This window comes from Lampris incognitus, chromosome 14 (genome assembly GCF_029633865.1).
Source record: "Lampris incognitus isolate fLamInc1 chromosome 14, fLamInc1.hap2, whole genome shotgun sequence".
Taxonomy (NCBI): Eukaryota; Metazoa; Chordata; class Actinopteri; order Lampriformes; family Lampridae; genus Lampris; species Lampris incognitus.
In genome coordinates this window covers 16,280,132-16,352,220 of record NC_079224.1, presented here as the reverse complement: position 1 = coordinate 16,352,220, position 72,089 = coordinate 16,280,132, and the positions used below count along the sequence as shown (strand labels likewise).

General features: G+C 45.9%; 3 protein-coding genes across 3 annotated transcripts; 2 read left to right on the top strand and 1 right to left on the bottom strand.

The window, feature by feature from the left end:
• Nucleotides 1–32,138: 32,138 nt before the first annotated feature.
• Nucleotides 32,139–57,308, bottom strand: LOC130123778 (FYVE and coiled-coil domain-containing protein 1-like). The gene is made up of 17 exons (XM_056293070.1): nucleotides 57,251–57,308; nucleotides 56,756–56,862; nucleotides 56,072–56,197; nucleotides 54,454–54,560; nucleotides 51,699–51,842; nucleotides 50,110–50,206; nucleotides 47,432–49,864; nucleotides 46,453–46,545; nucleotides 41,605–41,723; nucleotides 40,736–40,903; nucleotides 38,759–38,899; nucleotides 37,214–37,419; nucleotides 36,797–36,938; nucleotides 36,275–36,382; nucleotides 35,747–35,957; nucleotides 34,877–34,986; nucleotides 32,139–34,591 (listed from the first exon to the last, which is right to left on the bottom strand). The coding sequence occupies exons 1-17, from the start codon at nucleotides 57,306–57,308 to the stop codon at nucleotides 34,516–34,518; spliced, it is 4,446 nt and encodes a 1,481-aa protein (XP_056149045.1). The 3' UTR covers nucleotides 32,139–34,515.
• Nucleotides 57,309–59,614: 2,306 nt separating this feature from the next.
• On the top strand, nucleotides 59,615–60,751 carry LOC130124345 (chemokine XC receptor 1-like). Its single transcript, XM_056293802.1, has one exon. It carries the CDS (start codon nucleotides 59,615–59,617, stop codon nucleotides 60,749–60,751), a length of 1,137 nt encoding a protein of 378 aa, XP_056149777.1.
• A 4,854-nt stretch (nucleotides 60,752–65,605) lies between these two features.
• On the top strand, nucleotides 65,606–66,640 carry LOC130124344 (chemokine XC receptor 1-like). The gene has a single exon (XM_056293801.1). It carries the CDS (start codon nucleotides 65,606–65,608, stop codon nucleotides 66,638–66,640), a length of 1,035 nt encoding a protein of 344 aa, XP_056149776.1.
• Nucleotides 66,641–72,089: the final 5,449 nt, after the last annotated feature.

Here is a 72,089-nt window from a genome sequence, read left to right as displayed (position 1 = left end):
AAAATACACATGTTAGAGTTCAGCTCAGCACTGTTCTTTTCCAGAGGAGGCTTTGGTTTTTACAGCCGGTCAGGGCCTCACTCAGCTTGGCCCCGTCTTTTCTTCTTCTGGGAAAGCAAAGAGGCTCAGTCCCCTGTCTACTGCTTCACATACGGCTGCATACAGCAAGCACGGCCTGACCTGCCGATTAACCGTGTAACGGGAGGGGATTCGGACGATGATTGAGTGGCTTCTCGACATCGCCATTTGGAGACCAACTCGTTCGGATCAGGAATTTGGATTTCACCCAGTCAAGGTTTATTTACAAAGGGGGGGGGGGGCCCGAATCTTTGTTCCCTGGCATCCTTCCCTTCGTTTTCCCCATGCTAACCTGCGAGCATCTCTGCTTTTCTCTGCTCGGGTCATCAAAACAAGGCTCCGCAGCTCTGATGCCAAATACATAAACACCAGCATGAGGGAATAATTGTTCTGAGCCTTTGTGCTGTTGCTACTGTAAACAATAGGCAGACCATCAGAGGGCCGAGGCCGGTTCCGGTCCAGCGTATCTCTAATATTTCACAACCGACTGATTTTGGAACACAACATCAGTTTATGTCATTATTTTCTCAGCGCTGCGGGTTATTAATTGGATGGTGTGGGATTTGGTGCACAGATACCGCGGAATCCGTTAGTCACGTAATACATTTTTTTCCTCCCCAATTGTACTTGGCCAATTACCCAACTCTTCCGAACCGTTCCGAACCGGTCCCCCTCTGCCGATCCGGGGAGGGCTGCAGACTACCACATGCCTCCTTCGATACACGTGGAGTCGCCAGCCGCTTCTTTTCACCTGACAGTGAGGAGTTTCGCCAGGGGGATGTAGCGCGTGGGAGGATGACGCCCCCCCCCAACCAGCAGTCCCCCTGTTCAGGGGGACTGCTGGTTGGGGGGGGCAGTCACATGTTATAATGGAAATGGCTACAAGAGTCGGAATCAGGGGAGGGGCGTCCGGGTGGTGCGGCGGTCTATTCCGTAGCCTGCCAACACGGGGATCGCCGGTTCTTATCCCCGTGTTACCTCCGGCATGGTCGGGCGTCCCTACAGACACAACTGACCGTGTCTGCGGGTGGGAGGCCGAATGTGGGTAAGAGTGGGGTAATTGGCCAAGTACAACGGGGGAGAAAAATTGAGAACCCCCCCCCCCCAAAAAAAACAGTCGGAATCAGGACCAAAAACAATACAGCTCTAGAGACTGGAAATCAAAGTTCCGGTGGAGCTTAAGTGTTATACTGAAGAAGGAGCCATGCCATTGATATTGTTGTTTTCCCCGCTTTAAGTTGCATTTCCAGGTCATTGCCTCACTAATGAAGCAAACTGTCCCAAATGGTGTTTCCCAGGTTGCTTCCGAACTTAATGGTTTGTTTGGGACCATTTGCATCTTCGGCACACATCAAATTTGAAGACAATTATGGATAATATCCCCCCTCCCTCGGTGAATAATCACACTTAATGCACCTGATTTAGGATGGAGCACACTTTACAACTGTGGAAACACTTTGTCAGACTGCCCTTAGGCTGACAGCAGGTTTAAGCTAATCAAAATGGTCCCTGCTACGTTGTTCCGCCCCAAGGTATATGCATTAGATGCATCTCAACACCTCCTGCTTTATGTCTTGGGCACATTTATTGCCCACTGAAAAAACGGTGACGATCATATGACTGAAGTGGGGGGTAAAGATTTGTAGCTGAGAATCATGCCAAGTCTGGATGAGAGGGTATGTTTCCCTCCAAGGTATGCTAATTTGTATAAAATACTCCTTTCTGATTGGCTGGCAGGAGTACATTACTTTCACATAACCACCATTACTTTTCTCATGACATCTCAAATGACATTATGACATCGTACTTATGACATCACTGTTGTCAGTCAGTACCCCTGTTACGACTTCCTTAAAAGCACCATAGATGACAAAAAATGATAACTTAATACTTCTGAATAGTTGACAAAGTACTCTATATGATTTCATACCTAATCTCTGATCACAAAAAAGGTTGACATTGTCCTAAACGAATGCTCTACCATCTAGCTTGCTTCATCCAGTTTTGGACAAGATCTGCGGGTTGACCTGTGCCTGACTAAACCTCTGTTCAGCTTTATACAGAAGAAGAAGAACCTGTGCCAGCGGATGACATGTATAAGCTAGCACGGTGTGGCACGGTGGCCCAGTGGTTAGCGCTGTTGCCTCACAGCAAGAAGGTCCGGGGTTCGAACCCCAGGCCGTCCCAGGTCCTTTCTGTGTGGGATCTGTATGTTCTCCCCGTGTATGCGTGGGTTTCCTGCCACCATCAAAAAGACATGCACGTTAGGGTTAATACTCCTGCCTGTGCCCCTGAGCAAGGCAGTGGAAAGAGGAACTGGAGTTGGTCCCCGGGCGCTGCAGCTGCCCACTGCTCCTGTACAATAGGATGGGTTACATGCAGAGAACAATTTGTATTGTAAGAATACAATGTCAAATAAAGTGGCCTTAGGTTCAGTGTAGGAAACACACACTAGCCCATCAGGAGGAGCTGCTAGCCTGCTAGCTCACACACCCACATTACTAAATGAACACTGGCGCCCCACAATGGAGCAATTGAACAAAACGTTCGGAGAGGATCTTTACGCTAAAGGATGGGTGATTTAGCTAATTAGATTCAAGTTTACAGGTATCGTACGTTTTCATTTTTCCAGAGTCAAATAACGTTTGGCGATGTTATTCAACGGCAGCAGACCGGGAGAAGCGACCTTCATTAAAGCTGAGGGACTACGGGGGCTTTTTTGGGGGGGGGCTTTTACCTCCCTCTTTTTCTCCCCAATTGTATCCAGCCAATTACCCCACTCTCCCCGGTCACTGCTCCACCCACTCTGCCGATCCGGGGAGGGCTGCAGACTACCACGTCTCCCCTAATACATGTGGGGTGGCCAGCTGCTTCTTTTCACCTGACAGTTAGGCGTTTCCCCTGACAGTGAGGAGTTTCACCAGGGGGACATAGCGCGTGGGAAGATCGCGCTGTTTCCCCCAGTTCCCCCTCCCCCGAACAGACACCACGACTGACCAGAGGAGGCGCTAGTGTAGCGACCAGGACACATACCCACATCCGGCTTCCCACCCGCAGACACGGCCACTTGTGTCTGTAGGGGCGCCCGACCAAGCTGGAAGTAACACGGGGATTCGAACCGGCGACCCCCCTGTGTTAGTCAGCGGAATAGACCGCTACGCTACCCGGACGCCCTCACAATTTTCTTCTTTGACAAGTAAGAAAATGCTCTTCAAGGTGTCCCGTTACAAGAAGATAATGGACAAGCTGAAGACAATGAACTCCACCACGTGAGGCGTGGTTCCCTCGTGGCAGAGTGCATTGTCCTTTACTTCCGTCTCAACGAGCCATTGAACAGCCCATGTAGACGGGGCCATACCGGAACAGACTAGAGTCCCGTTACATCGATCACGACCCTGTGGTGTGCGCGATTAATGGTTGCCATGTATAGCATAGTAATCACTGTCATCGTGTCCTGGTCCACTAATTATAAGGCAAGAAGCAGCCAGCTGTGTGACCTCGGGGCATTGTTCCAGCATCTGGAGACTCTACAGCGTGCTCACGTGATTATTTGCCCTCATTGGGTTGTGTTGGATCTCCGAGCACGTGAGGCTGTCGTGGCAACAAAAAAACATAACTATAAAATGTGTTTGTGATATAAGATCTGAATCTCCGTGTTAGGATTAATTTTAGCAGTGATCAGGGTTAATATCAGTTTCTGTGCTGGGTCCGGTGGCCTCTTCTGGTCCGGTCCGGTCGACTCGGCTGCATGTCTCCGACCCAGCTTAAAATCCCCCTCGAGTCTCGGGGGAACAAAGACGTACCGGTCCCTTAAACACGTCTGTCGGCCGTGTTGCTCTGCATGCATGATGTCACTCACACGTGGATACAGATCTAACAGCGGTAGGGGAAAAAAAGAAGAAGAAGCAAGGAACAAAATGTTCCTGTTGTCATGGAGACCCAGAAACCCAGTTGATTGATGTTTCTGGACACGTGTGGTTTAAACATAGTGAAGTGAAATCACACAACAAACCAAAACAAACAAAACAAAAACACCACGAAACTTAAAGCCCAGTTTTCCATTGTGTTTAAGTTTTCAGTGCTATATATATAGATATATATATAGATATATATATATATATATATATAGATATATAAATATATATATATATATAGATATATAGAGATATATATATATATATATATATATATATATATATATATATATATATATATATATATATACTTAGCACAAAAAGTAAGGAAATGTGTGTTTGGTAGATTATTTCTTTGTTGTAACAATGCTTCTTGGCAATAAATCTTATACTGTTGGAAAGCCTGTTTATTTCCCGTTTAAATGGCGCCACATGTGTAAGGGACATGCATTTGTGGGATGAGCAGCAGAGCTGAGTATGTGGGTTGCGCCCATGAAAAATTTGCCAGATCTTCTCTGCCAATGCCAAACAGCTTATTTCGCTGTTGCTGTTGACTCTTGTTTTGAGCTTCTGGTACCCCAGGTGCTGACAACCAGGAGCCCGATATAAGATTTATTTCCAAGAAGCTTTGTTACAACAAAGAAATAATCTACCAAACACACATTTCCTTACTTTTTGTGCTAAGTTTATATATATATAATATATGTGTGTGTGTGTGTGTGTGTGTGTGTGTGTGTGTGTGTGTGTGTGTGGCCGGTGTACTTTTTCATTGCGTTGTGTAGGAAAGACAGGACAACTTCTCTCATGCATGGGATCTGTATTCTGTCGCATATAAACAAAACAGGACAGGTTTCTGAAAACGTCAGATCAGCTCCTGCTGTAGCCTACGCAAGAATTGGGACCCACATTAGACATAAGACACATTAGGAATGGATAAAATAAATCACAGGGGCAGACAAAAATGAACACATACCTCTTTCTACATGTCCAAAGCGAGAAAGAGGCAGAAGTCAGGGGGAACATACGTTTTGGAGCTACTAACAGGAAATGGCGTCACAACAGGGAGGGGCTACTAACAGGAAAGGGGTCACAACAAGAAGGGGCCACTATAAGCGTTTCCTGATGATATAATAAAATAAAATAACAATGTTGGCAATGAAAATAATAATAATCATGTGGTGATACTTTGTGTAATTATATAACATTTTTTGGTTATGACGTTTTTAACCATGCTACATATATACATATACATATATATATATATATATATATATGTGTGTGTGTGTGTGTGTGTATTTCTTTTTTAGATAATCCATATATATATACATATACACACACACTCACTAAGTTTGCAATTTGCAACTACAAAAAAGACTGACGAAAGAAAGAAAGAAACCATTTAAAATTCATGAAGACAGTGGCCGAGGGGGCTGATCAATGATGGTATAAGCTCATCGATGGAGGAGGAAACCACAGGGGGTGGCTACTGAACAGCTGATCTTGCAGACTAAATAATGTATCTCCGTCAGGTGTTTACAACAGCTCACGGGGAACAGCACCTCAGTCCTGTGTGCTCCACGTTAGGGCTGCAGGGGGGGGGGGGGATTTAAGCATGCAGAGAACAGCGCTGTGCTCTTCCCTGAAACGGAGGCAGAGGCCATCAGACGATGACAGCATAAAAATCCCAATGGGGAGCTCTGTACACACACACACACACACACACATACACACACACACACACACACACACACACACACACACACACACACACACACACACACACACACTAAAATTGGATTGCTGGAAAAAACCAAAGCAGAAATGTCAAGCAACTCTGAGGAGTGGTGGTGCAGCCAGACATTAAATGCTGCCAGCATCATTGGGTCCTCGCGGAGAGGAACAGAGCGCGGAGACAAACAAGTCAATCAGAGCGCTGTTGGTCATGTAGACAAGCGCGTATGCAGTACAACAGAGGAAAGCTGCCGCTACCTGTAAAGAGCATCAGCCAGTCAGAGGCAGCGAGACGATAGTTTTACTTGACGAGCATCCTGCTTACTGTATTACATGCTACCTTAGTCATTACGCCTCCCGCGCCTTGGGAAAGAAAGCCTTCTGCTGGAAGCCACACCACTTCAATGTTTACTCCTCATCCCATTATTCTCGGTTTTTTCAGTTAGCCTGTATGTAATGTTATTTCCGCTCGTTTATTTTCCGGTATGACATTTCCCGCTTTATTTTCAGAGCATAAAGAGGGTTAAGAGAGGACATGGGGCGCAATATGGGTCATTGGCGAGATTTGGGCCCGGTACATAGTTGCTGGGTGTAATTAGGACCAATTAATTTGGCTGCATATTTTGCATTATAATACTGGTGGCTCATTTTGTTAAACTATTTGTTTCTTTCAACTTGTGAAGCCCTTTTTTTTTTACCCTTGTTGTAGATGGTGTAATATAAATTAAGGTACTTTTGTTCATGATAATACAGTGTTATCTGCAGGAAGTATACTGGTGTGGGGTTCTCGGGTGTGGCATTTTCACAGTATTTTCTGCAGTGGATGAGTCATCTTGATCAAAACCACACGGTACAGCAGGCTTTTTATGCTTTTCCGTAAACGACACACCTTTCACCTTAATCGCCGAGCCCTCGACTCCATGGCTGCCATAATGCGACGCCATTTAATAGTTTGTTCCATTTTACGCCGTTCACTTAAAACACATACTACATCCTGCCAGGCGGCCATACGGACCGAATATCAGGGAGTCATGTAAAATAAAAGGAAGATTTATTAATGCACCCTCTTGTCTTTACCAGCCCGTGTAAACGGCGTGTTTACAAGTGGCTCTGGAGTTCGTCAGATTCCAGCTTATTTCACAGATAAGGCCGTCAGTCGTCTGGAGCCACTTTTCATAAGCTGGCTGAATACATCATCGATTGCGTGACTTTGGAGGATGCGGTGGATATTACCAAGGAAACGGACCCTGGAGGATGAAAGGCCGAAACTGTAGCAAATGGGAGAATATGCTCTCAGGCCAGAGTATTTCATATGAACACCTATGGCATTATGATATCTGAGTTTGAAATAATACCCCACGTTTAGGACTCCTACATGAATGATAAGAGCTCATCCAGAATCAGAATCAGAACCATGTTTATTGGCCATGTAGGTTTGGAATTTGACTCCGGTTTCGTGGCTCTCTCAATATACCCCCCCCCCAAGTTGTATCTGGCCAATCACCCCGCCCTCCGAGCCGTCCCGATCACGCTCCACCCCCTCTGCCAATCCAGGGAGGGCTGCAGACTACCACATGCCTCCTTCCAATACATGTGGAGTCACCAGCCGCTTCTTTTCACCTGACAGTGAGGAGTTTCGCCAGGGGGATGTAGCGCGTGGAAGGATCACACTATTCCCCCCAGTTCCGAGGGGGAGCTGGGACCAGAGGAGGCGCTAGTACAGTGAACAGGACACATACCCACATTCAGCTTCCCACCCGCAGACATGGCCAACTGTGTCTGTAGGGATGCCTGACCAAGCTGGAGGTAACACAGGGATTCCAACCATCAATCCCTGTGTTGGTAGACAACGGTACAGACCGCCACGCCACCCGGACGCCCTCTCCCAGTGTACTTAACATAGAATAACAACACTGCAACACAACAATCTTCAGATATATAAGATATATAAGAGGTGAGAAAGTGCAGTGATGCAGAGGATATATCAGAGATGCTGAAATAGATGTTAGCAGGTTACTTACACACATGCCTGAGGTGGATGGACATGACAAAGTGTACCAGTATCGTACAATGTACAGTACAGTATGTACAAAACAGTTGGCTTTATTTGACAGTGTTAAGCCCAAGGCTCCATGCCATTGCTATGAGAATTGACTAATGATGTGTGTGTGTGTGTGTGTGTGTGTGTATATATATATATATACACAGAGAGAGAGAGAGAGAGAGAATAAAGTATTCTGATTCTGATTTTTAAATATTTAATATATACATAATAATTAATATTAATTAATTAAATTAATTACTTCAATTAATTAAACAATCGATATTAATATTAATATTATATATATCATTATAGTTATTAATTAGTCAATGATGATTATGGGATTGCATTTACATGTGCCGGCTTTTGAACGTTGCACTTTTTTAAAAAGCTTAAATAACAGAAAATGCATGTGCATACGTGGAATATCCCATACATGGCACATCACATGGCACATCACGTCAACTTTGAGCAACAACATTGTTCTCATCGTCCCGAGCCACGTCCTCCCCGGGTCCAGTTCGGTTTTCAGAGACAGAACCGCTGTTATGGGAGTAGACAGTGGGGGGGCTGCTGAAACCAGCCCAAGGTCAAAGTGGGTTAACGAGACCAGCGGACCGAAGGCTGTTCTCGCTCCTAATGGAGAAATCTCAAAAGCATCTCGTAACCAACGTGTATGGTTACAACTGCTGATCATCGTTATCAGTCGTCCTACACCCGTACAGGATAGGTATGCAAATATTTTACATTCTTTTGAATCAACTATTAAGAAATGTGCAGACACACACACACACACACACACACACACACACACACTTAACAGCAGTAACACAAATATATTGCTTCGTTAAGACTGTTGCGAGTTTTACAGGTACATAGTATCTGAATAATTCATGATGCAATCCAAACATAAATACTTAAATGGGGTAAACAAACAAAATGCAGTTAGACCCCATTTTGTCATTGTCAATCGCACGCGCGCGCGCACACACACACACACACACACACACACACACACACACACACACACACACACACACACACACACACACACACACACACACACACACACACGCGCACACATGACTTCTTGGAATTTAACCGGTCCTGTAATAGGATTTGACTCGGAAGCCTTGAAATGTGTTTTTCTTGGGCACTCGCAGTAGCCTTATTTGTTTCTTTGTTTCCATTTATATTCTGTATTCCACTTTGCTGGGCTTTGTTAGCCACCAACCAGAAGATAATCCGAGGCATGCAATAAAAACGAAAGCCTGTCTACTCTACCGTGCGGTATTGCTCAGCCCTGCACGCATGGGGGTCACGGCACAGACAACCATCTATTATTTAGCCCACATCAAGTAATATTAAGGCTGAATTCAGGTTAGAGTCTCCAGGCAGCAGACAGCCAAGACATCAAATGTGCTCTGGCCTCCATCAGTACAGCTAATGGTGTCTGTCATTGTCACGGATCTGTTGTTGGTATGGATGCATCTATGAACCCTTAATGAAACCTCGAACCCTTAACACTTACATCCATCCTTACATGTGTACATGTGTGTGTGTGTGGTTGTGCTAGGGAACACCTCTGCTCTACTACGCCTACCCAGATTAAGTTACAGTATGTTACAGCAGCATACTACATGCACACCATAAACACTGAACCTTGTGCCTAATGAAGCCATGCAGTGTTCACACTATCGTGCCTCTATATCAGGAACCAAAAGCCACTGGCACACACATTTTTATGGGGAAGATATGACTCACACTTTCTTAATAGAAGGAAAAAGAAGAAAGAAGAAAGCCACTTTATTTTCTACTTTACAACGAATTGTATTCTTACAGTGAACATGTTCTCTGCATTTAACCCATCGTATTAAAAAGAGAGAAGTGGGAGGATGCCTGAGGCGTGGAGAAGAAGTACCGATTTTCAAGAACAAGGGCGATGTGCAGAACTGTAGCAACTACAGGGGTATAAAGTTGATCAGCCACAGCATGAAGATATGGGGAAGAGTAATAGAAGCTAGGTTAAGAGGAGAGGTGATGATTAGCGAGCAGCAGAAAGAGAAGGTGTCATGAAAGAGCACCACAGATGTGATGTTTCCTTTGAGAATGTTGATGGAGAAGTATACTAGAGAAGGTCAGAAGGAGTCACATGGTGTCTTTGTGGATTTAGAGAAAGCATATGACAGGGTGCCGAGAGAGGAGGTGTGGTATTGTATGAGGAAGTCAGAAGTCGCAGAGAAGTATGTAGGAGTGGTGCAGGATATGTATGAGGGAAGTGTGACAGTGGTGAGGTGTGCGGTTGGAATGACAGATGGGTTCAAGGTGGAGGTGGGATTACATCAGGGATCGGCTCTGAGCCCTTTCTTGTTTGTAATGGTGATGGATGAGATCAGGCAGGAGTCTCCGTGGACTATGATGTTTGTGGATGACATTGTGATCTGTAGCGAGAGTAGGGTGCAGGTTGAGGAGAGCCTGGAGAGGTGGAGGTATGAAAGTCAGTAGGAGCAAGACGGAATACATATTTGTGAACGAGAGGGAGGACAGCAGGTGAGGATACAAGGAGTATAGGTGATGAAGGCATATCAGTTTAAATACTTGGGGTCAACTGTACAAAGTAATGTGGAGTGCAGAAGAGAGGTGAAGAAGAGAGTGCAGGCAGGGTGGAGTGGGTGGAGAAGAGTGTCAGGAGTGATTTGCGACAGAAGGGTACCAGCAAGAGTTAAAGGGAAGGTTTACAAGATGGGGGTGAGACCAGCTATGTTATGTGGTTTGGAGACAGTGCCACTGATGAAAAGACAGGAGGTGGAGCTGGAGGTGGCAGAGTTGAAGATGCTAACATTTTCACTGGGAGTGATGAAGAAGGACAGGATTAGGAACGAGTACATTAGAGGGACAGCTCAGGTTGGACGGTTTGGAGACAAAGCAAGAGAAGCAGATTGAGATGGTTTGGACATGTGGGGAGGAGAGATGCTGGGTATATTGGGAGAAGGATGCTGAATATGGAGCTGGCAGGGAAGAGGAAAAGAGGAAGGCCAAAGAGGAGGTTTATGGATGTGGTGAGGGAGGACATGCAGGTGGCTGGTGTGACAGAGCAAGATGCGAAGGACAGGAAGAGATGGAAACGGATGATCCGCTGTGGCGACCCCTAACAGGAGCAGCTGAAAGTAATAATAGTAGTTGTAGATTTAACCCATTCAATTGTATAGGAGCAACGTGCAGCTGCAGCACCCAGGGGCCAACTCCAGTTCTTCTCTCCATTGCCTTGCTCAGGGGTACAGGCAAGAGTATTAACCCTAGCATGCATGTCTTTTTGATGGTGGGAGGAAACCGGAGCACCTGGAGGAAACCCACACAGACAACATGCAAACTCCACACGGAAAGGACCTGGGATGGCCTGGGGTTCGAACCCAGGACCTTCTTGCTGTGAGGCAACAGTGCTAACCACTGGGCCACCATGCTGCTAATACATGTCTGCCCTAACTCAAGCTCACTGTTAAGCTTATGATGAACTTAACATCAAGAAATAATTTCTTTTCTTCTTGTTTTAATTCTTCTTCTCCTTTTTATTAAGATACTTGAAAGTGAGGTATAAATATGTGAGTTTTCCATGTTTATGTGCCACCTGTGAAATTTTTTATTTCAAAATTTATTTGAACACAAACAATTACTGCTTTCATCCAGTTTCATCTCCCAGTATTTCAATAGTTTAATTCCCAAATACAATATGTTATGGTTTGAGTCTCTGCTAATATGGCGTTTATTTAGGGGTAAACAGTCATGTAGGCTTTGTGAGATGAGGGCTTGCTCTCTGAGAGCTGGCACGGTGCACTGTTTGTGTAACATGACAGCTTACTGTGGAGGTTTTAGAAGTAGGTCCTTCTCCATACCTGAGCACTGGTAGAAGAACATGTAGCCTGTGCACCGTCTTACTCGCCGTTCAATACATTAAGTGGGAACCGACCATGGGTGGGAACCAAGCCTGAGCGAAAAGCTCTGCCACCAGACATCTTATCTGGAGTCATGAACATATAGACTTTGTGTGATCATTAAAGAATAAGTATACACTAATTTTCAGCCCTATTTCCATTACTGGCATTTAGAAACAGGATAAAAAGGGGAGAAATGGATATGAAGAGGACAGCGATGGTGGTGTGGGTTAGACTGAAGGTAGCAGTGTTGTGGTAGTTCACCTCACCCCAGCATCTCACAAGCCCACCCAGAAGTTCTGCTATGTTTGGTGTTACGTCTTGGCGTTACATTTGATCCAAGCTATTGATAAAAACATTAAACAAACCACCAAGACTGCCTTTTTCCCACTTATGTAACAGCTAAAATTCGAGACTCTTAATGCTGGGATCAGACTACTCGAATTCAGCCCGATTTTGACATAATTTTGTGGTCGCCAATGAAATTCCAGCGTCAGGCCCGATTATGGATGTTGGGAACGATGAACGGATGTCTCTACCCCGTGTGGTGTAACATAATGGAAGAACAGCGATCTGGTATCTGGGACGCCCCACAACAAACAGTCGAAAAGTCTAGCATGTCAGAATTTTTTAGAATTTTCCTGTCTAGTCTGACATCTCCTACGACGTGTTCCTTGACGTTGACCAGTAGGATGACAGAGTGCTCATTGGTGCACATATGCAAACTTGGCAAGGAGAAAGTGATGCTGCTGTTGCTGCTGGCAGGTGGAACGACGAAACTGAGGAAAGGTTTGCTGAGCAGTGGCAACAATACCCCTGCAGGCCTTTTTGGCGTTTGTTCGAGGGAGTACAATGAAAGGGTCAAAAAAGATAGGCTAAACGTTGGCGAGAAATAGAGGAGGCACTTCAGCAACCCGGTGAGTAGCTGGTTAAGCTACGCTAGGTTGTCATTCCCCAGTAGTTAGTGGTTGTGTCAGGAAGGGCATCCGACGTAAAATTTTGCCAAATCTGTATGCGGATGGACAAGACCTTACCGGATCAGTCGAGGTCCGGGTTAACAACGGCTGCCATTGGTGCTGTACCCTCACAGGGTACTGACGGAAACTGTAAAATCTGCCATGGCGACCCCTGAGAAACAGGGGACAAGCCAAAAGAAGAAGAAGAAGAAGAAGAAGAAGAAGAAGAAGAAGAAGAAGAAGATCATGAGGTAGTGCCATTTAGGCCATATCAACATGTTTTTAGTTAAAAAATGTGAAAAGGTTTTGTGCGTCTGTAATTCGAGGGCCATACAGAGAACAGGCTGGCTTTTTATTTCCTTGTTACTAAGATGTGGGGTGAACTGTGGAATAGCCGAGAAAACAAGCACAGCTCACACTGACCTATCAAACAGCCGCTCGGCTGTCTGCAAGGGAGAGAAGGAAAGGAAGACAGAACGAACCAGAGAGAAAGAGAGAGAACTGGGAGAGAAAACGAAAATGAACTGAAGACAGAGAGAGAAAAAATAGGCAAGAGAGGAGACAAAGATAGATGGATGGTGAAAGGTTGAGGGAGGTGAAAATGAGGTAGAGGACAGATGGTGGACATGTGCCTAGTCTATCAAAAAGGAGGTCTGCTGTACTCGGCACGCTAGCAGACTTGGACAACAGGCTTTTGGACATTGATGATTTGATAACAAGAGAGCTGAGTCCAAATTCATCACCATAACCTCGTATCACGAGGTTCTTGGTGTCTCGTGTCTTGTGATCAGGGAGGACTGAAGAGTTAGGCCACGTAAAGGACTACAACTGTGCCAGTTTGACTCCCGGGTTGTTTTAAAGCAGATATTTACCCAGCGGGGCGGGAAATCACCACCAGAGCCGTAAAGGCAACATCAGCAACCATAAATGCAACCGTGTCTAACAGCAATTTGAAGAATATTTACCCGTGTTACTTCCGGCTTGGTCGGGGGTCCCTAGAGACACAATTGGCCGTGTCGGCGGGTGGGAAGCCGGATGTGGGTACGTGTCCTGGTCGCTGTACTAGCGCCTCCTCTGGTCGGTCGGGGTACCTGTTCGGGGGGGGGGCGTGGGGAATAGCGTGATCTTCCCACGCGCTTCGTCCCCCTGGCGAAACTCCTCGCTGTCAGGTGAAAAGAAGCGGCTGGCGACTCCACATGTATCGGAGGAGGCACGTGGTAGTCTGCAGCCCTCCCTCCCCGGATCGGCAGAGGGGGTGGAGCAGCGACCGGGGCGGCTCGGAAGAGTGGGGTAATTGGACGGGTACAACTGACAATTGGGGAGAAAAGGGGGGGGGGCTTTGACAGGCAACGGACTGCAATAAGATGTGAAAGCATCAATAAAAACGCCTGACACGTGTCGAAATCACGGGCCACAAAAAAATAAAAACGTTTCCAAAAGGCATGCACGCGACATAAAAACTCGTTTGATAATAGAAACCGAATTGAAAGGATGATTTAAAAAACAAGTTTCTCTTTTCTTTTCTTTTCTTTTTTTTTTGCTGGCCAAAGCGCTGCACACAGGACGTTTCAACATGTTTGGACACGGAGTCACGTGATCCAAACACGTCAGGGGACACGGAAATGAAAGCAAAGACTTCATCTGATGTGTGCTCGTTTTACTCGGAGCTCACAGGGACGGACTCTTTGAGTGGAGAGGGGTCTGATCCGGAGCCTCCGCCTGCCTCTCCTGATCCTGTCCTGGCCATCTGCTCCGCTCCGCTCTGGGGGCAGGGCTGCTGTCAGCACATTCTGCCCCTGTCTGCCCTCTTAATACACTAACGCACACGCACACGCGCGCGCACACAAATACACTAACACACGCACGCACACACATACATACACGCGTGTACGCACGCAACCGCAAATGCGCGCGCACATACACACGCACGCACAAATGCACACATACATACACGTACGCACGCGCACGAACGCACGCACACGCACAGATGCTCTTACACACGCACGCATCCACCCACAAAGGCAAAAATGTGTGAGCATGCAGCCGTTGTGTGCTCACCGGTAATGTTTGGACTTGTGTGTCCGCGTCTCGGTGTGTCAACTTACTGCTTTCCTTGGCCGGCCTCTGTCATTTCAACTCACCTCATCTCCCCTCCCCTCACCTCACCTTGCTTCCATTCCTCACCCCTCCCTCCCTTCTCATCTGCGTCCCACTCTCTCCCTCTCTCCTCTCCTTGTCACTCTCTCCTCGCCTACTCTCTTCCTGTCTTCTCTCCTTGCCACTCCAGCTGGTGGTTTTCAGTGCGGGCTGTCAGATGCAGGGCTCCCCCGGTGGGGAGGCAAGGAGAGCAGGGGTGGGGTGGCACGGATAAATGAATAAAAGATCACAGGCCTGCTATCACCCTATTTACCTTCCAAATCAGAAAACTTCCTGATGCGGATGCATATGAAACGAAAAGTGGCACACAAAAAAAATCACATGAGTATTTGTGTATTTGTGAGAGAGTGCATGTGTGAGAAAGACTGAAACAAATGTGTGTGTGTGTGTGTGTGTGTGTGAGAGAGAGAGAGAGAGAGAGAGACACACACACACACACACAAAGACCCACAGAGAGACAGAGAGAGACACACACAAAGAGAGAGAGACAGAGACACGAGAGACTGTCAACAATACTTTAATGAAAACTAAAAGAAATCACAAGAAAATTACAACACAAAGCCCTAAGAAACTCTTTGAAACCTTCTCTACACTTCTTCAACCCCCACCTCCTCCTCCTACTTCCTCCCTTCTCCCTGATGACTTCGCGGACTTCTTTGACAAGAAGGTAAACGACATCAGATCCTCCTTTTCTCACCACCCGGTTAGTGCTGCTTGCACTATGCCACCCTCTGCACCCTCCCTCACCTCTCCACGTCCCACCTTATCCCACCTCACTCCCCTCTCCCCCGACGAAGTTCTAAACCTCATCACATCCAGTTGCCCCACCACATGCTCCCTTGACCCGGTCCCCTCCCCTCTTTTTCAGTCTATAGCACCTGAACTCCTTCCCTATCTAACCCACCTCATTAACACCTCCCTCCAGGCAGGATGCTTTCCATCTGCCTTCAAGACTGCTAGAGTCACCCCCCTTCTCAAGAAACCATCACTTAACCCCTCTGACATCAAAAACTACAGACCAGTTTCCCTTCTACCCTTTCTATCCAAAACTTTCAAATGTGCTGTCTTTAACCAACTTTCTGTGTACCTCCACCAGAACAACCTCCTGGACCCAAACCAGTCTGAGTTCAGGATGGGTCACTCGACAGAGACGGCCCTCCTTCTAGTGACAGAATCGCTGCACTCTGCGAGAGCAAACTCTCTCTCCTCGGTCCTGATACTCCCGGACCTGTCAGCTGCGTTCGACACAGTGAACCACCAGATCCTCCTCTCTACCCTCAAGGGGCTGGGTGTCACAGGCTCTGCACTCTCAATGTTTGCAACCTACCTGACAGGTCGCTCCTACCAGGTGGCATGGAGGGGATCTGTGTCGGAGCCTCGCAGACTGACTACAGGCATTCCACAAGGTTTGGTTCTGGGTCCTCTCCTTTTCTCCCTGTACACGACATCCCTGGGTTCTGTTAGTTGCTTGCATGACTTCTCTTACCGTTGTTATGCTGATGACACCCAGCTGATCGTGTCCTTTCCTCCCTCTGACAGACAAGTAGAGACACGCATTGCTGCGTGCTTGACTGACATCTCGGAGTGGATGGCGACACACTACCTGCACTACCTGAAGCTCAATCTGGACAGACAGAGCTGATGTTCCTCCCGGGGAAAGGTTGCCTGCACCGAGACCTGGCCATCACCATTGACAACACCGTGGTGACGCCAACTCGGACTGTGAGGAATCTGGGTGTGATCCTGGATGACCAACTGTCGTTTACTGCAAACGTTGCATCGGTTGCTCGCTGCTGCAGATATCTCCTCTATAACATCAGGAGGATTCTCCCATTGCTCACCGATGAGACGGCACAGGTGCTCATCCAGGCTCTGGTCATCTCCCGGCTGGACTACGGCAACCCCCTCCTTGCTGGCACCCCGGCGTAGGCCATCAGACCTCTGGAGCTTGTTCAGAAAGCTGCAGCTCGTCTGGTGTTCAACCGCCCTAAGTTCTCCCACACAACTCCCCTTCTCATGTCCCTACACTGGCTCCCAGTAGCTACTCGCATCCAGTTTAAGACTCTGGTGCTAGCCCACAGGGCAGTGAAAGGAACAGCTCCTTCCTATCTCCAGGCCATGGTCAAGCCCTACACCCCCGCCTGACCACTTCGCTCTGCTGCCTCGGGACGCCTGGTTGCCCCGTCGCTCAGAGGCCCTTGCTGCCAATCGACCCGGTCACGGCTCTTTTCTGTCCCGGCCCCACAGTGGTGGAATGAACTCCCCACTGATGTCAGGCCAGCGGAGTCGCTGCCCATCTTTCAGCACAGGTTGAAAACTCCCCTCTTTAAGAACTACTACCCTGTTACTTGTTCTTTGCACTTATTGTATTCACTCATTAAAAAAAAAATTTCATATATGTATCTTCCTTGCACTTTTACTTTAGCACTGGTTTTTCTCTTAAATGCTTGTTTAGATGCACTTGTGACCTCTGATGACTAGTAGTTCTCCTGATTTCCTACGTTAAATGCACTAAGTCGCTTTGGATAAAAGCGTCGGCTAAATGACTGTAATGTAACATGGACAGTAGTATCAGATTCACAGAATCTAAATCATCTCAGGACACTCCCCAGGATCAGCTCATCTGTCTCTCAGACACACACAGAGAGAGAGAGAGAGAGAGAGAGAGAGAGAGAGAGAGAGAGAGAGAGAGAGAGAGAGAGATGGGGGGGAGCAAGCAGTATATTTCCATCTCTGTATGTCTCAGCATTGCAGTGGGGGGCGGTGAGTGAATTTCATTTCATTTCATGCATTTGCATCAGTGTGTGTGTGTGTGTGTGTGTGTGTGTGTGTGTGTGTGTGTGTGTGTGTGTGTGTGTGTGTGTGTGTGTGCAGTATTAGCTGGTAGTATGCCCTGAATTAGGAGTCTCACCACAATGCAATATTCAGATGCTCTCGTGTAAAATCTCACACAGAGACCAATCCACCTCAGCGATCACACGCCTCGCATGCAGGAGCCCACCGCGAGAGGCCCCTCTGTGCAAACACTCCACCCTCCCCACCTGCACTCCCCCCACCTACACCCTCTCCACCTGCACTCTCCCCAGAATAAAGGAGAAAGTAATTGTGTGCTTTTCTCGCCCCGAAGGTCCGTTGGTGTTTCTTCCCTACGGTCGGCTTGGTAATTAGCCGGGTTAATATCCCAGCCAGCATCTCTAAATTAAATCTTTAACTCCGCACTGACGCGGCTGAGTGATGCACCTGTTCATGGTAATTAGGAATGCAGCCAGGGAGCGCGTGTTTGTAATGAGTTGGGATAGTCAAGGTTGAATCACTTTAAAAATGCACCCCTCCATTTCGCCAGTTGGTGTTTGCGGAAAACCAGCAGCTTAGAAATGCTGAAAAAGGCAGTTGGGAATGTGTTCTTAGAGGAGGCTCGGCATTTGTTCTTAAGCGCCAAGAGACCAGGCTAGGAGATAACTTAATCATTAGGTTCTGTAAGAAGGTTTGGGTTATTATTCATTTATCCCGGCCAGGGCTGGCCAGGGGCATAAGCCAGCTGTGTGGGCCCTCAGGGCCCCGCAGCGTGGTGGCGCTTGGACACGAGTGGAGGAACTGGGGGAACCAGTTTCTACTCTGGGCAACAAAAAGACTTGAGCCAGTCTTGATCCCAGCCTAAGCTTATCTGATGGGGGGGGGGGGTTGTGCTGGTATCCAATATTTTTTGATAGCAAACAGGTATGAATTCCATTTGAAATTTCATCTGAAATTAGTGCGGTCGCCTCACAACAAGAAGGTCCTGGGTTCGAGCCCCATGGTAGTCCAACCTTGGGGGTCGTCCCGGGTCGTCCTCTGTGTGGAGTTTGCATGTTCTCCCCGTGTCTGCATGGGTTCCCTCCGGGTGCTCCGGTTTCCTCCCACAATCCAAAGACATGCAGGTCAGGTGAATCGGCCGTACTGAATTGTCTCTATGTGTGAGTCTGTGTGTGTGTGTGTGTGTGTGTGTGTGTGTGTGTGTGGCCCTGTGATGGCCTTGCAGCCTGTCCAGGGTGTCTCCCTGCCTGCCGCCCAATGACTGCTGGGATAGGCTCCAGCATCCCCGCGACCCTGAGTAAGGATAAGTGGTTTGGATAATGGATGGATGGATGGATTTCATCTGAAATTCAAAAGACACCAAAAACAATCTTGGAAAGAGAGACAGAGAGAGAGAGAGAGAGAGAGAGAGTTGAGGGGAAGTGCGAGACATGGAGAGAGTGCATGAATCTGAGGGCCACAGGGAGTCAGAGAGGAAGGAGAAGACTGCCCATCCAGTCTAGTCAGAAATGTGTTCAAAGCTCAACCAACAGATCATTCATCCATAGCAGGTCATTAGTGCTGTACTTTCACTTGAGAGCAGTTATTTGTTAAATGAAAATTCAAACACACACACACACACACACACATGCACACACACACACACACACACACACACAGCTATGTCACTGTCTTAGTGTATGATGAAATTCTGAGTTATCCACATCATCATCTTCTTCTTCTTCTTCTTCTTTTTCTTTCAGCTTGCTCCCTGTTTCTCAGGGGTCGCCACAGCAGATTGTATAGTTTCCATCGCTACCCTGTGAGGGCACAGCACCGATGGCGACCGTTGTTAACCCTGGCCTTGACCGATCCGGTATGGTCTTGTCAATCCGCATACTGATTTCGAAAATCTTAGGTTGGATGCCCTTCCTGATACAACCACTTACCTTATGGATGGGGGCACAGGTAAAGCGCTGGATGCCCTCCCAGCATTCATGGACTTGCGCCCGTGCCTGCCGCATAGAGTTATCCACATGATGCAAGGACAAATACACTGGTCAGTGCCATAATGATGATTGTTCAATAACAGACATGACTACACAAGTGTTTTGGATAGGTATGATTCCTACTTGAATCCTGATCATCCAGCAGTGTGAATAACTACAACAAATTAAAGGAAGCAAGACAAACAAATTCCATTAGAAAGGTAACGGATACACAGCATGCTGGCTAACATCTTTTCAAAGGCTATGGGGTAGATATCACACACCAGACCCCTGCATCGTTCTCTATATGGGTGGCACGGTGGCCCAGTGGTTAGCACTGTTACCTCCCAGCAAGAAGGTCCTGGGTTCGAACCCCAGGCCGTCCCGGGTCCTTTCTGTGTGGAGTTTGCATGTTCTCCCTGTGTCTGCTTGGGTTTCCTCCCACCATCAAAAAGACATCCATGTTAGGGTTAACACTCCTGCCTGTGCCCCTGAGCAAGGCAATGGAAAGAAGAACTGGAGCTGGTCCCCGGGTGCTGCAGCTGCTCACTGCTCCTATACAGTAGGATGGGTTGAATGCTGAGAACATGCAGGAAAGCTAAATTATTACACAGAGCACCTTCAAGTGGACAGTCACCCAATACAACGATTTCTGCATTTGCTGACGAGACATGATCACGTTCAGAAATAGATTCTCATCAACAGATAACCGACATGGAATCAGGGACATTCTCTTCCCATGGATAAAGTACTTTTTTTGAAATAATTATTTCTCATTTTTTTCCCCTTTTGCCTAGAGAGCTGATTGGGAGTGTTTGAATAGACCGTCGACTAACCCGGAGCTATTCAATCTCATAATGATGCAAACGTATTGTGGTTCTGCAAGCCACCACGTGGCTCACAGTTGCACAGTAGAGGAAAGCTGGAAGAAGAGTTTGCGCAGAAGAGAAAGGTTTATTTGTCACATACTTCATGTACAACTACAATAAACAGTGAAAGGTTGTTTGTTTGTTTTTTTTGGCAACTCCAAAATTGTGCAACAAAAGAAGTTAATAGCAATAATAAGGAAATGAGAATAAACTAAAAATACAACAAAAATTCCAAGCAATTTAAAAAAAAAAGTTGGAAAATTATTCAGGGAGTATACAGAAGTTATAGCCCAATAAATACATATATACAACGTGCAGTTGCCTTCTCCAGTACAGGTACAGGTAGACGTACGTACAAGTACAGGTGTGAAAATAGATATAATGAGTAAAATGTACGAGTAAACGTGGCTGAGGCAGAGTCTTCACTTTCCCAAAGCACTCATATACAGACTGTGAAGGTAAATGTGAAGAGGCCTTTCATGAGAGCGAGAGCATGACAACTGGTTTTGGGACAGCCCAAAGAACAGAAATTTGGCTTTGAAAAATTCCAATCAATCAATGAATCAATGAATCAATCTGTCAATCAATCAATATATCAATCAACCAAACAATAGATCAATCAATCAAGTCTTACATTTATATACATATAGGGTCAGCTGGATAGATAGATAGACAGACAGACAGACAGACAGACAGACAGACAGACAGACAGATAGATAGATAGATAGATAGATAGATAGATAGATAGATAGATAGATAGATAGATAGATAGATAGATAGATAGATAGATAGATAGATAGATAGATAGATAGATAGGCATGAAGATGCACTTTTAAAGGGCCAGGACGGTGTTTTTGAGTCGTGACATCTACGAAAGGCTGCGGAGTCAACACTGGTGATCTGCAATCCTCTTTCAAATGCAACCTGAGAGAAATTGTTTTTCGACAGAGGAAAATGGTCTGTACCGGCAAAGAGTCCAACTACACAACCATAAGTGTCTTTCATCTCACATCTGAGTGATGCTCTTTAATACACCCCCCCTCCCCTCCCTCCGATTCCTATTGGCAATTCCATCCTCCCTTCACCAGTGAATGTTATCAAATACCATAAAGCCAGACTGGAGCCCGGCTGTCCCGCCCTCCTCTGCTCCTTGGCCGCCATTCCCGCAACCCTTTGAGACGGTCTCTCTGTGCAAGCATCCGCTTCGCCGAGACGGCCCTCTGCACTAATTGAAGTCAATGACACGAGCTGCAGGGGCCCCGGGAACAAATTGCGTCTCCATGGAAACGCATCCTGGCGAGCGGGTCCACTGAAGAGCCTGCGGCGCTACAGTGGAATAGCAGCGCGCGCTCTTCTGAGGCGTCGCTGAAAGCGAGACGGGAGCAACAGCAGGGGACGCCTCCGCAGGAAGGGAGGAGAAGAGAGCGACCTGCCGCAGCGAGGTCTGTTCTCCTCATCTGGGCACCGATGGAGGCAGATAGCAGGAAAGAACAAGGCCCGCTTTACTGTCTCTGCCCCCCCCTGCTCCCCCCCCCCTCCGTCTGCGGCAGAATCCTCCGTTCACCGTTTTCATTTATCCTGAAACGGAGTGGACCAGGCCGCGTGGAACGGCCAGTCACACAGATGATGAGTGGATGTTTCATGTCCAATCACGCATGTCTGAAAACGGTGTGTGTGGGTGCTTAAGTATGCATACGATAGAAATAAATAGATGAGATTTTTTTTGGGGGGGGGAGGGTTCCCGGGAGGGGGGGTTTCCTCTTTTTCTGCCCAATTTTATCTGGCCAATCACCCCACTCTCTGAGCCGTCCCGGTCGCTGCTCCACCCCCTCTGCCGAGCCGGGGAGGGCTGTGGACAACCACATGCCTCCTCCGATACATGTGGCGTTGCCAGCCGCTTCTTTTCACCTGACAGTGAGGAGTTTCGCCAGAGGGGACGTAGCGCGTGGGAGGATCATGCTATTCCCCCCACCGACCAAAGGATGCGCTAGTGCAGCGACCAGGACACACCCCCACATCCGGCTTCCCACCAGCAGACACGGCCACGACCAAGCCGGAGGTAACACGAGGATTCGAACCGGCCATCCCCTTGTTGGTAGGCAACAGAATAGACCGCTATGCTGCCCGGACGCCCCCAAATATAGATGAGATCTTGATGAAGTTCACACTCCCCTGACACAAGCAGGAAGTGACTGACAACTGTTGACACTTACTGGGTCATGTAGCCGATGAGCACTGGTCGCTGGCAGCCGCTTGGTCACGATAATAATCTGGATCAGGATCATGGTCCGTATGCACCACTTTAGAAGGATCCATGTGAGGGGGGTGTTTTAAGGTTGGGGGTATTTTATACCATGAGGCTGGTTGCATCAGCCCTGCATCAACCAAGTTACACTCAGTAAACTAGATGGAGAGCTGGCGGCGAGCCCATCATCAGGCTCATGATAGCATCCTGTATAACAGTGACATACTGCTCAGCAATCTGGCTGGTCAAAGATGCTCTCCAGCTATCTCACAGCGGGACACTTGGTAAGCTCTTGAGGAAACAGCAAAGCCAAGTGACGTTATCGCTCCATTTTTCCTCCTGGTTATTTCTGTCCAGGTGTATGTATTCTGCTTTGGGGGGAAAAAATATCTTCAAACGGAATAAATGCACCTTTAACTGTTGCAGAAAAGCCATTAGACCCTTGAGGATGTTCTTGACTGCGAGCATGGACACTTTGCTGGTTCTGAAAATCCCACTCACCTCACAGCCCTCACGATGTTGTGATGACAGGCCGTTCTGGGAAGCCCTGCATCAACCAGTGAGGACTGGGGAGAAATATGCCTTCAGCCCTTGGTGTAAACCACAAATACTCTGTTCACCAGCACCATGTGAGCTCGGAGTCTTAATTTCTCGTGAAATCTGTCACTTGGAGGCTCAAATTCATATTTGCATGGTCATATTACAATCAGAGATTAGAGTGTTGTCTCCAGGATCCACACCAGGCAGTATCAACCGGCATAATAACCGCTTGGATCATCACCATCATCATCACAATCATCATCATCATCATCGGCGGTCACTCGGGGTCGAGTATGACCGTCCTCCTTCTGGGTCCTCAGGCGGGCGTAGGGGCCGATCCTGGAGCAGCATAATGGGAGGATGCATGCGCGTGGGCTGATGCGCCTGCAGCCACCACGCGGTCCATGGCAGGGGGTGGCCAGAGTCCAATGGCATGGAGAACCAAGATGATTGGGGACCACCCTCTGTTGCAGCCTTCATCCGCCTTCACTGCCGTTGTGACCAGCAGACATCTTCCGCCAGTTCCGCTGCTGAGGTCTTTGTTGGATCATGCTTCGTCTGGAACCTCCCCCTTGACCAATCTGCCTTGGGTGAACCTACCAGGAGCCAAGCTCCGGACAGCATAGCTCTTGGGATCAACCTTCTCCACCACGGCAAGGTGGCGATCCAGGAGAAGAACAGCTAGGATAATTTCAATTGACAGTCACTTTTTTTTTCAGCTTGCCTAATTAGTTTCTCAAGCAAAGCAATAACCTTTGCTGAATCGTGCCTATGCAGCTCTTTCAAGCAAAAGTCAGGGGAGAGAGAGAGAGAGAGAGAGAGAGAGAGAGAGAGAGAGAGAGAGAGAGAGAGAGAGAGAGAGAGAGAGAGAAGTGACACATTGACTTGTGACCAGATTCAGTCACTCCCCCATTTTTCTCCCCAATTGTATCCGGCCAATTACCCCACTCTTCCGAGCTGCCCCGGTCGCTGCTCCACCCCCTCTGCGGATCTGGGGAGGGCTGCAGACTACCACATGCCTCCTCCCACACATTTGGAGTCACCAACCGTGTCTTTTCACCTAACAGTGATGAGTTTCACCAGGGGGGAATAGCGCATGGGAGGATCAGACTACCCCCCCCCCCGAACAGGCGCCTCGACCGACCAGAGGAGGCGCTAGTGCAGCGACAGGACACATACCCATATCCGGCTTCCCACCCACAGACACGACCAATTGAGTCTGTAGGGACACCCGACCAAACCGGTGGCACACGGGGATTCGAACCGGCGATCCCTATGTTGGTAGGCAACGGAGTAGAGCGCTACGCTACCAGGACGCCCCTCAGATTCAGTCACTTTCACACGACTGATGATTATGAGTGACAAAACCCACAACGCACGACAGATCCCCTCCGTCTCCCCGTCGGTTTAGTCCACTGGTGTATTTACTGGTTAAACTACACAACATGGCTGCTAAACAGAAACAAACCCGCAACAACAACACCATTTATATAGAGAAATGTAACATTTCTGTCTCTCTCTCTCTCTCTGTTATTCTCATCATGGCCTGTCTTTCAGAAGGACTTGGTGTAGATGGAGAACAGCAGAGCTTTGCAGCTTCTCCTGCTGTGCAGAAAACCAGTCACAGACCAACACGAAGGCACTGATGCCAAAGTGTCTGTTCTCCACCTTATCCACAATAGCATAGCTACACACGGTGTTTTAAATCCTGTACGTGTGTGTTCATGTTTGTGTGTGTGTGCACGTGCAATGTTGCTCCTCACCTCCTGTGCAACACAGAAAAATATCAATAATCCATTTCTACATAGCGTCTGTTTCTAACCAGTCAGGAAACACTCTGCCTCATGCAAAGCCTTGGGTTGCATCTTGTGTTGTTTCTGTTCATCCTCCTCTTGAGAGGATGGGAGTTAATGACCTTCCTGCTGAATCTATACACCTAGGCCAGGTGCACTTCCTGCACATTCATCATCACAACACATATAGCAGCTCCGCACCGGCAAGACTGCCCGAGACAGCACCCCGGACGTGATGGATCACAGACGGCCTCTGTGCACCCCAGACATCACCCATACACCCGCTTTCTCACAGCACAGACCTGCGGCTGAAAAGGACACAAAGGGTAGCAAATGTTTCATTTACCTTTTATGGTGAAATTTAGTTCTATGTTTATATATTTATTTTTATAAATATTTTTTTAGAAATTATCATTTTTAACTTTTTTTATTCTATTATTTATTATATATGTTATATATAATTATATTATATATTATATATATATATCATTATATTATATTTTAATACATATTTTTATATATACACGCAGTAAAATCCTGAGTGTTAATTTAACTTCCTGAGTGTTAATTTAACTCTGAGAGTGTAGAAGTGGACCCAAAAGGATCAATTTTTCCACTCTCAGAGTCAAATTAACACTCAGGTTTTTACTGTGTATATACTATATATATATATATATATATATCCATCCATTATCTGAACCGCTTATCCTGCTCTCAGGGTCGTGGGGCTGCTGGAGCCTATCCCAGCAGTCATTGGGCGGCAGGCGGGGAGACACCCTGGACAGGCCGCCAGGCCATCACAGGGCCCACATACACACACACACACACACACACACACACACACACACACACACACACACACACACACACACACACACACACACACACCCATTCATTCCTAGGGATAATTTAGTAATGCCAATTCACCTGACCTATATGTCTTTGGACTGTGGGAGGAAACTGGAGCCCCCGGATGAAACCCACGCAGACACGGGGAGAACATGCAAACTCCACACAAGAGGACAACCCGGGATGACCCACCAAGGTTGGACTACCCCAGGGCTCGAACCCAGGACCTTCTTGCTGTGAGCCGACCGCGCTAACCACTGCGCCACCATGCCGCCTATCTATATATATATACTATATATATGTGTGTGTGTGTGTGTGTGTTTTGGTCACTCGGGTGAAGAAAGGAACAGAGCTGTCAACTGATCACCACCTGGTGGTGAGTTGGATCAAATGGCGGGAAAGGCTGCCGGACAGACCTGGCAAACCCAAACGTGTAGTGAGGGTAAACTGGGAGCGTCTGGCGGAGGCCCCTGTCCATGAGGTCTTCAACTCCCACCTCCGGAAGAAGTTCTCATGTATCCCGAGGGAGGCTGGGGACATGGAATCCGAGTGGAACATGTTCAAAGCCTCTATTGTATAGATGTGGCAGGCAGGAGCTGTGGTCAAAAGGTCATCGGCGCCTGTCGAGCCCCAACCCAAGAACCCGCTGGTGGACCCTATCCTCCGTAGGGTGTCTGGGCTCAGCCTTAGAGATAAGGTGAGGAGCTCGGACATCCGGAGGGAGCTTGGAGTAGAGCTGCTGCTCCTTCGCATTCGAAGGGGCCAATTGAGATGGTTCGGGTATCTGATTAGGATGCCTCCTGAGCGCCTTCCTTTGGAGGTTTACTGGGCATGGCCAACTGGGAGGACACCCTGGGGTAGACCCAGAACACGCTGGAGGGACTACATGTCCAATCTGGCCTGGGAATGCCTTGGGATCCCCCAGGAGGAGCTGGAGGGCATTGCTGGGGAGAGGGATGTCTGGAGGGCCCTACTTAGCTTGCTGCCACCGCGACCCGACCCCAGAAAATTGGCTGAAGATGAGATGATCACTACAGATGCATTAGCGGTAGTAGGCCCACCGATTGCTGATACTGCCAACGTAGTGCTTAAACCTGCAGGGGGGAAATGTTTGGAAGATCCTGGCCATACTGATGCCTCCGTGGGTGACTGCTGCGGTATACATGGGTGTTTGGGGGACAATAACTCACTTAGCTGTGAGCCGCAGGGTGATTCGGCTCATGGGGGGGGTTCGACTGGGCGTTGGGGTGTTTATCAAGGGTGAAAGCACGGGCTGTTGGGGTAGCATAATTCCACTGCTTTTTTTTTCCCCACCGTGGTGTTTACCACATCACCATTACCACCATCACCACATCACCATTATTCATGCCAGCTTAGAGGGAGTGGATGAGAGAGATGAAAAAGGAGCGAGATGAAAGACGACCGCGTGCAACTGAGAGAGAAAGAGAAGAGAGACTGAGGGAGACAGACACATATAGTTGGAATAGGGGGAGAGAGCTTGCATGAACACACACGTTCTCACAGGTTCACATGCACATTCACGTGCGTCAGACATCAGAGAGCCAGTAGAAGACTGAACACAGATAAAGGAGAGTGAAGAGTGACGGGGCGAAAAAACAAAACAAAAATAAACTCCCATCTGAGCATGGGGAGGAGGTGTAATAGGGAGGAAACGAGAAGTGCTTGTAGTGTTGTGCCTGCCTTTGACAGGCCTGCAGTTGGTGATGGAGGCTCCCGGTGGAGCACACGGTAAAGCTGTCAGGGTGAAACTACATCTGACAGGAGCAAACAGTCCAGGAGGGGGCCGGTGTGACCTGCCATTACCACTGCAGGGGGGATGCTAAGTTTGGGGAATGAGAGGCTGCGGAGAGAGGGAACACACACACACATGCAAACTTGCTCTTTAGGGACAATCTGTTGTCTGTGGTGTGTGTGTGTGTGTGTGTGTGTGTCCTCTGCACACAGACAGCCTGCCAACTTATGATGACCTATCGTTATTCACATATGGTAATGTACCTCCATGCATGTATATTATGTTAAGGTGCTCTGGGGGGAACGCTTGGACGAGTGCTCTTAAGTTGAGGGTGTCGGTGAAGATGCTGCATTTAGTTTTTGCTATACAAACCTCGTTAAGAAGATAGTGGTTATGAAGGAAGTCCAGACACGAAGGCCAAAAGACGGCATAAACATTACAAAGCCATTGTTCTGAATAAGGAGGGGAAGTGAGTTTCCTCCCAAAATGCTATATATTCATAAAGACAAAACCCTTTCTTTCTTCAAGGTGACTGGTCAATTTCCATTCATCCATCAACTACAACTACTATGACTACTACTACTACATCATCCATCCATCCATCCATCCATCCATTATCTGAACTGCTTATCCTGCTCTCAGGGTCGGGGATGCTGGAGCCCATCCCAGCAGTCATTGGGCGGCAGGCAGGGAGACACCCTGGACATGCCGCCGGGCCATCACACAAGGCCGACATACACACACACACACCCACACACACACAGTCATACCTAGGGACAATTTAGTACGGCCGATTCACCTGGCTTACATGTCTTTGGACTGTGGGAGGAAACCGGGGCACCCGGAGGAAACCCACGCAGACACGGGGAGAACATGCAAACTCCACACAGAGAACGACCTGGATGACCCCCCCTGGCTCGAACCCAGGACCTTCTTGTTGTGAGGCGACCATGCCAACCACTGCACCACCATGCCGCCCGCTACATCATCTATATACCTGCTAAATCCAATTCAGGGTCACGGGGGAGTGAAGCCTATTCGAGCATGCATTGGGGTAGAAGGTAGGGCGACACCCTGGACAGGTCACCAGTCCATCACAGACCACACACATGATCACTCACACCATTCACACCTTTAGTCAGCTTAGAGACTCAACTTCACCTACCCTGCATGTGTTTGGACTGTGTGAGCAAAGCGAAGTGGGGAGGAAACCCACATGAACATGAACATGGGCAGAACCTGCAAACTCCACATAGACAGGCTGGAATGAAACTCTGGGCTTTCTTGCTGCGAGGTGACGGTGCTAACCATGCAGCCACCGTGCCACCGACTTCACAGCTGACATTTTCAAAAACTAACAGCGATTTGGCTGCTAAAAGCTTAACTGAAACAAGTGGTGTGTTTTTTTATTTCTTTTTTGAACGTACACTCCTCTTTGTTCTGCCTTAGCAAGGATACCATTCATGCCAACACCAAAAAAGCTGAGCTCTAGGTCGACACTCAGCTCACCCTGGCCCCAACATGGCGGTCCCAAAACTCCTGTCTCCAATCAGGCCCGCAGAGTCATTTATTCAAGTCAAGAAAAGTCTAAACATATTCCTGTCCCAGGCCTAACTTAAGACATAGACGGTTTCTAAGCATGGCTGTGATGCTGATATGTGGTATTGTTCTGTTATTTTGGAATCCATTATTCAGGTCACTGTTGGTGGTCTACCAGTTATGCACTTTTTTTCCTGTATTCCCCCCCCCCGCCTTTTTTTGTCCCCAATTGTACTTGGTCAATTACCCCACTCTTCCGAGTGGGGTAATTGGGAGGATCACGCTATTCCCCTCAGTTCCCCCTCCCTCCTGAACAGGTGCCTCGACCGACCCCAGAGGAGGGGCTAGTGCAGCGACCAGGACACATACCCACATCCGGCCTCCCACCCACAGACACGGCCAATTGTGTCTGTTAGGATGCCCGACCAAGCTGGAGGTAACACAGGGATTCGAACTTTCGATCTTTGCCTTGGTAGGCAACAGAATAGACCGCCACGCCACCCGGAGGCCTACCAGTTATGCACTTGACATGACATGCAGCGTTAGCCATCTATCAGATGAGTATTATCCACAGCTCTAAGATGCCTGTAGGCTTGCACACAAATGCATCTCCTAATTGCGTCGTCTAATTTGATTGGGATAAAAAAAAAAAAGTATTTTCCTCCCACAGACAGTCCAAAGACATGTAGGTCAGGTGAATCGGCCGTACCAAACTGTCCCTAAGTGTGAATGTGTCGGCCCAGCGATGGAATGGCGGCCTGTCCAGGGTGTCTCCCCTGCCTGCCACCCAATGACTGCTGGGATAGGCTCCAGGATCCCCGAGACCCTGAAAGCAGGATAGGTGGTTTGGAAAATGGATGGATGGATAGATGGATGGATGGATGGATGGATAAAAAAAGAAAATGTAAAAATGTAAATATAGGTTTAACATCAAAACATAATTGCTGTAGTTGCATTTCACAAATAATTTTGCAGTATAAGACTAGAGTCATATTCTCCCAACTGGTAGATACTTCAAAAGGAAACAACTACCACACTCCAATAAAACTCTGCTGTAACTGTAGTGTAGTGGCAGATAACATGGACACGTTTAAATCCAATTTGTTCAGGAGTGAACTCATTTCTTACTTTAAAGGCTGATATATTTTCATCAACAAAAAAAAAAAATCACAAAAATTTTTTTTTTGCTTCTTAATGTTTAGCTCACTGATTTTCATATGGGGGGTAAATCAGAAGTTCCTTTCTTCATCATCGGCAGTCACTCGGGGTTGAGTATGACCATCCCCCCTCTTTGTCCCTCTGGGTCCTCAGGTGGGTGTCGAGGCCGATCCTGGAGCTGCATAATGGGAGGATGCCTGTGCGTGACAGCGTTTTACATGGAGTGGCTGATGTACCTGCAGCCACCACATGGTCCTTGGCAGGGGGTGGCCAGAGTCCAATAGCATGGAGAACCAAGACGATTGGGGACCACCCTCTGTTGCAGCCTTCATCCGCCTTCACTGCCGTTGTGACCTGGAGACATCTGCCACCAGTTCCACCATTGGGGTCTTTGTTGGATCGCGCTTCGTCTGGAACCTCCTCCTTAACCTGTTAGTTCCCATTCTGTTCTGCAGGCACCTTGTAGTGTCAAACATCCTTAGTTTTGAATGATGCGAGGTGTGTGTGTGTGTGTGTGTGTGTATGGGGGAGAGGGGGGGGGGTTGACAGACAGCTTGACATAGATGAAACAAAACCGTTTTCTCCCCTTTTGTCACGTGGCTACATGGGGTTGTGTGTCGTCCATTGTTTCAAGGCATCATTTCCTCCCTACTATAGCTTTCACACACTCACATATTAGTGGATATGGAGTGGGGGTGGGTGAGAGCTGCTCTTCATTACAACATCTCTAAATGTGTGTGGGCATGCAAGTTTGCATACAAATCACTCAAGACCTGCAGAGCGTCACTTGAATAAACGAGGTTAAACGACGCTCGAGGTAGAAGGTGCTGTAGTCTCGGGCTCCTGCCATCACAACACTAACACACATATCCAGATGAACCTCAGCTATGAGAACATCTCAAACCCGGTTACATTTCAGACAACAACAAAATAAACCGTGTGTCTGTATGTGCATGCTGGCAAAAGATCTGCGCAGCCTGGACAGCACATGTGCTCATCTGACAGTACGTTACCCATAACGCATCCTTAGGTATGTGCCGATGTGTAGATGTCAGTGGTCTGTGATGTGTGTGTGCACACGTGCAAAAAACACCCCTCTCTGCAAACGCATTACGATTCGTTACACACGCACGTATCCTCTTCAGCGCCCCCCCCCCCCCCAGCATGAAGGCAAATCACAGCTCAGTGAAGGAAGGCAGCCATGGAGAGAGAAGCAGGCGAGAGAACAGGAGGTGTGGAGAGAAGAGAGAGCGAGAGACCAAGGAAGAGAGAGAGAGAGAGAGAGAGAGAGAGAGAGAGAGAGAGAGAGAGAGAGAGAGAGAGAGAGAGAGAGAGAGGGGCAGTGGAGAGGGGTATGTGACATGATTTACAATACGATCATTAACCTTGAGAGAAGGCTCTGCCTCTGCACCATAAACACTGTCTCTCAGACGGACCCCTCTGCAACAACACTGTGTGTGCGTGCACACCGGCAGACGCGACGCAACGTGCACACCCCGGGGGGGGGGGGGTGCACGCATGCAAGCGTGCAGACAGGTCAACCACGTGCACGCTGAAGCCAGACGCTCCTACGTGGACAGAACCATATGAAGGTTAGCTTAAACACATACGCTCACAATCTACGCAACCCTCACAGGTGGAGATTCACATCAGTAGATTTATACCCTCAATAAATATGTGCTAGCAGTGACTCGTGGGTTTTCCAAAGCGACTTGTAAATTTGTACATGCCAGGGTTCACGCACACACACATACACACACAACAAACTATCACAGCATCATGACACTTGTGTGAATTGACCAACCATCACCAGGATTCATCACACCATTCTTATTTATTGTTTCGTCATCTTTAATCCAGCCTAACACAAACCTTTAGTATGGAAGTCATTCTCCTACGGAACAAAGTAGAGAGGCATTTACATGGAAACCAAAGGGGGGAAGTTGCCCTTTACCAAACCCAGTTATAAATAACCTTCTACAATTCACTTACTAGCATAATGGTATAAAGAAAAAGAAAACCATTTATCAACTGGCACAAAGGCTCATGGGATATGGATTATAAAGAACCCTTTCAAACTTGCACTGTATACATCAGTCATGTAGCAATGCCCTTAAATGGAATCTCATAATTTAATAACAGAAAATAGACAATATCTGTCTTTTATATTATTTTTGGCAATATATTAACTCTTTTCTTGTTTATCTGTGTAAAAGAAAAAAAAGTAACATTTGAAATGTTCATGGTTTTCTCCCTAATGTTAGTTTCATATCCAAAATATCTGTTACAAACGGTTTACAAAAAAAAAAAAAATCAGCGGAAGACGTCTTGATAAATTAACCTTTCTGGGATCGGTGGAGGACATTTTGGGGTTTGTAAATTCTCTGTTGAGCAGCGAAGCAGTGCCCCCAACGGCACACACAAACTGTGTTACAACCTCTGTAGTCAAAATAACAGCTCTAAGACACTTGGAAGTTTCTTCAGAAAAAAAAAACACTATCTCAACGTTCAAAACCCTTCAGCGAGTGTCATTCCTAAGGTTTCGAAGTTTTTCTGGCTGTACCCTGAGTTGCATACACTCTCACTTGATCAGTCTGAAGCTCATGCCCTGTACTGTATTGTACTGTACTGCACTGTACTGTACTGCACTGCACTGCACTGCACTGTACTGTACTGTGCTGTACTATACTGTACTCAAGGCTCAGCGTTTTCGGTTTTTACCGATTTTCACCGAAAAATACAGATTTTTTAAAAGGAGCAGATCGGTTTAAACTGATTTTCACCTGGATTTTATGTTTCCACGGATTCAAAAGTTGTTCCTGTTCGTGTGAGGTTATGTGACAGTGTCCTCTTGTGGTGAAATTCGGTATGCTGGATGGCTTTGAAAAATAAAAACCAAAAATGCTGAGCCTTGACTGTACTGTACTGTGTACTGTACTCACAAACTGAAATGGGTCGGGGGAAGAAATGGGCCGGGTGTTGAAAACTTTTCAAAATGAACTTTGTGGCTCACCACCATGAGTCATGTGAAGATCCTTCATCTATTTCCACCATTTGCCAAAACTTCAGCGATAACTGGTATTAAAGTGAACGTTAGAAACTGTGTCTTTGCTTCTCGGTCCTATAAATCTTTAAAGCATAGAAACTTATAAGCACTCTCGTTTTACCCTCTTGTGGAATATCTCGGGAATATGTAAACATTCTTTGTGCTCTCATGCATAGAAATCGGAGAAGTAGGGCCGTGTTCTGTTGAGTCGGGCCTCGTTCCCTCATCTGCAATAATCAGACGTCCTGCCATCAAATTAAAGCCTATTTTATAAAAAGACAAATCAAAACCTAACAACTATTTCCTGACGATGCATTTATCCCTCATCCAACATGAGTTGTTATTACTCCAAAGGTTTCTCTTGCATGTTGCACTCTTTGGACCAAGTTAGTATAAATGCGAAAACACTCATACATCAAATAGCTGATTATCGGAATACAGTATTCCCAAACATTTCTGATTGCTGAATAGGGAGCATCTTTTTTCCCCCAAAAAAAATCCTGTTGATGAAGGAGAAAAAGTGCATCTTTCGCTTGGCAAACATGAAATGTGTAGTGAGGCTTCAACGACGGTGGCATCTATAAAAGGACAGCATCTACCAGAGTTAAAAAAAAAAATCCTTCACATTCAAATATTCAACAATCTTCTACATTAAAAATCAAAACTCATATCTGACACCTTTGTGCTACAACCAAACTTCTAAGGTTAAGCTTTCACAGTAGTGCATGCTCACATTCATTAGCGTAACAGTTATACTTTGCATTTCCCTCTACCCGGCGTTCATACAGCTTCGTTCTACTTATACAGCCGGTATGAGACGACGCCTTTCACAAGCGAGCGGCTGAAAGAGATGTTTCAGCATCTTTAATGTAACTTGCTGTACACCTATAGACTCCAAACCAAAGTTCTTTTGACATCAGCCAACCTCGAGTACAGCGAAGGACTTTCACGGCTGACTGCCTCAGTCAATTACACACCTCGCTCTTTTGCGACAATAACAGATCTCCGAGATGATATTCATTAACCGGCTAGAGTCCACATGTGTTGCAATGTTAACCGCAGTATCCGAGAGGCACAGTTTTCACACACTGATGCTGTGGGAGACGGGTGAGGGCGGAGTTAAGACCTCACATGCTCTGTCTTCATCTGTCCTCACCTCAGGGGCAGCCACTTCCATCGTACACCACAGCCTTTGCCACACCCAGACGATACAGCACTTTTTTGGAGATGAACCTGATATACGGAGAGGTGACAAATGGATTAAAAAAAAAAACAATGTTCTTACTAAACTAATAATCTAGCGATTTGCGCTATACTGTACTCATCAAGATTATTTTCTATATTCACCTCTTGGCTAGTTTTGGCAAATTCAGACAGTGTGTTGTAGAAAGGTTTGTGCAAAAAAAAAAAAAGGCAGATGGTGACTCAGACTGGGCAAACTCCTGAGTGAAAGGGTTGGGGTTATTAAATAATGTGCCATGACAGAAACAGATGTAAGTATGGTGCAGAGGTACTGACCTGGAAAATGAGTTGTCAAAAATGAGCGTGTATTCTCCAGGGTTCCTGACCTTCAGCTCCCCCTGGATGGTCTCCTTGTGGGAGTTACAGCGGATGAGCGGGATCAGGACCTGGGAGGTAGAGATGGACAGAAGATGGAGGTCTTTCACATGGACAACAGAGCTTTTGTCATGGCTGTGTCAAGACTACTGGCAAAGTGTTCCACCAAGCACAGCATTGGCTGAATCTGTCAAAATATTTCAGTTGCCTCAAATCAAAATTCTATCCAACGGTACACTGTCAATATGTGACGTGACATATATATTATCTTTTTTATTTTATTACTGTGATATTTCTATTATTATTGTTGTTGATAGTTATTAAGAGACCCTGGATCGAGGTGCCTTTTTTTAAGTAGAGGTTTAACCACAGTTGTCTTATAACTCGGCCCTGTGATGGACTGCGGCTTCTCCAGGGTGTCTCCCCGCCTGTCGCCCAATGACTGCTGGGATAGGCTCCAGCATCCTGCGACCCTGAGTAAGGATAAGCGGTTTGGATAATGATGAATGAATGAATGAATGATATTTCTATTGGTTTTTCTTCTTTGCATTGCTTTTAGCTACCCTCTTCCCAAGTTTCTCTCTCTCTTTAGCATCCTGTTTTGTGAAGTACTGCAACATAAGCTTTGTGCAGTGCAAATCAAGCTGACCTGATTCGTTTGAAGTGCACAACAGGAACCAAGAGCATGTGACATTATTTACATACAGAATGAAAGCCAAAACAAAAAGAGCAACAAAAGGAAGGTGTATAGATTTGTGTGCATGTCTTAGTGTGTGTGTGTCTGTCCTTTAAGTGCCCTTTAAGTGTGCATACATGTATCTCTGCGTATACCTTGGCTTGCTCTAGTGGAGTCTCTGCGTCCTCCCTGTAGACCACGCTGAAAGAGATGCTCTTGGGCTCGGAGGTGAACACCCAGGTGATGGTCAGACCTGGGTAGCCCAGGATGATGGGGATGGTGCTGTAACAGCTTGACTTGATGAAGAGCTCTCGGGAACCATCCCCGAACCTGGCGATGTCGTCTACCGTGAAGGGGATGGAGAGCCTGGAGCAGAAAGGATAAACCAGGAATAGAATAAATTAATGGAAATAGCATGATACTTGGTTGAACCCCATGGGGAAATTCTCATTTTCTTCTCTTCCTTATGCCTCCTCACTATGTCATCCTGCTGTAAGTTAAAAGATGTCGACTTTGACATGTACCAGAAGATACATTTGGAGAAGTTGTCCTTGAGCACCAGCTCAGTTTCATTTTTCGCTTGCCGTTTGCGAATTATGAGGAGAAATGGTTACAAGAAAAGTGTCTGGCTGTAACAAACTCTTGGTATGACAGCTAACGTATCGTATAATGGTCAAACTCACGTGAGATCTCCCGCCTTGAGCAGGCAGATTTCAGCATCCTGCACTGAGGCACTGAGGTCCTCAGTGTCTTCTGAGGTGGTGTCTCCTGCACTGTTGCAACTGGAGTTTCTAGAAGAAGGAAAAGAAAACAGCTGTTACTGACAAATTATTTCAATGGCAACGCACTCCTTAAATTCAAGTCAAGATATGTAAAAAGGCTTACTTCAACTTAGTGAGCAACTCCAGATACAAAGTAAGGGTTGGCCAATTTCATTTATATTCCCCGATCCCACTTGTAAATTGTTCAATTCTGGATGGAGCATGTGTTTTTCTGGAAATCAATGAAACTGAAGCCCTGCAGCTATATTAAATTGAAATCACCACAGCAGTTTGCATGAGGGATGCCATTTGGTGAACCAAGCATCCGTAAAAAATGCAATCTGTTTCTGAGAGAAGTATTAACCTGTCACGGTGTGGTTTACAGCCTCCATAGCGGTGTGAATTTCCTTGAATAAAATCCTTGGTGACTTGTGCAGTACTTACAGCTGTGCTGCTCCCTGCTGTCCATGTCCAGGAGAGCAGGCGGTGGAAAAAGAGAGGGAGTCACTGTTGTATATGCCGCTCACTTCTTCCTCTGTGATGATGTCAAACACCCCATCATCATGCTTGGTGCTATTGCCTATTCCTGTGAAACAGTTTACTTTATTATTACTATTATTATTATATTGCATCTTCATTACACTACAAATGATTTTCCAAACACAGGGATGTGAGTTACAAGACAAGTGTGCAAATTCCATGGGGTGTGAGATTTTTGTTCACTCTGTGTGTGTGTGTGTGTGTGTGTGTGTGTGTGTGTGTGTGTGTGTGTGTGTGTGTGTGTGTGTGTGTGTGTGTGTGTGTGTGTGTCTGTCTGTCTGTCTGTCTGCATGCCATGGCTATCTATGCATGTCCTGTCACCTGCAATTTTTTGACTGGTTCTGCCAGGCTGGGGTAAAGGGCTGAAGGGTGTGTTTGGTGAGTTAGCAATCGCTTCCTGAGGGTGGCGCTCCACCACTGCGCTGTGCTGGTTATAGCAGTCTCTGCAGCAGCGCTCTCTGCTGCCGCCCTGCGAGGTGCTCACTGTGTTGCTGCAGCAGTAGTAGCAGAAAGGACGCCCACAAAGCCTGGGGAAGGATATCGTTGGTGTTTGTGAGTGTTCATTATAGTTCAGTGCTGTGGATTGTAGCAGGGCTTCCCTGTACGATCCCTGTAGCATGTCTGAGAGCAACGGCGGCCTGATACTCCATGATCATACACTGTGTAATCACGCCCAAAGAATTTCAAATGATTTAATCTCCATCCCAAATTGCCACTCCAAGTATTGAACAGTCAGATGTGTCTGAACTAAGTGGTAATAAACGATGTACAAAGGAGCGGCAAGTGTTTGCAGCCATTCACAACAACCCAACACTAAACCAGCTGATTTCACATGTAAAAGTATGGTAATCAGTGAAATTAAACAGTATGGTGTTGGGCTGGAAAAAAACCTGCATACACGTGACCCTCCATGGCACAGGAACAAGTACCACTATAAACCATACTGGGACTGGCCGCATGCAACTGCAGTGCAGTGAACAATACAGAAGTTAGTTATACTTGCACACAATAGTTAACTATATTCTGAATCTGAGTCATGTCTCGTCAAAGCCGTTATTTTGTGTGTTTTTTTCACAGAAAGGCAGCTTCAGACCCTTCAGTATGGTACAGTACAACTGTACTGCCATGTTAGAAAAACATACAAGGGAAACAGCAGAGTGTAAAATGTTATAATGTGGAATGGCAGAATCATTACAATTCTTTTCGTGGCCGGTTTGTCATGCTCACGTTCTTGCAGGGTTTTTTCTATCTGTCTGCTATTACACTACTTATTATTAACAAGTCGTGTTTGTGTGACTACTGGTAAAATTGCTAACAGCACTATGAGTACCATTACACTATTTTACTTCTTGTTATGAAAATAAGCGTATTTGTGATTATGGCATAAAACTCTGTATTTGGCACAGCAACAGACTTTACACTGGCTGCCTTACTGGCTTCCATCAACCACCAGTAACATCCATCCATGCATCCATTATCCAAACCCCTTATCCTACTCAGGGTCGCAGGGATGCTGGAGCCTATCCCAGCAGTCACTGGGCGGCAGCCGGGGAGGCACCCTGGACAGGCCGCCAGTCCATCACAGGGCCGACACACACACATCCACAGCTAGGGACAATTTAGTGTGACCGATTCACCTGACCTACATGTCTTTGGACTGTGGGAGGAAACCGCAGCACCCGGAGGAAACCCGCACAGACATGGGGAGAACATGCAAACTCCACACAGAGAACGACCCCCAAGGTTGGACTACCCCGGGGCTCGAACCCAGGACCTTCTTGCTGTGAGGTGACTGCTAGATGTAACATGAGATGAATAAAAAGAGTTAAGCAATTTCCCAGTCCTATCAACCTGTCTATGCCTGACCTGCAGTTGTACTTGCGGAGCCACCAGCTGAACTGGCTGTGACAGCCCAGGCAGTGGTTGACGTCCCTCTCAGTCTCCTCTTCCCGTAGTTTCTGCTCAAACTCCAGAGCGTCGGTCTTCTGCCACAGTGCATCTTTTTCCCTGTAGAGGGCGCCAGTAAATCGTGTTAATGCTCTGGTAGAGCCATATATAAGGATGCATTACAATAGTGATCAACAACCACATGTTGATGCAGACTTGTGAAATCAGCTGATTTCACAAACAAATTCCCCTTTTAATGTTTCGAGGTTTCGTTATCAGAGAAATTAGGTGGTCAAGAGTTGTCCCAAAATAGAAAATACAGATGATGTCATGTATAGGTAATATACTATATTTTAATTGCCGTTTGAAAACAAAAAGAAACACATTTGACTAGAGAGTATTAACAAATCTCTTAATGGTCTACATAATTCCTTTAGAAAAGAACAGAAGTCGTTACTTCAACTATATGAGAAGTTTGGCCACAGTGATCTAAATGAGCAAAGGTGCACTTGAAAATGTCTATCTTAATAAATCACTTTAGTCTAGCGCTGAGTCTAGAAATGTATCTTTCACTCAAAAAAACAAACAAATTCTGCAACATTGAGTGTGGTAATTTCCCTTGTACCTTGGCAGCTTCGCCTGTTGAGAAAATTTCTTTGACTCAGTCGATGATAGTTGTTTCCATCCAGATCCATCCATCCATTATCTGAACCGCTTATCCTGCTCTCAGGGTTGCGGGAATGCTGGAGCCTATCCCAGCAGTCATTGGGCAGCAGGTGGGGAGACACCCTGGACAGGCCGCCAGGCCATCACAGGGCCCACCCACACACACACACTCATACCTAGGGACAATTTAGTATGGCTAATTCACCTAACCTACATGTCTTTGGACCGTGGGAGGAAACCGGAGCAACCGGAGGAAACCCACGCAGACACGGGGAGAACACGCAAACTCCACATAGAGGACAACCCGGGGTGATCCACCAAGGCTTGGACTACCCTGGGGCTCGAACCCAGGACCTTCTTGCTGTGAGGCGCCAACCACTGCGCCACAGTGCCGCCCATTTCCATCCAGATTCCAAATACAATTCAAGCTTGAATCAAATTTCAAAGTTCAAGAAATTGTTGGGGGAAAAAAACCCCTATGAGAATTAACTTGCATTTTCACCATATTTGTGTAAGTGAATAAAACCCTGAACACAGGCCTATGTGTCTCATGTCATATGTCTACATTTAAATGCTCACAAGAAAGACAGACAGAGTCTGTGAGAATGGCTTCACATCAGACAAGATTTGTTCCTTTTGATTCAGCTGATGACCACATTTAACACCCTCTGAAGACGCAGGCGAAATGCACCGGGTATCATGCATTATAAATAACTTGTAAGCACTTGATAAATCTTGATAAAAGGCCACACTACACTGCTGCTTCCTATCTAATATCACACTTACATTTTTGTTCCATCTATCAGACAGAGAAAGGTTTTTATTTCCTCCATCTGCATCTGTTACCATCTGCCATTGCCTCCATGAAGTTAGATTAAGAAACAGTTCATCATGTGGTTAAATTCCTTTCACGTCTTTTTTTTTAGTCAGCAAATTGCATTTTCATTATTCATCACATTCTTTTTAGTGAATAAAAAGTTTAAGTGAGCATAAAAACCTCTGGGAATTTGGGGATTTTTATTTGATATTTGCTGTTTCTATCAAGCCTTTTTTACTCAAAACAAAATTCTCAAACACTTGGAGATGTGGTTAATAACGTGTAATTCGGCAGAGTAAGGCAGGTCATTTTACTGTTATCAGGGCACTTTACACAAGAAAACAACTGGACCAAGTTGGTCCGAATTCAACCTAAATACACTAACCTCCAAACACGTGGACCTTTTTTTTTTTACTAGTTTTTGCAGTGAATTAATTTTGCAATGTACATCAGAGTAATGTTTAGGTAAGTACCTGATCAGTTCTATGATCCTCTCCTCCAGGTTGCTCTTGGTGCGGTACAGGTCATCGAGCTCGGCAGCCGTTTTAAGGTCGCAACTCTGTTTGTCCTGCATGGCTCGCTGTAGACAGTCATTCATCTCCTGGTGAGCCTGCCTAGCCGCCGCAAGGCCTTCCTTGGACCTGAAGATATACAAATACGGGTTGGTTCATCATATGCAAATCAAAGAGGATATTCAGTTTAGTTTGATGGCTACTATGAAATTGCTATGTACATACGCTTACAGCTCAAACCCCACAGGCTTTAAAGGAAAAGTGGAGTAAAGGAGTAAAGATTATACGCTTATAATCCTGAGTAAACAGTCAATCTAAAAAGTGCAGGAGTTGACAACTTTAGGGGGTTTTCTTTAACCCCCACCCAATTGTACTTGGCCAATCCCCCCACTCTTCCGAGCCGTCCTGGTTGCTGCTCCACCCCCTCTGCCGATCCTGGGAGGGCTGCAGACCACCACAAGCATACTCTGATACATGTGGAGTCGCCGGCCGCTTCTTTTCACCTGACAGTGAGGAAATTCGCCAGGGGGACGTAGTGCGTGGGAGGATCACGCTATTCCCCCCAGTTCCCCCTCCCCCATGAACAGGCGCCTAGACCGACCAGAGGAGGCGCTGGTGCAGCGACCAGGACACATACCCACATCGGCTTCCCGCCCGCAGACACGTCCAATTGTGTCTGTAGGGACGGCCGACCAAGCCAGAGGTAACACGGGGATTCGAACCGGCGATCCCCGTGTTGGTAGGCAACGGAATAGACTGCCATGCCAACCGGACGCCCCACTTTGTTTTGATATGATCCAAAATGTACGACGATGATCTCAAAATCCCACCTTGATAAATCCCCTCTCAGCTGGTTCAGTTCCTCCTCTCTCTGCTGGTTGAGACTCTGGGACTGCACAATCTGGCTGTTATTCTCCTCAATCTGCTGGCTGTACCTCTGATTCTCAGTCTAGAATCACAGCAGCAAAGTAAACTGGTGTTTCTGTTTTTACACAGACTGTCTACAAAATTTAAATTAAACTTACTTCATTTGCCAATTCACGCAAGGTCATGGGAAATTGTATAGTCGTACAAAGCCCATCTAATGTGGATCCACATGCACGTGGAAAAATGTCAACAAATCTCAACAAATATGCAAACCTTCAAAAAGCAACATTGTCAACATTGTCCTTTTATTCTGCATTGCTGGGACAGTAACTCTATGTTTTAGTGACTTGTCCAAAGGTGCTTAAGGTGAAATACCTCTAGATTAGTGGTTCTCAACTGGTCTGGCTTGGGACCCACATTTTCCCATGGTCATTAAATCGTGGCCCACTTTTATAGAATTCAAACCAAGCAAAAAAGGGCTAGTAAACACACACACAATGTCATTATGACCTTTCTTTCCTGGAATTTTCCTTTTTCTCCCCAGTTTTATCCGGACAATTATCTCACTTTTCTGAGCCATCCCGGTCGCTGCTCCACCCACTCTGCCAATCCAGGGAGGGCTGCAGACTACCACATGCCTCCTCCGACACATGTGGGGTCACCAGTCGCTTCTTTTCACCTGACAGTGAGGAGTTTCACCAGGGGGACATAGCACGTAGGAGGGCAATGCTATCCCCCCCAGTCCCCCTCCCCCCGACAGGTCCCCCCGACTGACCAGAGGAGGCGCTAGTGCAGCGACCAGGACACATACCCACATCCGGCTTCCCACCTGCAGACACGTCCAATTGTGTCTGTAGGGACACCCGACCAAGCTGGAGATAACATGGGGATTTGACCTGGCAAGCCAAGTGTTGGTAGGCAACGGAATAGACCGCTATGCTACCCAGACGCCCATATCATTACCTTTTTTTCCACTACACTACCCAGGCGCCCATATCATGACCCTTTTTTAACATAAAATAAATAAATATTTTCATCCCTGAATTCGGAGCGTATTACTCTAGCAATAACAAACTGATCCGGATTAATAAACTGATGAGTATGAACATCACAACTGTGCTGCTGATCCTGGTGAATATGAATAAAATGATCATCATAATTGCATAACTGTGTTTACACACATAATATGATAATATCTCCAAGTAGGCCTACTAAACAGGCTGTTTTCACTTAACAGGCATTTGGGGAAGCTAATGGGATAGTTGGGGATGTGCTTTACTCCTGACAAGAGTCTCAAAGTCTGGGGTAATCATGCTAAGCATCCAAGCTTTTACTTTAATTTGACTCGCAACAAAGCACGTTAACGTACGCAGGCCCTTAAAAAATAGATTTCTCCAAAACTAAAAATGCAGGAGACTCGATCTTCCATGACTTTTCCAAAATATTTGTGATTTAAATGCATATGTTCTTAAAATGAGGACAGACTGACTTTGACTACTGACGACCACTTCAGCCACACAACACCTGAATGTACGCCGGTACCTATCCATCCATCCAGCCATTATCCAAACTGCTTATCCTTACTCAGGGTTGCGGGGATGCTGGAGTGTATCCCAGCAGTCATTGGGCAGCAGGCGGGGAGACACCCTGGACAGGCCGTCAGTCCATCACAGGGCCAACACATTAACATCTAGGGACAATTTAGTCCAAAGACCTGCATGTCTTTGGGAGGAAACCGGAGCACCCGGAGGAAACCCACGCAGACAGGGGGAGAACATGTAAACTCCACACAGGTACAGGTACACAGCCGGTACCCAGTACAACACAATACAATACAAACAGCTATATTAATTTCCCTAGGGGCAATTTGTTTGGAGCAGCTTGTTGTACACAAAAACACATTAAAGAAAACACACTGTTCAGGCTAAAGAAAGAAAAACTTAGGAGACTCTCAATAAAATATTTATAAAAGTAACAGAGGATGATAAGACTGAAAGAAAATGATTTTAGTTTGCGGAGAAGGTGAATTCTCTGTTACCCCCACTTCACATCAGTGTTCCCAGTGTTCACATCAAATTTAAGGTGGTCATTGATAATAGTGCCCACATTTTTGTATGATTTAACTGTTTCTATACTTTCATTATGTATGATGCATTATGTACGATGATATGTTACATCTAAAAATCAATGATCAATTCCTTGGTTTCAGAAACATTCAAGTCCAAGAAGTTCTCACCAAGAAATAAAATCAGTGAGAGCGTTCCCGTGGACAGATTCTGAACCTCAGAGAAGGGTCAGCAATGCAATGTCATCTGAAAATTTGACCAAATAGCTGTCCTGCATCCTGCATCCATCACTGTACATAATAAAAAGTGAGGGTGAAAGGAGGCATCCTTGTGGTGAGCCTGTGGACATAGCTATAAAGTCTGAGAAACAGCCATTTACAGACACCCTCTGCTCTCTGTCAGTCAAGAAGTCCACGATCCATAATACAAGCTGGTGAGGAAAATTAAAATCACATTGCACCCTATGTACTAAAACATGCGGCTGCATCATATTGAATGCCAATGAAAAGTCAGCAAACAAAAGCCTGGCATGGGCTTGCGGCTTTTGGAAGTGCTATCATCAAGTTGTCTAGGATTGGTGTTCTTTGGGACAGGTATCCATCCATCCATCTATCCATTATCCAAACCACTTATCCTTACTCAGGGTCGCAGGGATGCTGGAGCCTATCCCAGCAGTCATTGGGCGGCAGGCGGGGAGACACCCTGGACAGGCCACCAGACCATCACAAGGCCGACACACACACATTCACACCTAGGGACAATTTAGGACAGCCGATTCACCTAACCTACATGTCTTTAGACTGTGGGAGGAAACCAGAGCACCTGGAGGAAACTCACACAGACATGGGGAGAACATGCAAACTCCACACAGAGGACGACCCGGGACGACCCCCAAAGTTGGACTACCCTGGGGCTCGAACCCAGGACCTTCTTGCTGTGAGGTGAACACACTAACCACTGCACCACCGTGCTGCCCTGGGACAGGTATCACAGTAGAAAATTTCCAGATAGCAGGGATTTGGTTACAATCAAGTGACATCTGGAAGATATGGTGGAGGACACCGCTAAACTGGTCAATACAGTATCACAATGTGTGTCCACAAATGGTGATCTGGACCAGGGGTCTTCCTGATGTTTACCCATTTCTGATGACAATATCAGTCAGAAGAAAGAGACTCTCTAAGCAGAGAGAAAGTCATAAAAGTCATGTTTTTCAAAGCAGGAATCTACTACTACTACTACTACTTTTGGCTGCTCCTGTTAGGGGTCACCACAGTGGATCATCCATTTCCATTTCTTCCTGTCCTCTGCATCTTCCACTATCACACAAGCTACCTGCATGTCCTCTCTCACTACATCCATAAACCTCCTCTTTGGCCTTCCTCTTCCCTGGCAGCTCCATATTCAGCATCCTTCTCCCAATATACCCAGCATCTCTCCTCCACACATGTCCAAGCCATCTCAATCTTGCCTCTCTTGCTTTGTCTACAAACCAAACCAAACCAAACCAAACCAAACCAAACCAACCAAACCAAATCGTCCAACCTCAAACCTTTTCAAAGCAAGAATAAAAGTTGTTAAAAAATGTGGAGATCGGTATAATTTATTCCCTTAATTTTAAGAGGTATCCTGTCATTTCTCTGAGTGGTTGAGGACATAGATTTAATTCCCCTCCAAGCTGTCCACAGATCACCACTGCTGTACTTATGTTCCATTCTGTCCGTATACATTATTTTAGCTTTTCTTATCTCGTTCCTTACTTATTTGGTAATGTCTTTCTTTTCCTGGCTATTCTCTGTATAAAAATGCTTTTCTTCTTGTTTATGACATTTGTAAGTTCTTTAGAAACCCATGGTTTGTTTTTAGGGAAGACTGTAGTGTTTTTACAGGGAATGTTGGAGTCCACACAGAAGGACATGTAGAAAGAAACAGTTTGTGCCAGTTCAATTAAGTCAGAGCATGAGCAATAGAAGACATCCCAATCTGTACAATCAAAATGAGCTTGTAAATTGGCAATGCTTTTTTTCCGTCCAGCATTTCACTGTTTTTACTATGTGCGCTCGTCATTTACAGATGGGCTTGTAGATCGGCAGAAGTACACTTTTGTGGTAGTATGCTCCAAAGGGAGACCTAGGCAGGGATCTGAAAGCACCAGGCACTGAGCCATAGCAAGGCCAATAGTGGAATTCTTCTTCTCTCATATATTTTCAGTGACTTATCTACCTAGGAGCCACATATGCAAGTCACATAGTATGTAGGAGCCACATATGTAAGTCTCCTGTATTAACTATGTTCTATAATCTTGTATTGCTCACTGCACTGTCATTTTAGGTGTTGGAAGTGTTTACCAGGGTTTGGGTGGTAATGGTAGTGGTCGTATTTGATTGCATTCACCTGTTCACCTCTTTTGGCATTGACAGAGAGCGGGGGGTGAGCTTGGGAATTAATATTTCTGTTTACCACACTCATGTAAGCCAATTTTATGATTCAATAACTGGTACCAGTTTGTATTTTATGTGTATATGAAGTTAAAGAATAAATGGTCAAACGCATATCTTTGAAGTGGAATCGCATTCTTTTAACTATGTGCATCACAGTCTTTTATCCCATGATTAGTCCCTCGCGGCTTTTTTGGACTGCCTACATATAGCTGCAATAAATGGGACATGAATACACCTATCTACACCCTGAATAATTAAAGTGCAGAAAACTTGAGTCAGATGTGGCATCTGGTGATTTTCTTACCTCCAGTTCTTTGACTTTACTCTCCAGTACCACCGCTTTCTCCTGCTCAGCTCCAAGCTGCACCCTCACTTCTTGTAATTCTTTGTTTAGGCTCTGGATGATGACAAACAATACCACCATTCTAAGTGTGTCTAAACATAGTCATATTTTACTGTAGGATATACCAGTTAGCATCTTGGTATGAAGTCTCTATCCAATGAGTTTCAGTCATGCATGTTGAAATGAAAAGACTTGAGCCACCTTTTCACTGAATATGACATATGTACAACTGGCCAGAAGTCAATCATTTTCTATGGCCAGAAGCGCCGATGGACTGCGGTACAGGGATTTTCCTGCCCAACTGAGGCTACAGGTGCATGGAAATGTTTTCACTTTTCAGACAGAAATGGCTCTGATGCCTGACAGGAAATGATGAAATGATGTTGCCCTTAGCTAGATATCAATGGAGAATGTCTTGCAACAAAATACATATGTAAGCAAAAATAAGCAGAATGATATTGATATCAATTAAATTTGATGAAGATTAAGGCTAATAAATGAGAACATTATAACTGACTTTGTGTGTATGTGTTCTTTTATATCAAAACATTAGCTAGCGCTTGCCAACTTTAGCAAATATGCTGCACAAGTTGACAATGGATTGGCATCCTTTTACACCAGCTAGGTTTGTCCAGCTTATTTGCTACCACTGAATATTGAACATTTTTATCTGCATTAACCTGGCAAACCAACAGCGTCGCTGATCCTTTCACATGCTACTTTATTTTTGTGTCCCTGTATCCTTCTAGGGCAATATTTTACAGCACAGTGTGCTCTGATATGGCCAAAATAAGTCTCTATTCAATTGTGGGCAGAATAAGACAGGTTAACTGACTAACCACAACCCACTCAATCAAGTGGAACAACTGACACTAGGGGGATTAATCTGATAGTCACATGCATAATCGCATTCAGTGAAAAGGCAGCTTTAGCTGACAACCTGAAGCTGGTTGCTGTGGCTCATGGCTTTGCTGCTGAGCTGGAACCGCAGTGCCTGGCTCTCCTCCTGGCTGCTCTCCTGCAGGGTCCTGGCATCGTGCTGAGCATTCTCCAGCTTCACCTGCATGTCTTGCGTGGCTCCTGACTGACCATCTCCTTCATGGAGCGGCTGGTTCTCCTGACAGAGCTGTGTCATGCTGGCATTCAGCCTCTCTGCTTCCTGACCCCCTTCTTCCTCCAGCTCTTTCAGCTTTGCAGACAAGCCCTCCCAGCGGAGACGGGCCTCTTCATTTTCAGCTGTAAGCATGCACACGTGCACACCGAGTTCAGCTGTTTCTGTGTTGGCTCTATGGAGAGCCTCCCTGGACTCACTATTTTCCACACATAAGTTATCATAACGCAGCTTTAGGTTATTGAGCTCTTCTCTGGAGGCCGTCACCTCTGCAGCCAGACTCGCTCGAGCCTGTGCCTCACCATCACGCTCACGGATAAGAGCCTCCTCACGCTCTCTGGAACGTAGGATCTCGTCCACGTGCCGACGATTTAGCTCCTCCACCTGAGCCTTGAGCTGTTCAGTTAAGACACGGAGATCCTCTCTGGAAGCCTCTGTCACCTCCTGGAGGGCCTGAACTTTCATTCTCTCCTCAGCCCCAGCCAGGAGCTGGGCCCTAAGGTCCACCACTTCTTCTCGAAGCCTGCCTACCTCCCTTAGGTTGAGCTCCAGCTGAGCTTCAGCTATTACCAGCCTGGAAGTGGCCTCTCTGGCTTCCAGAGAGGAAGTTTGATGTCTATCATTAAGCTTCTGCATTTTCTCAGTACTCTCTGCAGCGCCCTTTTCATTGTTTAGCTCCCCGTTCCTACTCTCCAACTCCTCCATCCTCACCTGCAGAAACTCATATTTAATAATTTGGTCTCTGAGCTTGGTCTCGGTTCCCTGCAGTTTTTCCTGCAATTCAGTTTGGCTTCTTTGGGAGAGTGTGAGGTTCTTGTCTAACTCAGAAGCTTTGGTTATGAGTGAGTTCAGTTCTTCCTGAGTTGTGGCCAACTGTCTTTTCAATGACAACTGGACCTCTATAAGCTCCCTGTTATCATTCTCAAGCCGCTTTAACTGAGCATCAAATGCATCCCTCTGGATAGTGGCTTTCTGGAACATCTCCTCCAATCGCTGGTTTTCCTCCACAAGTTTCCTTTCCCTGTCTTCCACATTCAGCTTAGCAGCCTCTACTCTGCCTTTCAGATGTTTCTCAGAAGCCCGCAAGGATGCCAGCTGGTCCAGCATGGCTGCCCTGCCCTCAGTGAGCTCTCTAGTGCTCTCCTCACTCCTTTTGACTGTCTGTATGAGCTTAGCATTTAGATCCATAAGATTGTTGCATTGGGATTTGTAGTCTTCAAGCTTCTTAGATTGATCAGAGGAAATAAATTGATTTCCGCCAATACCAGCGATAAGACTTTGTTTCTCAATATCTAGCTTCTCAAGCTGCTCCTCTAAATGTTTAACTCTCTCAGAACTATTGGCCAGTTCCTTCTCTCTGGCTTTTAGATGCTCTCTTAACTCCAGAAGCTGGCTTTCTAGTATCTCACTTTGGCCACCACTGGCAGTACACCTTTGCTGTACCTCCTCCCTCTCTTCCTGCAGTCTTTTCCTCAGTTCTTCTGCTTGTCGTTCTCGGCTCTCCAGCAACGTTTGTAGGTCCTGAAGCTGGGCTCTTAAGTTTCCCGTTTCCTTCTCTTTCAAGGTCAGTGCCCCTTGAATTCGACTCACAGCGCCTTGAAGTTCTTCTAACCGCCTGAGTGCCTCCTCCTGTCCTTTACGGGCTCCAGTCTTTGTTTCACCCAATTTCTCCTTAGTCCCCCTCAGCTCTTCTTCGCGTAGTTTGAGCTCTTGTGAGAGCCGCTCAGAATGCCTGGCCCTATCCTCAGCCTCCCTCTTAGCCTCCAACCTCCCCTCTTCAGCAGTCTTGAGTTTATCCAAGAGTTCTTGGATCTTCCAGGCAGAGTCACAGTAGCTAGCTGTCTGCTGGCCCTTTTCGTTAAGAGCACCATCTAACTTAGAAAGGAGTTCCATGTTTTTGTTCTCGGCTGCAGTCAATCTGTCCTGAAGTTCACTGTTAATTGCTTCACAAGAGGCTTGACAATTATTTCCTCTCTGCTGATTGGCTACTTCTGTTTTAGTCTTTGGCTCCGAAGAGGATTGGCCAGAGGATTTCTGGGTAGCAGACAGCTGTGTCTGAAGGTCCTTCACCACGCCTTTCAGTTTTGCAGCCTCTTCACCTAATTCTTGGACTCGTACCAAAAGCTCCTGCTGTCTGAGCTCTGACTGGTCAAGCTCAATGCGGAGGTCCTCTGCTATGGTACAAGGGGAAGGCTCCTCGAGTTCCACCAAGTGACCTGCGAGACTGTGGCCCAAGTCAGGGACAGGGAGAAACTCCTGAGCCTAATCCAAACAACCAACAACACAGCTCAGGTTAGATGCTTCAACTGTAATTGGATGAACCAAAATAAGAAAACTGTATGGTAAAAAGGACATGTCAGTAATATATATATCAGTATTGGTTACTATAACGCAGGGGCAACAAGGGCAATTACATTAACACTGTACAGTGTTTGCATTGTGTGTCTGTGTGTGTGTCTGTGTGTCTGTGTGTAGACACGCACACATGCAGGCGTCTGTGTGTGTACCTGGGAGTGTGAATAGCTGCTAACCAAGCTGTTGATGCTGGAACAGCGACTGGGAGGCTTCCACAGGAAAGCTGGTGAGTTGGCTCCTAATGTTCTCCTGAGACACAAACATAACATGCCAAATTTTACGGTTGTTTACAAAAAACAATGATACAAAGCACAAATGACATTGGAGGGGTTACTTAATTCAAGTAACTGATACGTTATTCCTAGGATTTTGGCAGTAGTAGCTGGAAACTTAGTGAAAATTAGCAAGTGAGTTAACTGCTGTTAAGGATGAAAAATTAAGTGAAATATCTGAGAGGCATATAATAAGGCAGACGAAGGCTATTCTTATCTTGGCGTAATCCCCCCTTTAGGGGGCAATTTGAGCTCATACCCTCCAGGTGCCTCTTTGCAGTACCTTAAGTAAAAATTGAAAGAATCAAATTAAACCCCAAATCAATAAGACTGTTTGATTTTTTTCTATTATTTTATGTGTTTTTACTGCCATAAAACTCTTCAGTTTTGTACATTTTCATTACCAGGCAATAAAGTTTCGAAGCAAGACATCTGAAATTAGTTCAAAATTTTCAACATCTAAAACTCAAACCTATGTAGTCATAAACACAGAACATCTGGAGCTGTACCGAAAACAATGAGTAGGTTCATGGGAATAAAAGATTACTTTCTCATTTGCATAGGGTTGCCAGGAAGTGTACATGTTTACCATTCCCTCACACAATGCCTATACACTGCAGTTCTACAGTTCTTAAATGAAACGTGGTCTGTTAAATATGGCATAGGGTAAAAAAATAAATAAAAATCACATAACAGACATACTCCTGGTTGTTTCTCACATGACAAATGAAGCTACATGATCTAATATGTTTATGTGAGTTCCAGACAGTGAAAGAGTTTCACAAATGGACTCTGGGGAAGTGTGTAAAAAAGTTAAGTTTCAGTGGGTGTAAGGAGAGTGCCAAGACATGATGCTGAGCTTATACAGTGTTGGCTCACGGCACTTTATAATATATAATACAAAAATATATGTAATAATAATAAGTGATATTAGAAGTGCAAGAAGCAGTTGGTGGCACTACTGAAAAATGTTAATGGGAAGGGATTCATTTTGACAGCTACACTATGGTGAGGAATAAGATCCCTTTAAAGACACACAGGCTCATGCATACACACAAAAACATGTTCACATTCAACACATTGTGTGAAATGAGAGAGAAAAATGGCCTCCTTAACAGTGAAAAAACAAGTTCATCAGATAATTAAGTGCTTCCTCAGATTGTGAAAACACCAAACACTTGACCCATTACATTCCCAAAAGTGGTGTGCTTAACTCACTTTTTTCAAACTTACTCCAGTGCTAATCATAATCAATTTATAATCATTTCCAATCCCTGATGGAAAAACTAATGTCTTTGTCTCCTAAAAGTGAAAGAGTGCCCCCGCCTTCTTTATACCAACTCACAGCCCCTCCCTGTTATGATATAATTCATGCATGTTATGAGTGCAGATGAAGGAACGAACCCTCATATTTTGACTGCAGAAAACACAACTGCAAAAAGACATTCGGTGGTGGGAGCATTGATTACCTTGCAAAGGCTGGCCAATCTGCGTCGAGGTCGTAACCTCTAGCTGCCACATCGAACTGGATCTGGTTGAGTTCATAGAGGTGGTTGATTATGTCAGTAGTAAGGTGAGACTTGAGGAAGGGACTGCGGACATAGTACCAGTCACTGTAAGACAGAGATCACACTCATTTCAAACTTAATAGTCACATAACACTAGCTATAGGTAAGTATGCATAAGCACACACATGCGCGCACGCACACACACACACACACACACACACACACACACACACACACACACACACACACACACACACAAACATGTCTACCATTGTGCTACTGCCCCAGTATCATATTTGGTTCACATTTCCTATGTTTCTAAAGTGTTGTTTACGGTTTTTTATGTAACTGAATTTATAAATGAACATCTTGAAGTGTTCAAACAAACAAGACAGAAAGGCATACGCACACAGGTCATCGCCAGCTGAGGAAGTGAGAGAGATTGCATTGTGAGGTTGTTCTCTGGTTTGTAATGCAGTAAGTGAAAGGAGAAGTGGAAATGGGATGTGGGATCAGAGCTGTACCACCTAAAAAAATGTTTCCAGCCGAATAAAGAAGGTAGAGACAGAAGAACAATGGTAGACATATAGGAAAAAGTAAGAGAAATGTTTTACTAATGCTTTAATAATAATAAGAAGAATAAATTAAACTTATATAGCGCTCTTCTAATACTCAAAGTCGCTTTACAATAAACAGGGTGAAACAAGATGACAGATAAACATAACACAGACATACAGGGGTGGATGGGAAGGGGGGCTACGAGAGGGAGAAGCGGCAGCCACACAAGACGCCGGCAGTACTCTCCCACTTGGACAGATACAAAAGGGGAAGAAAAACAAACATCATAAATCACAGGTGAAGTCTGAAGAGGTGAGTCCCGACCAATGACCTGAATGTGGGCAGACCGCCGCAGTGTCCGATGCGCTTGGGGAGGGAGTTGGGGAGGGAGTTGAGGGAGGGGGCTGGTCAAGCACTCGGTCCCCAGCCTGTCCCAGACCAGGGGTGGACGAGAGGATGGGGGGGACACGAGAAGGCAATGGAGAAAAGGTGTGTCTTGAGACGGCATTGGAAGAGTGGGGGGAATTCTGAGTCTCTAATGATTTGGGGAAGTGAGTTCCAGAGCCTGGGAGCTGCCCTGGAGAAGGCTCAGTCACCAAAGCCACGAAGGTTGGACCTGGGAGTAGAGAGAAGGGAGGCTGAGATGGATCTGAGGGACCGAGAGGGATGGTAGGGGGAGAGGAGGTCGGTGAGGTATAGGGGAGCCAGTTTGTGAAGGGCTTTATAAGTAAGAACCAGGGGTTTGTAATTGATCCAGTGGGAGATGGGTAGCCAGTGGAGGTCTTTTAGGACTGGGGTGATGTGGTGCCAGGATTTGGTGAGAGTTAAAAGTCGGCGGATGCGTTCTGGGCCAATTGGAGTCTCTTGATAGAGCTAGCACTGATACCATAGAGGAGTGAGTGACAGTAATCAAGGCAGGAGGAGATGAAGGCATAGATCAGTGCCTCAGCAGCAGGGCGTGTGAGAGAGGATCTTATTTTCAAAATGTTGTGAAGGTAGTAAAAGGAGGATTTGACCATTTGGCGGATATGTGGCTCAAGGGAGAGGGTGGGATCAAGGATCACACCAAGCTTGCGTGCCTGGGAGGAAGGGGGGACAGTAGTGCCATTGATGGTGAGTGCAAGGTTGTTGATTTGGCTGAGAGTGGACTTGGAGCCAATGAAGAGGATTTCAGTTTTGTCACTGTTGAGTTTGAGAGGGTTTTGCTGCATCCTGACTTTAATTGGTTTAATGAAGGGGTGGGATTTGCTGAATATGCAGGCTGTTTAATTTAGCAAAGTTCCATTTGGGATTTATTCTCTCTCTGACTCTCTCTGTCTCTCTCTTGCTCTCTCTCAAAAACACACACTTATGAGATGCTGAGTGAAACTCCAGTCTTCCAGTGTTGGATGCTATGCACCTTCCCCTAAATAACTGAAGGTAATACGCAATTCACCTTTCCATTTTTTGATTTTTCCCTTTTTCTCCCCAGTTGTACTTGGCCAATTACCCAAGCTGTCCCGGTCACTGCTCCACCCCCTCTGCCGATACGGGGAGGGCTGCAGACTACCACATGCCACCTCCGATACATGTGGAGTCGCCAGCCGCTTCTTTTCACCTGACAGTGAGCAGTTTCGCCAGGGGGACGTAGCGCGTGGGAGGATCACGCTATTCCCCCCAAGTTCCCCCTCCCCTGACCAGGCACCCCAACCGACCAAAGGAGGCACTAGCGCAGCAACCAGGACACATACCCACATCCGGCTTCCCACTCGCAGACACGGACAATTGTGTCTGTAGGGACACCCGACCAAACCGGAGGTAACACGGGGATTCAAACAGCGAGCCCTGTGTGGGTAGGCAACAGAATAGACCACTACGCTACCCGGATGCCCCCCCATCACCTTTCCATTTTCAGATTTCACAGTTGGTATAGAGATTTAAACTAACCACCTCACAGTCACTTTTACACATTTTGATGATGTGCTGTCTCTTTTGTGTATCACCAAACTTGAAGAAATCTAAACTGTGTGTGTGTTGTGTTGTGTTGTATTGTATTGTATTGTATTGTATTGTATTGTATTGTGTGTGTGTGTGTGTGTGTGTGTGTGTGTGTGTGTGTGTGTGTGTGTGTGTGTGTGTGTGTGTGTGTGTGTGTGTGTGTGTGTGTGTGTGTCCTCACCTTGTGACCTTCTGATTAATGAGACACTGCTGCAGTGTGTCGGCAAGGCGTTGGTGCACCAGTGAGTACCGTATGAAGGCCCTTCCTTTCCCCAGTGAAGTCTTCAGCTGGGGGAGAGAGCCCAAGAATAGACACAATTACAGTAACAGCAAAGGCAAGCAGGCACATACCCACACACCCACACACCCCCACCCACACACACACACACACACACACACACACACACACACACACACACACACACACACACACACACACACACACACACACACACACACACACACTGCAAGCATACGGTCACCTCACGGCAACATGTACTGGCTGCTAAATGTCTAAATGTAGCCTGTTTGATGCCTGTGTCCTAGCACGGCATTGCATGACTAGCAGCTTTCGATACACAACCGCTTCATCATATTGAATCTATAATGCATGCCAATACTAGCTAAGTCTGCAAATGGTTTTCTTCTGAAAGTCCTTAATCATGATGCATGCTAACTTCATCACATCAAGCAGTTCTTACATCACAAATAACCACAGCCTGAGTTCAAAAAAACAGGACCTCGCAGAAACGAGAACTGGTCTTTTCAGTCAGTCAGCCAGAGTGTTTTCCATTGCCTTTACGAAAACCTCAATGGAAAAGGGAACATTTCAGAATGCCCAAGTTTGCAGATTAACATTACACAGAAACTAAATCCGATAAATCTGTTGGTAAGTCCAAGATCCCCGATAGCAGATGGAAGGATTTAAGTAAGACGCCAGAACCCAAGATCTACCATCAGCATGCCAGCTGGAGACGTCCATATGCATGTGAATTAACGACAAAAACGAGAGCTAATAAAGCAGCATTTCTCACAGCGGTTAACTCGAAATCGATCATTACTGGTTTAGATATATTTGGATTAATACAAAAAAAAAAACCTTGGCTGACAGACAGGCTGTATTCATGATTCCAACCAGCAGTCACTGACATACAAAGAAACAAGTGCATTTAAAAATGGCTTATCTGGTAATAAACACTAGTAAAACACAATATAGTACATCACTAATGGCACAGTGACTCGGCAGGCGTTCATTTATTTCTGACATCTCAGCCTTTCAGTTGAAGCAGGTGACTGAACAACAGGTTGCTGGTTCAAACCAGGTCATTCAAATCTTTCAGACAGAAACCTACAACAACTTTACATTCCGATGTCTGACAATATACATAAAAACAATACATGTGAAATATTCCACTGGCGTAGTGCTTTTCCGGTCATGATGCAACAAAGCATTGAATAAAACCACAGATATCAAGAAAACAAGAACTATATCAGACAACAAACCCTAACGAATGAAAACTTGTACAGACCACCATTATAAATCTATGGCTGAAAGGCCATTCTTCTATGTTGCTTACCACTGAGGTCCCAGCACAGGCAGCGATAAAGAAAGAGGGTTATGGGGACAAGAGCATGGCAGTAGAGCTGTGAATTACTGACGCTAAGATTTATCTGACTAACTATAGGATTAGTGACTTCATAATACACTCACTCCGTGTGTGTGCGTGTGTGTGTGTATTGGCCACTGAACAGCTGAAGCTACATGTGTGTATTTTGCTGCACGTGTTGTGGAGGATTACCTCAGGGATGGATTTAACAAAACGGATGCCATCGTTGGCACCCTTTATTTTAGCCAGGCAGTCGCAGAAATAATCCCAGTAGTCTTTCCTCTGGCCAAGAAAAGTAGTCTTTTCTTTTTGGTCAAACTGAAGGCAGAAAAAAACACACACACACACACACACACACACACACAAAAGCAAGTTTATCTTGAATCGCTAATGTATGTGTAATTGTGAATTTGGGTCCGTATGTGATTGGAATCATTTTACCAAATCTCTGAGCTGAAATGTTGTTTTGTCTCACTCTGTTTACAATACTAAGGGGACTGTTAGGTCTAGTTTGAAGTTCACTTACATTACACTATATATCTGAGTAACAGTGAGGTTCTCCCAGTTCCACTTTAGGCAGAATCAAAATGAAGTACTCAAGGTTTGAACAGGTTTCGAGTTAGATAGCATGTCAAGGTTGTAACTAACTTTACTTGTCTGACACTTCTCTTTTGTGCAAATCTGCATAGCTATTCCATTTACTGCTTGGGTACATTGGCTTTGAATCTTGTAATCCTTAATTGTGTTGAATGTTGGCAATTCAGGAATTCAAGTTTATTTTACTATTGAACTCACAGCAATTTAATAGGAATAGGAGCCAAAGCTAAACACCCAAAACCTTTATAGGCAGAAAAAGAAGTTGTGTAGATATTATACCTGTAGCAGGTACTCTAGTTTATAAGAGAACTTGTGCAGGTTGGAGCTGTCATCTGTAATGGGCTCACCACACTCCTTGTGTTCTTTACTCAACTCTAATACCGCATCTAAATTGGAGAACAACACTGATTTTAAGAATACACACAGATACCTTGTATACAGACAGACATTGGTCTACTGTTCTCTGTCCTTATGCATGTGCAATAATCCAGGTAAGAAAATCACAGAATGTTGAATCAGTTCATCTGGACACAATGTTCATTAAGAGAAACACTTCACTCATCTAAGTGACCTCTTCAGTCTCAACTTACTGCCGGTATCCCCACCCTTACAAAAAATAAATGTTGTGTCCAGATGAACTGATTCAACTCTCTGTGATCTACTGTCCTATGCACACATTACTGTACATCCATGTCATTGCACATATAGTATATAAAGACATCAATCTCTATGTATGGTCTAAATTCTACCCAGGAAAAGGAAAAGATCTGTTACCATGTAGGTCTCTGATGATCCTTTGCAGCTGATTCTCCCCAACTGATGAGGAGGCCATTGTGGGGAAAGGGGTAGCTGGGTCAGGGACCTCAAACCCTGCAGGATCAACACAATACAGAAAAGAGATCTTCTGAACAGCCTTAGAAATATGGCCATGATCAAACAACCAAACATTCTATTTTTTGACTGCGAGAGGGAATTTTCTTTTATAAGTCATTTGTTATATCGCCTTCAGTCAAAGTCACAATATCTTACTCACACACATGGTCAAAGGCACAAATACCTTGTTGTACCTGAGATGATACATTTCTCCTCAAACAAAGAACCTACAGTTATGCTCACTGTTTTGTCCAACAAGATAACAACGGGTACAATCACTCAAAATTAAATAGTAAAACATACAACAATTTGAGTAGTCTCAAAATAAACTTGAAATCTGATTCTATAACTGTTTATTGCCATTCAGGCTGAAATAACAAGTGTCTTTTGGCTGGGGACAAGCACTATTTTCTTATGTCGCCAATCAACTTTCGACCGCTCTAAGATTCTAAACTGATTTTGGAAAATCTAACAAATCTCGCAATAATTAATTATGTTTAGTGTTAATTCGGGATTATGGCATTTCCTGAATCATTCTCAAGATATTAATAATCACGGTTCGGCTGTGAATAACAATAGAATAACGAGTGAAGAACAAGCATGAGAAACGTTACATATTGTGCTACTACAACTCACATTTTCGTAAAGGATGCTTTGGCACGTCAGAAAAATATGGGAGAAAAGGAAATCTAACCCCCCCCCCCATCCCATTCCCAAAACACACACACACACACACACACACACACACACACACACACACACACACACACACACACACACACACGGGTTTTGACACAAAGTATATCGGATCCACTCAACTGCTCATAGCCTTGCCCTGGGAATTCCCGCTGACGTCGGAAGCAATTTATTGGCATCTGTCACCGTTAAAGCAGGGAAGTAGACTTGTTTTTATTTAGACGTCAACCAGTATGTATTTCACGACACAACGCGACAAATAAACACCGATTTCTGCGTTGGCGACTCGGGAGAGCTTACGATCGCAATGCTAGTTACAGCATGCACCTGTTCGCAGTCATAAACTACCGTTAACACTGCCGAACTTCGTTTATAATCTTAGTCCCTCACCGACACAAAGTATTACATCTTGGTTAACATTTCAATGAGATACGCCTCTGGATTAAAATAAACGAATAAAATATTGACGTACTTGATGTGCAAAATGTTTTCCGACTGCCCAGTTAGTAATACTGCAGAAAAAACCTGCTATCTTGTGGGCGGGACAGATTAATGATTGACAGTCTGAACGGTGAAATCACGACATGCTTCCAACGACCCCAAATCCTAGTTTGGTTGAGGCACACTAGGTGAATAACTGCTATATAAATAAAGGGCCACTGAGGTAATGGCCGTGGACGTCCACTCGTCCTTTTGTACTCGTCACTTCAACACAGATTTGATTCACTAAACTTTAACATGGCTGTTTCGAAATTTACGAAACGATTTGTCATTTCAAAACACATTACTGTTATTATCTTTTATGATTATGGCTGTTGTTGTTGTTGTTGATTATGTTGGTGCTGATGATGATGACGTTATTTTTGTTTCGCAAAGAAACAGGAATAAAAGTCGTCTCCCGTCACCCAAGTGTATCAGCCAATGAGCTGCTATGCCAAAATATGTGACGTGGATTACTAAGCCTTTTGTGTGTGTGTGTGTGTGTGTGTGTGTGTGTGTGTGTGTGTGTGTGATTATGTGTGTGTGTGTGTGTGTGTTTATGTGACCTTGTTGTATACAGCAATACGGATAATGCATTGTTTTTATAAATATTCAAAAACAATCACGAATTTCAGCTGAAATTAAACCAGTCTTTTCAGATAACTTGTAGAACCACAGCCATATAATGGGAAATGAAAAAGGAAGGAAAAACATCTGTGACGCATGAGAGTGCGATTGTGAGATTGAGGTTGGTCTCTCTTCACCTTTGTGGTCACTTATTAAGGAATACATCCTAGCAGACCCTTCTCTGATTTTAGTGTTAAATGTCTACCGTTGCCTTCGCAAGCCGTGCACAGGTATGTCGCTTATCTTAAATCCTTTATGATTTGACCTCTCACTTGAAGAGAGAGAGATACTTCAAAACAAATGTTAACGATGAAATGTGTCAGCAATGCGAGTTTTACTCTATGCACAGCATTTTAAAACCACTGTACCCTGACCTGTTTTCTCATCCCTCACACAGCGATATTTTTAACAGTACTCCTGGTTTCCTCCCCGGTGGAAACGGCTGCAGCAGGTGAACTAAACATGCTGACGACTGCAAATGTCCTCAAGAAAACAACCAATAATACAATAGCAGATTACACCACTTATGGTTATGGATATGAATCTAGTGTTAGTTTTCCTATTTATGATTATATGGAAGAGGATGACTATGGCAATGAACTGTGTGACAAGGCCAGCATAGTCAAACTTGGAGCAGTCTTGACCTCGGTGTTCTTCTCACTTGTAGTCTTCTTCTGTCTGTTTGGCAACATTCTGGTCATGGTGATTCTGACCAAGTATGAGAATCTCAAGTCCTTGCCCAACATTTTCATCCTGAACCTCGCTGTATCAGATCTCATCTTCAGCGCAGGTTTGCCCTTCTGGGCTTACTACCATGTGTATGGATGGACACTGGGGGAGGCTGCTTGTAAAATCGTGTCCTTTGTCTTCTATTTGGGCTTCAACAGCAGCAGTGTCCTCCTCATCGTGATGACCATTTATCGTTATGTGGCGGTCATGAGTCCTCTTACAAGCTTTATGTCCACTAAAGGCATCTACAGTGTCCTGGCATCTGTGGTCATTTGGGCTGGTAGTTCTGTAACAGCCACTCCTGCACTCATCTTCACAAAAGTCCTGGACCAAACGTATTGCGATTACAAAGACCCGTACTGGAAGTCATGGGGAATCTACCAGCAAAATATTCTCTTTCTGGTGACTTTTTTTGTCTTTGGGTTTTGCTATAGTCAGATAGTGTACAAGCTACTGCGCCCTACAGCCCGGAGAAGGAGAGACAAATCTTTGAAGCTGATCTTCACACTGGTTGTCTTTTTCCTTGTCGGCTGGGCACCGTACAATATAGTTATTTTCCTGAAGTCCCTGTCTGTGACTCAGCCAGTGGTCGTCGATTCAATCACCTTGTCTAGCAGATGTGAAGACAGCAAGCCCCTGGAGTATGCCTTTTACATCAGTCGTCTTGTTGCGTTTTCCCACTGCTGCCTGAACCCCGTGTTTTACGTGTTTGTTGGGGTGAAGTTTAAGAACCACCTGAAGAAGCTGCTGCTGCGGCGCTGGGGCCAGACCAACAGCAGCCTGCGCAGAAGAAGCAGTCGGTACACCGTCACATCCCTGACTAGCGGAGGGGATCTCTATATAGCCACAACCGGTGGAGAGGAGCACTGACAGCATGGACAAGTCGGCAGAATTCTCGAGAACAAGTGTAAACAGCACTTTATGTCTTTACATGCATTATGGGTAGTATGCAGTAGTTTATCCAAACACCCACTTAATCTCAAACTATTAGTTAAGGTGACTCTCTCTGATATAACCACATGATCCTGCCTTTTCTGTGAGGCAATGGAAAATTCACCTCTGATTTTTATTGACATTTTATCAATGGCAATTTGTCTCATATGATTCACAGTATTTCGTGGGTTACACTATTACTCAACTCATATCTTTCTGAAGCACACTGTACACTGAAATATTCACGAGGTTTGCTTTTTTTACAATTTTCACATATTGTGCAACATAATGTATCACGTGACAATGAATTTAAATTCATTTAGCCTAATTCATCTTTTTTTTGCTTGTCATTTATGTCCTACTAATAATACCTTGTGTTGACACAATTTACTGTATAAATATTGGGATTAAATAAACGGATTTATCACACTGATTGCTTTGTCTCTTAAAATTCTGGTGTCACTTTTTGTTTCCCTTCCTCCCATGAATGCCTGATGGAATAAAGAGTTTCTTTTTAAAGACATGAATAGTTTCTCATTGCGGTGTGCATTTCCTGCAAACATTTGCGTTTCTTTTTTTCTCTCTTCCTCTGTGCATGCAGCACCTTTCTCTCCCATGTGACATCATATTCACATCAGCATGCAGACCAGCGATGATGTCATCCAGTGAGTTCAAGTGTTGTTGTTTTTTAGCAGCCAACAGCCATTTACCGCACTAAAGCGTTGACAAGACTTCTTGCTACTCTTTAAAACCACATGCTTGTTTGGGTGTGCAGTGGAGACCTCTTTCAAAGAAACGTCTACTGTACTACTGCTGAGGGTTAGCGAGGTTAGCTAGTCAAGCATTGTGGGAAAAGCAGATGCTGAATGTGGGCTAGGATACACTCACTCGGCCGTTAATGAGCTGGTTTCACAACAAAAGAAGTCAAGTCAATTTTGTTTGTATGGCCCAATATCACAAATTACAAATTTGCCTCAGTGTAATTCAGCAATACGACATCCTGTCCCTCGATCCTCGCACTGGATTAAGATTAAGATTACGTTTATTTTATTAATCTGCTTGGGGAAATTCATGTGCTGCAAATCAACCCACCATAGCTGTGACCTGTGTAGCTAGGAGTATTGGGCTGCCACCTTTATGCTGCGCCCGCGGACCAACTCCAATTCTTTTCCCATTGCCTTGCTCAGGGGCACAGACAGGAGTATAAACCCTAACATGCATGGTTCTTTTTGATGGTGGGGGAAACTGGAGCACCCGCAGAAAACCCACCGCAGACATGGGAGGGGGGGACATGCAAACTCCACACAGAGGACGGCCTTGGATGACTCCCAAGGTTGGACAACCTCGGGGTTCGAACCCAGGACCTTCTTGCTGCGAGGTGACAGTGCTAACCACTGGGCCACCGTGCCACCCAAGGAACAACTCCCTAAACAAAACCTTAAACAGGGAGAAAAAAAAGTAGGAAGAAACCTCAGGGAGACCAACAGAGGAGGGATCTCTCTCTCCCAAGACGGACAACGTGCAATGGATGTTGTGTTTACACAGTTTACAGAATACAACATTGAAAGGGGATAACAGAATTATAATGGAATTATAAGCTCTATGAAGAATATGATGAGGAGGACGCCAAGCAGTGTCCAGACGCCACCAGAACAGCCCAGGACCTGAACCACGTGATCACCATCACCGTGTAGACCTGAGAGGACAGACTACACATGCACACAGGGGGGACTCACATCACAAAGGTCTTTCTGGCCATCAAAGAAAACTTGCTTCTGTCCTGGTTTATCGCCCCATCCTGCCCAATGTGAAGGCAATATGGCCACCATCTTTTGTTCTGTCGGATTCAGGAGCTGATTTACAGCCAGAACTTGAAAAGGGGCCAGTTATGCCATGTGTGGGTCTCTGGGCGGCACAGTCGCCCAGTGATTAGCGCTGTCGCTTCACAACAAGAAGGTCATGGTTTCGAACGCCGGGGTTGTCCAACCTTAGGGGTCATCCAAGGTCGTCCTCTGTGTGGCGTTTGCATGTTCTCCCCGTGTCTGTAGTGAGTTTTCTCCGGGTGCTCCGGTTTCCCCCACCATCAAAAAGACATGTAAGTTAGGGTTTATACTCCTGTCTGTGCCCCTGACCGAGGCATGGCAAGACGAACTGGAGTTGGTCCCCGGGTGCTGCACTGCAGTTGCCCACTGCTCCTAGCTACACAGCTAGGATGGGTTATAATTTCCTCAAGGGGGATTAATAAAGTAATTAAAAAAAATTAGATTTTTTTAAGGATTTTCTCCCATTTTTCTCCCCAGTTGTACTTGACCAATTACCCCACTCTTCCGTGCCGTCCCGGTCGCTGCTCCACCTCTACCGATCCAGGGAGGGCTGCAGACTACCACATGCTTCCTCCGATACATGTGGAGTCGCCAGCCACTTCTTTTGACCTGCCAGTGAGAAGTTTCGCCAGGGGGACGTAGCGTGTGGGAGGATCACGCTACATCCCCCCCTGAACAGGCGTCTCGACCTACCAGAGAAGGCGCTAGTGCGAATGTACACTGCTCAAAAAAATAAAGGGAACACATAAGCAATGCAATGTAGCTCCAAGTCAATCACACTTTTGAGATATCAACCTGTCCAGTTAGGAAGCAACACTGATTTGTGAATCAATTTCACCTGTTGGTAAATTGTCTAATTTCCACCTGGTGGAAATTAGACAATTTGCAAGACAACCCCTATAACAGGAATGGATTTGCAGGTGGTGGCCACAGACCATTTGCCTGTCCTCATCTTTTCTGGCCGATCTTTGGTTAGTTTTTCATTTTGCTAGTGCCCTCACCACTAGAGGTGGCATGAGGCGGTATCTGCAACCTACAGAAGTTGCTCAGGTAGTGCAGCTCATCCAGGATGGCACATCAATGCGTGCTGTGGCAAGAAGATTTGATGTGTCTCCCAGCACAGTGTCCAGAGCATGGAGGAGGTACCAGGAGACAGGCCAGTACACCAGGAGACGTGGAGGGGGCCGCAGGAGGACAACAACCCCGCAGCAGGACCGCTATCTGGTCCTTTGTGCAAGGAGGAACAGGAGGAGCACTGCCGGAGCCCTACAAAACGACCTTCAACAGGCCACTAATGTGCAGGTTTCTGCTCAAACAGTGAGAAACAGAATGCATGAGGATGGTATGAGGGCCCGACGTCCACAATTGGGGCCTGTGCTCACAGCCCAACACCGTGCAGCCCGATTGACCTTTGCCAGAGAACATCTTGGTTGGCAGATTCGCCATTGGCGCCCTGTGCTCTTCACAGATGAGAGCATGTTCACACTGAACACATGTGACAAATGTGAGAGAGTCTGGAGACGCTGTGGAGAACGTTCTGCTGCCTGCAACATCCTCCAGCATGACCGGTTTGGCGGTGGGTCAGTGATGGTCTGGGGAGGCATATCCTTGGAGGGCGGCACAGACCTCTACGTGCTAGCCAGAGGTACCATGACTGCCATTAGGTACCGGGATGAGATCCTCAGACCCATTGTCAGACCATATGCTGGTGCAGTGGGCCCTGGGTTCCTGCTCATGCATGACAATGCTCGTCCTCATGTGGCCAGAGTGTGTCAGCAGTTCCTGTATGTTGAGGGCATTGATGCTATGGACTGGCCTGCACGTTCCCCAGACCTGAATCCAATCGAGCACCTCTGGGACATCATGTCTCGTACCATCCGCCAACGCGATGTCGCACCACAGACTGTCCAGGAGTTGACCGATGCCCTGATCCAGGTCTGGGAGGAGATCCCTCAGGAGACCATCCGTCGTCTCATCAGGAGCATGCCCAGACGTTGTAGGGAGTGCATACAGGCACGTGGAGGCCACACACACTACTGAGCCTCATTTTGAATCGTCTTGAAGAATTTCCACAGAAGTTGGATCAGCCTATGTTCTCATTTTCCACTTTGATTTTGAGTATGATTCTGAATCCAGACCTTAATGGGCTAATGATTTTGATTTCCATTGATCATTCTTAGGTTATTTTGCTCTAAACACATTCCTCTGTCTAATAAATAAAGATTTTCTGCTGAAATATTTCATTCATCGAGGTCTATATTGTGTTTTTAGGTGTTCCCTTTATTTTTTTGAGCAGTATATTTTGTGATATCAAAAAGTTACACACACATATATATATATATACATATACACACACACACACACATATATATATATATATATACACACACACACACACACACACACATATATATATATATATATATATATATATATATATATATACACACACACACACACACACACACACACACACACACACACACACACACACACACACACACACACACACACACACACACATACGTATATATATGTAACTTTTTGGTATCACAAAATACATTCGTCTGACTTTTGGTTGGTCTTGTTTTACTTTCATTCACAATCAAACTGAAAGAGGAAGCACTTTTTAGTTTTTCTCCTGTCATCATCTTGTGAGCGCCACAGTAAGCAAGCGCGTTGTCTGGGGTAAGTTTGTGGCCAAGCCTTCTTACAATGTAACCGTTTTTTCATACCAACAACTTTAACGGCTTAACTCTAATTCAGTTAGTAGGAGGCTAAGGGATATTATATTATTATTACATTATGTGCTCAGCCGATATATATTGGCTAAGGAATCATAAACAGTGGCAACATTACAGGGGTCTGAATTTATCTTTATCATATTTTGTAACTACTTCTTACTTCTTTTTTTTATTTATTAATTTTTACTTGAATTTTGTGCTTATGTTTCCCAGAAATGCTAAAAATGGAGCTGAGTCCTTCCGCAGAGAGTTGTGTCAGTGAAGTCTTTTGCAATTACACAGTGAACGACACCTACGACTACGATGAAGAGTTGGAGTACACTTGTGCCAAACCTAACACCGAGTCCATCAGCGCCGCGTTCTTCCTTGTCATCTTCATCCTCGGCATGACGGGCAACGGCATCCTCCTGGGTGTCCTTGTTCGCTACGAGGACCTTAAAGTAGTCACCAACCTGTTTGTCCTCAACTTGGCCCTCTCTGATCTGGTCTTCACTCTCACTCTGCCGTTCTGGGCTACCTACTACCTTTCTCACTGGGTCTTTGGGGACTTCGCCTGCAAGCTTGTGACCGCGGCTTACGCGGCCGGTTTGTACAGCAGCGTCATCCTGCTGACGGCCATGACGCTGGATCGTTTCACCAAAGTGGTTCTGCGGAAATGGCTCTCCGAGCCCAGGAAAAGACGGTGGTGCGCAGTGGCGGCCTGCGCAGCCGCTTGGCTCATCAGCGTCGCCGTCTCCGTGAGGGAAGCGGTCCACTCCAGGACGCTGGTCGTGGAAGTAGACGGGGAGCCTATCTACACTTGCGAGGCTTTCGCCGTTGACCCCGGAAGCACTGACGTTCGCGTGCGGTATTACCTAAAGATCTCATTTCTCTTCTTCCTCCCGTTCGTCATCGTCAGTTTTTGCTACTCCGCCATCCTTAGGACCATTTGTCTAGCTGTTTCTAGAAAGAAGCAGAGGACCGTTTTGGTGGCGTTGTGCGTTGTCGTGACTTTCTTTATCTGCTGGGCACCTTACAACATCATGGTCGTCGTCCAGATAATATATGTACCCCAAGACTGTGATGCAGTACATATTTTTAACCTGGTCTTGGATGTTTGCAAGCTTTTGGCCTATTCCCACTGCTGTATGAACCCTATGCTCTACATGCTCTCGAAAAACTTCCGGAAGCATCTGCTGAGTATGTTTCGCTGCGAAAACACCCGGCAGACCAGGTCGGAAAGGGATAACGTCCCTTCCCGGATGTTAACCGCTGCCTAGGCCGTAGCTGCGTAAACGCGGGCTTTTGAAGCCAGCCGCTGTGCAGAATTGATGGTTGAGATCCCAGGGACTTCTGACAATATTTCTAAGTTTGGGGAAAAAAAGATCCTATAGCAATGTAACCGGTTATTTTCTTGCCCGGTGCGGGATTCGACACGGCGTGTACTGCGCCATAAGGCGACATCACTAACCGCTCGACTAAAGGGTCAGACCCGCTACTTAGGGGCTAACGTGTCTTATTAGTAGTTTACACCGGACTTCTGGGTGACCAACACGTAATAACACGTGTTGTTTGCTTTTCTACCGTTTTTGAGTTTGATGGTATGTTGTTATGATATGTTTTATGATGTGCAATGATATGTTATGGTATGTTTTATGAGGTGTTGCCTGCCGCCCAATGTCTGCTGGGATAGGCTCCAGCATCCCCGCGACCCTGAGCAGGATAAGAGGTTTGGATAATGGATGGATGGATGGATGGGTGGATGATATGTCGTTCGTACTTCAATAAAATGCACTTACCCACAATTCTGCACATCTGCAATCACTTTTGATAACCCAGTAATGTGTATTTGTCTGGGGGGAAGGAGAGGGGGGTTGCACGTGTGTCAAGATAACTCCCGAGGCAGTATTTTCAGCTTTCAGCATCCCCACCCAACGTAAAGTCCGTTGGGGCGTATAGGTCATAATGTTATGCAACACTCCGCCCTAACCCCACTCCACATTGTTTAGTCACCTTTCTCGAAACGAGCCCGGGTGCTATATTGTTTGCGGAACAAAGGGCACGTGGGAACAACAGAAAGTACAGCAGCGGCCTGCAGACACACACCCGAGCTGCTTGCAACACTGTTGAGGAACACAGCGGCTGAATGCAAGACGGCTGTCACTCCCCCAAATAAAGAGCAGAGCATTTTTAGCATAGGCGTAACAAAGGCACTCATTTTTATCTTTGAAGCTCTGTTTTGTTTTGGGGGGGTTTTTTTCAATGTGTAAGTCTACCAAAGCCGATTGGCGACACCATCACGAGGTTCCTGTCACTGTATTGCACAAATCAACCCACAAGATGGCAACAAAGAATGTGCAGAAGTAACGGCCACTGTGAGCTGCTGATGGGAGGCCAACGAAGGACAAAAGGGAAAATGACGATTAAATTACGTGCAGTATTGTGTTGTGTTGTGTTGTGTATGTAGTGCCAGTTGCTTGCTGTAAACTGGAAGCATCTCTTGTTCGGTGTTAATCATGCAGGAATGTTCCGCGTGTTGGCCACGTAGTGAATGTTAAGTGAAACACTTAATGGCTGTGTATTATGCATTGCCCATGTAGTATGAGAAATAAACCTGGTTGACTAATCAGTCCTCTCCGACTATGGATTACTTTTACTTGAATTTATGCAGCGTGGCGTGATCCCGAATCCCGCAGACCGTCGTTTTTGTTTAATTGCACGACACGTGATGATGACGACAACTGCACTGGCGTTTGGCCAATGAAACGCCAGAGATCCCCTCAAAACGAAACACCGACGCCGTACAAAAGGACGCAGAGTTTTAGTGATTGATATTGTTGTATTTGTTAGTGAAGGTCCCCTCTGCATACCTGGTACTCACATCAACTTCACGTCTCCTTCCAGCCCCGTCACTGCCCCTGCTCTATTCCTCCGCATTCGGCCGCTATGGCGACGATGTAAAAATGCGTAGCCCTGAAAGTCCTGCAACCTGACAGTAACCCCAAAAGTGAACAACTGCGGTCGTCCTGTTTAGCGTAGCGGCCTACCAACACGGGGTTCGTCGGTTCGAATCCCCGTGTCTGCGGGTGGGAAGCCGGATGTGGGTGTGTGTGTCCTGGTCGCTGCAGTAGCGCCTGTTCGGGGGAGGGTGGGGAACTGGGGGGAGAATAACGTGATCCCCCCCCCACGCGCTACGTGCCCCTGGTGAAACTCCTCACTGTCAGGTGAAAAGAGGCGGCTGGCGACTCCACATGTATTCAAATGAGACATGTGGTAGTCTGCAGGCCTCCCCGGATCGGCAGAGGGGGAGGAGCAGAGACAGAGGGGGTAATTGGCCGGATACAATTGGGGAGAAAAAGAGATGGAGAAAAATAATAAATAAATTAAAAAAAAAGTGAACTGCAACATCGTTCATGATCCCAATGTCTTGGCGCATGCTCAACAATCCAGGAAAGAAAATCAAAGAAGGTTGAGTCAGTTCATCTGGATACAATGTTTATTGACAGATACGTTTCATCACTCTGAAGAAACACAGTGATGAAACGTATCTGTCAGTAAACATTGTATCCAGATGAACTGACTCAACCGCCTTTGATCGTGATCCCAATATTTGTGGATTAGATGTTGCCTTGGACACGCCAGGGATAGAAAGTATCCAGATGGACATTTGCTGGCAAAGTAAATCGTCAGGATAGTAGCTTTAAATTGATTAATGGTTTAATGAGTCTGCAGTCTCACATTCAAATGACCGTTCAATCAGTAGTCAAACTAGAATCAGACTAGTATCGATAGGTGTTTTGTACCCAAATACGTAGCTGAACTGTGTAATTTTTTTCCTGTAATTAACATAACACAGGCATATTTTTTGACTATTATTCTTCTTAATATGCGTTTAGTTGTTTTTTTTCCCTCAACTCCTCGAAAAAATATACTAGATCACTGCATAATCCACTGCTCCCAGTTCTGTCAGTGCACTCAAACATGGTTGAGTAGTGCAGCCCCGATGGCTCCACGGGGGTCCAGAAGAGAGTGGATGGGGACAGCTCGGTGGGCCAGTGTAACAGCACTCCTATCTCTCTCTGGGGGTAGATTAAGCTTAATTAACTAAACCATCCAGCACGCTTGGATGATTGGATACATGTCAAGGGCAGAGCAGTCATGGTGTGCTCACACATTCTCTGGCAGGCAGTGGGACAGCATGCTTGCAGTTAGCGTGTGTGTATGCACGCATGTGTGTGGGTGGGTGTGTGTAGGTGTGTGTGTGTGTAGGTGTGTGTGTGTGTGTGTGGATGTGCTGTACGTGCATTGGCACATTTGTGCATGCATGTGCGAATGCGTGAGCACGTGTGTACGTGGGCGATCGTATGCTTGCATGTCATTTATATGTCTGTGACGGTGATGAAAAATGATTAAAAGCTACAAACAGGAAGCTGTGGGATTTCTACTCAGTTGACAGATATAAAAACACTATTGACATCTGAGGGGGGCGGGGGGGAGGGGGTGTTGTTGGATGGTTGAATGAGAAGATTCAAACCTGCGAGGCAGTGTGTGTGTGTTGCACGCTGATGAGCAGCCAAATCACAAACCAGCGTACGGCTCCATTTTGGTTTTGTCAGCACTTGTCCAGTGTGAGTGCTGTGGTGTCCCCCCCCCCCCCATCCCATAATCTAAACTCATGCATGCCCGCTCGTGACAGGTAAGCTGGACTATAGTTATGAATGGCAGTGACATGGTGCATCTGGGTGTCGGCCCTGCGATGCACTGGTAGTCTCGGTGTCTCCAAAGTACACTGGGGCAGGCTCCAGCCTCCCGTGACCCTATAGAGGAGTGAGTGAGTGAGTGAGTAAAGAAAGCAGAAAGACAGAGAAGTGGAAAAATTCCCCTCTGCTGAACCTCCAAATGTCTACTAACTCCACATCTATAAGTCTGAGGGTTTGCCATTACTTATCTTCAAGTCAGGGAAGAAAAAAAACATTTGATCAAATAATGTTGTTGTTGTTGTTGTTGTTCGATCCTGTTTTTAGCCACAAGCGAAACAGCTGTTGTTGTTTTCTTGTGTCGCCTCTGTTGCTAGCCCTTCCTGCCCCACATCCTCCTCTCCGCTCGTCTCTTCTCCAGGGCAACTTTCCCTCTGTTTCTGCAACCATGTCTGTCTTTAATTCCAGCTATCTGTAATGATAATTACTCTGACCATATGTGAATCTAATTAATGCCTTGCAAATGTGTAAACGCGTGTACTTTGTGCATCTTGCTAATAAAGTCTTATTGCTTGTTAATCTAGCCTGTCAGCGAATGGCGTGCAAATCAATTAAGGGTGTCATCCTCGTCATTACAAACGGTACATATGTTTTAGTTTAAAAACATACATGGCTTTATCCACATATGACATACATTAGCATGTGTGACATTTCCTTTCTGCATCCTATCCTTATTAGATTTGTCACGGGAATGCAATGGTAACACAAATACACAATTAGATCCACTTTTTTGACAGGCATGTGCTCACACTCTCCCTAACAGATGTGAGCGTGCACAGCCTCGATCACGAATCTGGGGGGGGGGACAACACATTTTGCATTATATCCTGCAAAGCCTCCCATCTAATGGTCATGAAATTTATGCCAAGCAGGCCGACCTGCATTCTGACCCTGCAATGCTGCGTTCCTCCACTAGGGGGAACGGGTGCGTCGGGGTGATGTTGTTCGTCCCATTGCAGTTTACTGGATGAACCAGACAGGCCACGTGTGGCCTTCCAAATTGAGACAGAGGCGCACACATGGACAGACCAACAATAAAGATGGCACTCGGTTCGTGTAAAAGGGATTTAAAATGTTAAACAACGTTTTGCAAGCGTCCCTGTTGAGTAGCCCCCCCCCCATATTTTGACTAAAGAGCGTTTTCCTTGTACCTTCAATTTTCCCATGCAGAGCATATGCAGCTTTCCTCTGTATAAACTAGGCATATCATCAGATCTCTGCAACAAAAGGTTTGCCAGATTTCACCTACCTGCTTTCAGCAGGTAGAAAAACACATTCAGTAGTTATATTTAAAAAAAATTAAAAATCAAACATCTGGCCGTTCAGTCAGGGCTACCATAAAGTATTGGTGACCACCTGTGAGGCTAGCTTGTTGATGTGTCAAACAGCATGTTTCCTTGGTATATTTTCTCCCATCTGTCCTCTTCTCATCACTTTTGAGCTTTTCTCCCTTTCTAACTGACTTTTAAGGTTGTTCGTGTACAGGTTTCTGAAGTTTTGTTTGGTTGTTCCACTCGCTGGACAACGAAGAGTTCACTTCCTGAACACTTTTGGGTGTATTCTGTGGATTTTGGGCTGCTGATCGTGAAAATCGCCTTGAAATTGTCCTATCACATACCGTTTTGTAGATATAACCTATTTTTTGGGGCTATCCCATCATATTTTAAGTCTACTAGTACACTGCCCACAAAGCAAGCTGTTTAGATCAGTCCAAGGCTTCCTGGGCATACACTCAGTAGGCGCTATGGCGTGGCTGGGCATGCTTAGTCAGGTTAGATGCTGGCAGACAGGCTACAAAAGCTGCTCACATTTACAGACGCTGTTTGGACGCATGTTGATGCACATGTTCTTCAGGCAATAGCATAGTGAGTATACGTAACAATGGGATTTGTTGTGTTCAGGAAGATTTAATACAGCAGAAATGTGTTGAATATTGCAACAGCTGCCATACATTCTGTTACATCTGCGGCGA

What these genes read in the sequence shown, in the direction of transcription:
- LOC130123778 (XM_056293070.1), bottom strand. Translation starts at nt 57,308, where the DNA reads ATGGCCTCCTCATCAGTTGGGGAGAATCAGCTGCAAAGGATCATCAGA. An exon ending in GATTGGCCAGCCTTTGCAAG is followed by an intron (nt 50,207 to 51,698) that starts GTAATCAATGCT and finishes TTTGTGTCTCAG; the next exon opens with GAGAACATTAGGAGCCAACT. An exon ending in CTCCACTAGAGCAAGCCAAG is followed by an intron (nt 34,987 to 35,746) that starts GTATACGCAGAG and finishes TCTACCTCCCAG; the next exon opens with GTCCTGATCCCGCTCATCCG.
- LOC130124345 (XM_056293802.1), top strand. Translation starts at nt 59,615, where the DNA reads ATGCTGACGACTGCAAATGTCCTCAAGAAAACAACCAATAATACAATA.
- LOC130124344 (XM_056293801.1), top strand. Translation starts at nt 65,606, where the DNA reads ATGGAGCTGAGTCCTTCCGCAGAGAGTTGTGTCAGTGAAGTCTTTTGC.